This window comes from Canis lupus, chromosome 33, assembly GCF_003254725.2.
Source record: "Canis lupus dingo isolate Sandy chromosome 33, ASM325472v2, whole genome shotgun sequence".
NCBI lineage: Eukaryota > Metazoa > Chordata > Mammalia > Carnivora > Canidae > Canis > Canis lupus.
The window spans coordinates 10938984-11011072 of record NC_064275.1 but is presented as its reverse complement, the minus strand read 5'-3'; the positions used below and the strand labels follow the sequence as shown (position 1 = coordinate 11011072).

At 35.4% G+C, this 72089-nt stretch overlaps 1 long non-coding RNA gene across 2 annotated transcripts; it reads left to right on the top strand.

Annotated features, from left to right (window-relative positions):
* Positions 1-44185: 44185 nt before the first annotated feature.
* On the top strand, positions 44186-70068 carry LOC112641286 (uncharacterized). Of its 2 annotated transcripts, XR_003124579.3 has the most exons (5): positions 49714-50256; positions 52941-53106; positions 55152-55279; positions 68793-68986; positions 69080-70068. It is a non-coding gene; the product is annotated as an uncharacterized LOC112641286 (long non-coding RNA). The 2 variants fall into 2 exon arrangements; XR_007407994.1 differs by lacking the exons at positions 49714-50256; positions 52941-53106 and adding an exon at positions 44186-44305.
* Positions 70069-72089: the final 2021 nt, after the last annotated feature.

Here is a 72089-nt window from a genome sequence, read left to right as displayed (position 1 = left end):
TGTTCTTTGTAGTTATCTCTGGTGATGGTTCTCTTCTTGGATCAGGTTCCCTATCTAACTTCTTTTAGGCAGTTAAGGAAGAGGTAAAAGTTCTCCTTGAGTCTGTTGTGTCTTGGTTGCCTTCAGCTCACAATATTCCACCTGCCAAAGTGGCACATTTTAAGGATACTTGTTCTGAACTCCTTCACCATTTTTACTCCTTTCACCATTTTTACATAATATCAGAGCTATAATTCAAAATTCGAATAATAGTAAAGTTGGTTAGGAAATGGACAAATTGGAACTCTTGTACACTTCTGATGGGAAAGGGAAATGGCACAAGCACTATTTGATAACTATTTGATAGTTTCCTTATAAAACGAAATATGTACATATCATGCCATCCTACAATTCCACAATAAAGCATATAACCACACAAAGACTTGTACACCACTGTTTATAGCAGCTTTATTCAAAATATTCCTCCAAATGGGGAATACTCATATGTCTATCACCATGTAAATGGGTAATTAAAATGATAGTACATATAAGCAGTGGGATACTAATCATCGATAAAATGTATTAGGCTACTGATAGGGGCAATAACATGCATGGATCTCAAAAATATTATGTTCGGTAAAGAACTCAGAGAAAATGTACATTACATAATTTCATTTACATGAGATTCTAGAAAATGTGAACTGATTTACAATGACAGTAAGCAGATCATTGTTTTTCTGGAGTCCTGAGATGATGAAGGGAATTGATTGGAAATAAACATAAGGAGATTCTTTTAAGAAAAGGAAGTATTCTGTGTCTTGATTGTGGCAATGGTTTTATGAGTGTATATAACTTTCAAAATTCATTGAATTGCACTCTTTCAATGGGTTCAGATTATTGTATAAAAATTATACAGCAATAAGCTTAATTGAAAATAATGTCTGGGAAAAAATTTGAATGTCGAACAATAGAGGAACTTAAGTATGTTGTGGTATATTCAACACATGTTGGATTGTTATTTGGCTTTTGGAGTTATGTCTAGGAAAAATTTATTCCACCATAAAATTAAACAAAAATATGTAGATGAAGTCAACAGAATATAAAAAGGAAAAGTTACTAAACTCTTAAAGAAAAGATCCAGAAGGATATAATAATGATAAATGTAAAAATCTGAGGGACCATTAGAAAAAATGGTTGTATTGGAAAAATCATTTAATGGTATACTCTTTTTTTTTTTTTTAAGATTTTATTTATTAATGAGAGACACACAGAGAGAGGCAGAGACACAGGCAGGGGGAGAAGCAGGCTCCCTGCAGGGAGCCCAACATGGGACTCGATCCCAGGAACCTGGTATCATGACCTGAACCAAAGGCAGATGCTCAACCACTGAGCCACCCAGGTGCCCTGATGGCATATTCTTAACAAGTGAGTAAACAGGTAACACTTAAATATATATGATATTTCCACACATATTATTTTCCTTATTTATTGCAATTCTGAGAAACTGATGCACTTTTGCTTTTTGCAGGTGAAGCATGAAAAACTAGATTTAGTAACTTTTCTCTGAATTGCTGCTGCTTTTATATATTTCCAGTTGGAGAGTCAATTGTTAAAATTGTTTTGGAAAGTTGTTTTTAAAGAACTACATATTGAAACAAAATAATACACCTACTCATTTATTTAGTAATGTCACCTTCCATAAATTTCTATAAATATAAATGTTTTGAGGATAACTATCCATGGATATTTATTTCAGCATTGCTTATAATGGTAAAATAACTAGAGTCGACCCAAACGTTCAAAAGGAAATGTTGGCATAGTGCAAACATATCTTCAACTACACTTAAATAAATGTGGTGCACTCATACTATGAAACATGATATTGTTATTAAGATATGAGTTCTATAGATGTATGTGCATACAAACGATATAGAATCTGCAAATAATGAGGATTTACTAGGGATAGTCGATATAGAATCTGCAAATAATGAGGATTTACTAGGGATAGTCTATTTACAGACCATCCGTATTTGCAAATCCTATTTTCTAAAATTTGTTTCTAACAGATCAATACTCATGACAGTCTCACAGTCATTTGTGGACACGAGCATGTGCAGAATGGCAGAAAATTTGAATTGCCCCATGCACACTTTCCTAGCTGAGATTGAATACAAAGATAATTCTGCTTTCTTGTTTAAGCTTTCATACTGTAAACAAGTGTCGTTTTGTGTGGTCTATTTAATGCCACGTGTTTTGCATTTTGGTGCTGTATTTTGGTGATTTTGCTCTTTCCGATTGCCCTCAAATATAGTGTAGAAATGCTGTGTCACGTTCTCAGGTGCAAGAAGGTTGAGATGTATCTTATAGAAGAGGTATATGTGTTCAATAGGCTTCTTTCAGGCATGAGTTATAGTGCTGTTGTCTGTGAGTTCAATGTTAATTAATCACCAATATATATTAAATAAGGTGACTTTAAACAGAAACACATAAAACAAGGTTATATATTGATTGTTTGATGAAAATTTTGTGGCTAGAGGCTTTCAGGAACATAACCCTGTGTTTCACCTGGAACAATGATTCAGTATTTGCTAATGCAGTGCTCAGGGTGACTTTATAGAATGTAACTGCCATGAATAATGAGAATGCATTGAAATATACATGCATATATTTCAAATATACGTATATCTGAAAGGTTGCCTAAAATGTATTTGTGAGAAAAGCAAATACAATCAATCCTTCTTTTATTTCCAGTAGAAATACACAATTTCTACCATTGTTGTTTATATATTTGTATGTATTTGTAAAACCACAAAGAAGAGCATGGACAGATATGCACAAAGATATTAATGTCTCTGAGCAATGAGAATGGAGTAAGTGAGGGGAGATTAACTCTTAAGAAATATATACCTTTTTGTAAATTTTTTCATCACATATTTTGCTGCAAAATAGAAGCAGAAAATGAAAAAGAAACAAGTTGCCCAAGGTCTGAGCATTAATACCTAAAAACAATATGGCTTTTTTTTTTGTAATTAATTTTTGATTCCTCATCCAGGGTTCTGTTGACTATATCGTGTTGTCATTAATGTTAATATGTGTGTGGATTGTACTGATATCTAAATAATTAACAAAAGATAGTATTATGTTCTGATGTTCATAAGACCATCTGTAGATATGCCTATAAAAGGGAATATTGTGAGTTTTAAGCAGAGTTACATAGTCATTCATTTATTTTTCCTCTTTAGAGTTAAATGTGAAATAATAGTAACAATTTACCAGGGAAAATCTGAGAAGGGTAATGTGTCATCATTATATAGATTTTGAAAAATTTCTTGTGCCTATGTATAATACCCTGGACTAATCAGTATAATAATTTATAATGACTACTTATTGAGTACTTGTTGAGTACTTATTAAGTGAGCTACTTGACATATATAATTCCCTAATACTTCAGATGCTAATTTAAGCTTCATTTCTCTTGAATTTTTTTCTTTATCTTTTAATGAAGGAGGTCTGCTCCTATCTAGTGCCTCAGAGGAGATATGAAGAGGGCCAGAAGGTGGAAACTGTCTGTATACCTTTCTGATTTTTATGTTCCATTAAGTCAAAGCCTTAAGGAAGATTTAGATACTTTTCGGACTAAGTCAGGAGGCTTGTGGTGGGCCATATCAGATACTGTTTAATTCTCAATATTTCTTATTTTCTCCCACAATAATAGTTCCACTTCTAGTTCTAGATTTTCTGCCCAGAAAGATTAATTCATTTTCTAGCCTTCTTTGCCAATCAGGTGTGGACATGGGAATATATTTTGTCTAAGGTAATGTAAGCAGAGTGTCATATACCAGACTTGGATACTTTACTTCAAAGTAGGTCTTTGTGTACCATTGACCTCTGTTTACTTTGTCTCTTCCATCTTCCTGATGCTTGGAATGTAGCCATGATGACTGAAACCAGTGCAGCCATTGGAGACTATGAGTTAATCTTGGTGATGGTGGCCATGGGTGGCAGGACAACATGGAAGAAGATGTGGTGTCACAAATCCACCCTTATCATCCCTGGACATCCCACTTCTGACTTTTGCATGAGAGAAATTATATTTATATTTTATTTAACTACTGTCATTTTGGGTTTCCATTACCCACATCTTAGCCTATTCCTAATTAATATGTGGGGGTATCCAGGAGGGGAAACATTTGAGAACCATTAGAGAGATCAGGCCCTTCTCACACAGACAGCAGAGATACTCTCTACAACTAAGAAGCGAAGAAGGAGCAGAAGGAACCTGTTCTTTTTCTAAGCCAGCAAGGAATGACTACTTGGAATTCTTGGAGGATGGAACCTGGGCAGCCTCAACATAGATGCTTTATGATTGACAAGGGATAAAGATACACTATCAATTTGTATGCCTTACATATGACATAGTTCTGGGAGCAGTTGGTCAAATATTTTTAAAAATTCAAATCATAGTGTGTGTTGAGTAATTTTTTTCTCTTTTAACAGAATGACATCCTCCTACTGTCACCAACCTGCTTAGGTTTTGCATAAATTATTTCATCTAATATTTATAAGGCCCCTGTGAGATAGGAACTGTTATTGATAAAAAATGATATTGATAAAGATACTTGATGGTTAAAGAGTTTAAGTAACTTGCCCAAGGTCACATAGCTAGAAAAATCATAAGCAAGCTAACTTTCAAACACATGCTTGCCTCTTTCCAAGCATCCGCTGTTACTGAAAACATGTGGAAGCAGGAATAAAAAACAATATTACTTTCTACCTGTTAGAAATCATTAAAGGAAAATCCTAGCAAAATTATAAATAATTGAATCTTAAATACGTGATTGTAAAATAATATAACATGTCACTCTATATTATATCTATATTATCTATTTACATATAAATATGTCAATCACATATGTTGAGAAATTCTAAGGAAGAAAAAGTATTTTAGTATTTTACATACATTTTAGCAATTTGAAGCAAAATTCTTGTTTACCAGATCTAGTGGTCTTTAGTACCCAGGGGAAATAACACTACATATAGTATTTAGACAGACACCTGGGTAGGAATACATTCCACAGAGTAACAATATTTACAAAGAATAAATGCCTGACATTTTAATTTTTCTAAATTAAAAAAAATCTGAATTGATCCCTCTTTTTCAGTGTTAGCAGAAAATGAAGTCTCAGTCATGGTTACTGGCAGTTACTGTTCATTTTCCAGGATTATTCAAGTTTTGAGAGATTTATATCATCCATAAAGTTTGGGAAAATATTTTTAGTTTTCTGTATATCCTAATTGACACCGTAATCCTCATTGTTTACACTGATGTGGTCCATTCTAGGAAAGTAATTCTACTCCAAATAGGCACAGTTATTTCCTATTCCCTGCCCGCCTAGTGTAGATACCCCAGTGTATGATTTGAGTGCAAAACATATTCGTCCTAGATCTTGTTATATAGCAGCAGTCTTAATCCTATCCCCTAATTATGACCAGGGTCAACTGGTCCTATTAGTATGAAAACTCCTTTCTTTGACTACTCATCTACTAGAATAGGATCCCAAACTGGCTGCAGCCATGGCTTTATTTTTATTTTTTAGCTGCACTCCTAATGTATTCTCTGGTAGAAGCATCATTGCTTTGGAAACCGAGACTTCTAGCTTTAAAAAGCCCAAATTTAAATAATATAACTAATATAACAGTGTATATCAACTATACTTAAATAATACCTTAAAAAAAAAAGCCCAAATTTGAGACAACAGGAAGCATCAATTCCAAATAGGTTGTTGGGATTGAAGATGAGTAGGGTCATTCCTAATTATGCATCTTGGTTCACGGACTCATGCATTCTATCTAGTGGGAATACCATATCACCCAGTGGCTACTGGGTTATGGGTCCCAAAGGGTCTGTGTCATTGCAAGCTGTTATGATCAAGCTGATGTCTCACCTACAACTCAAAAAGTCCATTTCATCACTCTTTCTGGTTGGCCACCTAATGGTATCTGGCATGTGGTCCCTCTTGATGTCATGTCACATGACCCAGTTATTTCCAATATTCCCATCTTGCTCCTTCAGATTACTGACCAACCAATCAAGTAAAGAGGCACTGCCCATGAATCTATGGAAGTCCTTACCATGGGACAATTTTTCTCTTTACAAAAAGTAACTGAGGAGGTACACAGTCTGAAGCTCTGTTCCTTGGGAGATTTTTTTCATTTGTCTCTCAGGTTTACCCCTTACTGGGGCTACAGCGGTACCAGGTTATAGCTTAGATTTAAATGTGAAGAAATTCATTCCATGAATTTAGCTTGAGTTAATCCTCCCCTGATAGATGATTTTAGGTAATCTTTTATGAGGCCAGAGATATGAGCTGAGAGAGAGACAAAAATGTAAAAGTGATAGGTGACATGGAGGTCTAGGTCACTTATTTGTGCAGCTAACTTGTGCCCTCTTGACTTGTTCAAGTACAGTCCTAGGTGTACTATTTCTGTTTGAGAATGGATTTCTACTGGGCTCATCCTAAGGTATTACCTAGTGAATTGGGAGCACTCAGGCTGTCATAGACTCCAGTCTGAAAATTTCATCAGCTACAGAGCATGCCCATTCTGTCTTCACATTCAGAAATGGTAAAGCAATTTCTGTGTAAAACAGACATGGGTCAGGATCTGTTTGTTACATAATCCTTGTATATCCTTACTCTCACAGTTGGTCACAATGGAGCTTTGGATCTGAATATCCATCAACCTTCTATAGGCAGGCTCTATAAGAAATTGGGTATTTTTTATTCAGTTGTATTTACTGAATAAAGAAAAGGAGGACCCTTTAGGAAAAGGTTGGGTCCTCTTTGAGATTACAGGATGGCTGCTATGGCTTCAGGCCTTAGATACAGATGTGACAATGTCAGTGTATATGTGTTCATTTTTATCAGTGAAGAAACTTTCCTCAGATGTCCTCAGCAGACTTGCCCTTGTGTTACATTGGCCAAAATTGTGTCAAATGCCCTTACTAAAATGAGGCATTGAAAGAGGAATGGTGGTTTCATAATTGGCTAAGTCCAATAAAGACTTAACCTTGGAATTGGGGGATAGGACCACTTTCTCCAGAGTTTTGAAGGATGAAAAGGAAGGAAGGAAGGAAGAAAGGAAGAAAAGAAAAGAAAAAGAAAAGAAAGAAGAAACAAAGCATTTTATCAAGTCATCTAACTATATTCAATATTTCAAATAATATTCTCAATATTATCCTTAAAACAGTATGACATATGACCAGCCGGTTTTTCTATCAACATATGACCTGGGATAAAGCTATGAGAATTTTCTACCCTTTTATATCAACATATGACATATGCTAGAATGCAGAATAATGGGAATTTCTATGAAAAGAAAGAAAACAAAAATAACCCAAAAGATATTTAATGTTTGCTAATATGAAAACAAAATAACATGATCATCTTTTTAAACATTTGATGGGAAGTTCAGTGCAGTCAGCTTTTCTTACCCTCTTGCCACCAAGTGAGGCAATCCAGTTATGAAAGTTAATTTATCTGAGTGGGGCTGCTAGCCTTATTTGACGGCAAACCAACAAAAATGGATTGAAAATTGCTCGGCACACACTATCATTAACATCCTCTCCACATACGCACGTGCACGCCCTCTGTTGTGGGAAAGTAACTTTTCTAAATGAGACTTGGCTGACCTGAGCGTGGGTTACTTTCACATGCACTTAGGAGATAAGCTAGAAGGACATGGTAATAAAATGGTTCAGCATCCTTCATGTTGACTGGACGGTGGACCAAGTTGCTTTCAGCCTCCTTAAGGTGGAGAGGTTTCTAGGGCTGTTATTATCATATTATTTTGCTTAAATCAGGGACTAAGTGCATGAATTTGTCAGACAAAAGACTGCCACAAGAGATTAAGGAATATTATATTTTTGAAATAGTAAGTTGTGCCTTTCTGAATAGCACAGAGTCTGATGACTAGGGCTTTGTAAACATTTTATAAAGACGTAAGTAAACCATTTCTTACTTCAAATTGCAACCATTTTGAAAAACCTGAAAGCTGTTTCAGAAAGGAAATGCCAAATTTACTGCAAGTCGGTACAAAAGGAAACACTTGTCTGTTGAATATGTTTTACAGAACTGTCTAGTTAGTAGTCTTTTCAGGTATAAAATAATAGCTTGATGTTTTTGTACATTTTATTTTGATGGCTGGCTTATCTGTGGAGCTAATAGAAAATCAAATAAGGCTTTGTGAAACCTAAGGGTTTTCAAACATTATTCTACTCGATGACTAGGGGAAAAAAAACCCAGCAAAGTGACTAGAGAGTTGGGGATAAGAGTTAGCTATTTTCCTCTAGCTAGAGAATTTAAAAAATAACCTATGAGTCCACGTTTTCATAAATTTCATTTGCATTGTACAAAAGTAATATATTACTATTAGGCAGGCAAGGAAAGTATTACATATATCACATGTGGATCAAAGATTCTGCTTTTTCTCTTATATAAATACATAGCTTGAATAAAATCTGGTAACACGTTAAACATTGGCCCCCAAGTATATGCATTACTGCTGTCCTACATAAAAAAAAATGAGATCTTCCTAGGTTTGTTCCATGAATCTTTGTTCAGATTATTATTTGTAGATTATTTGCTGAAATGAAACTGGATGACTGTTCAGAATTCATTCTACTTTTTTTTTTTTTCATGACGTGTGGAACATATGGCCGCTGGGGCTTGAGAGGGCAGGATCCTTTGCTCTGATTCCATATTGTAATACCTTTTTTATGGGAATCCTGCTAGATTAAAGAGGTTTAAAACTGATTCGTTCTTTTTTTTTTTTTTTAAGATTTTATTTATTTATTTATTCATGAAAGACTGAGAGACAGAGAGAGCCAGAAACAAAGGCAGAGGGAGAAGCAGGCTCCATGCACCGGGAGCCCGATGTGGGATTTGATCCCGGGTCTCCAGGATCGCGCCCTGGGCCAAAGGCAGGCGCTAAACCGCTGCGCCACCCAGGGATCCCTAAAACTGATTCGTTCTTACAGATAATGTTCAACTAAGTTTCTGTAATACCCTATTTTTTTTCCCTCTCTGTGAGAAGAAAAGGAAAGACGGTGAGAAGATGATAAGCAAATTGGTTATCTTGAAAAATAAATTATCTTCATGCACCTGTGATTTGGGTGGAGGCCAATTCAGTACCAATGAACATCCATTGCCATGAGTGTTCTGAGATAGAAAAATAGGAAAATTTAGTATATGGTTACCTTATGCATCATTACTGTGGTGCATCAACATTAAAATCAAAGTGAGATGGAGGGTCTTGACGGGGTTCACCTCTAAGACAAGAGGGTGAAACAGTAAAGACCCAAAAGATTAATTAAGGGAACGCTGGCCTTTTTTTCAGTCTCTGGTAAACTTTCCTCATTCTCTCACCTTTGTCCTCTCCTGTTTCTACTCTGCACTCTGCTGAAGTAAAGCCATTCATCATTTCTTGTATGTCTACTTCCCAAATCTAGTCATAGGTGACCAAGATATTCTCTTTTTGTGAACAGAAGCTCTATTAGTCTAGAAGGCAGATGGGCAGCTCAGTTTGAACAAAATGTCAAGCTAACTGTGGAGCTTGACCCTATCACCTCTGAGCATGACTAGTGTTAGACACAGCTGCTACAGTTATTCTTCTGCAATTGAACCAGGATCTCTTCTGGATCTCATTTTTTGCAGTCAAATCTAAAGCTAAAAAAGGACAATGGTAGAAAAGTTACTTTGACTTAAAGTCAACTTGGCATAAAGCTATATTGATTCTCTCTATGCTTTACATTTACCTGTGAATACCTTCCTAGTGCATCTCCTTAAATTCCATGTCCCGACAACTATCTTTTTTTTTTTTTTTTTGCCACTAATTAACCTCTTCTCCAATTTCTACATTTGTGCCAACTACACTATTTTCCTTCCCATTTCCTAAATGAGCTATTTTGGTGTTATTCCTTATTCTCTTACATATTTTCCAAAAACGTGGACAAACATCCTATACATGAATTCTTGGATTTATACCTTCCTCCTCATCCTCACTGTTAGCACTGAGATATGGGCTTCCAACTCATAGGTACCAAACCCTTCCGTGTGGCCTTTATCTCTGGCTCCTTTTTGATTGATGACATTTACTCATAGAAGAGGTGCAATGTCTAATATTTGACGAAGTCAAAAGCTCGGGAAGTGAGGGATACCCTGTGGGGTTCTTGTCTGGTTTTATGAGAGACTACATGATGACAATGGGCAAGTTAGGTTACATGACATGCCTCAGTTTTTTGTCTGTTACCTGAAATTAATGACCTACCTCTGAGTGCTGCTATAAGGATTTTAAGGAGTCTTATTCAAAGTACTTCTCATATGAGAAACGCTCCATGTATTTGCTATTTTTGCTGTTGTGTGTTATCAAAAAGAATCCACTTTCATGCCTACTGATTGAAAGTTTAGCAATTTTCTGCCAAGTATTGGAGACATACAAATAGCTTTGTCTGGTTGTACAGAGCTTCTTTATATCATCCTTCCTTACCTAATTATCCTTAATCTTTCCCCTTAGCTACAGATAAACATTCAGCTGCAGTCTCTATCCTTCCCTGGAAACCCAATATCCAATTCCAATTTTGTGAATGTTATTCATTGTTTAGAAATCCAACCCCCTCCTTTTATAACTGGGTTTTGCCTCAACTATGTCACACAATATTCTTGGATGAACTGCCCCACAGTGGTTTTATATCATTCCACAACTTAAAAAAAAAATAGGTATACAACTTGTACTCTAATCCCTTCTGCTGATTTAGATATTTGTGATGGCATTACTCCCTACTCCCTACTGCTAGCATTTATGCAGATTTTCTCAAATAGGCTATAAGTTCCCTGAGTGTAGGAGCCATGACTTCTGCCTTCTTATAATTCCACCATGCCTGGAATAGTGAAGTAGATAGTAAGAGATTAATAAAAACTGTCTAATTTAATTGACTAATAGTTTGGAAGCTTTCTATCTAGACTCTTTTGTATACAAATTCTTGGAAGAAGTCAAAGACAAAGGGAAAATGAGATTTCAATTCACTTCATCTTGGGTTTTCACAGCTTAAAATAGTTAATTAAAAATAAAATTCTGGGCAGCCCAGGGCGCTCAGCGGTTTAGCGCCGCCTTCGGCCCAGGGTGGGATCCTGGAGACCCGGGATTGAGTCCTGCGTTGAGATCCCTGCATGGAGCCTGCTTCTACCTCTGCCTGTGTCTCTGCCTCTCTGTCTCCCTGTGTCTCTCATGAATAAATAAATTTTTAAAAATCTTAAAAAAATAAAATAAAATTCCTGGGGTGCCTGGATGGCTCAGTTGGTTAAGCGTCTGACTCTTGGATTCAGCTCAGGTCATGGTCTCAGGGTCATGAAATGGAGCCTTGTGCCAGGCACCATGCTCAGCATGGAATCTGCTTAAGATTCTCTCTCCCTCTCCCACTGCTCCTTCCCACCCCCTTGCTCACTCATGCTATCCCCCTCTCTCTCTCTCTCAAAATAAATAAGTACATAAAATAAAATAGATAATTTTCTTTTTCTCCCCCACAGTCCTCAACCTGTTGCCCGATCACTCTTTTCTCCCCAGTTCCCTCCTGTAACCAAACCCTACAAAATTCTACACAGTGGGATCCCTTCCCAACTTCCAAGCATATGCCACCTTTCTCTTTCTTAACTGCAGCCAAGCTACAATGCCCCCTTTCTGTTCTTTCAACACACTGGGCTCTTTGTAGCTACTTCAGGACAACTGTATTTGCGGTTCTGTTTGCCTGGAATGCTCTTCCTCTGACTTCTACCTACTGCTTCCTTCCTTCCATCCTTCCAGCTAAACTCAAGGGTACTTCCTCAAGGGTCACTTCTGTGACCACCCTGTCCAAGGGAAAGTCTTATCCTTTTCCCTTCACCCTCTGTCATGTGACCTTGTTCATTTCCCTTAGTGCATGGGCCACAGCCTGAAATGATCATGTCTACTTTTTGTCTCTTGTTTTTTGCTAGGTTCCTTTACTGGAATGTATGTTCCACAATGGCTGAGACTTTAGTGCCCATTTTGTTATTTATTTCTAATACTTATAAAAGCACCTGACATACCCTCACATAATAATTTAGTGATTAATAAGCTTCTAATAATTGTAAGTTTAAGTGGCAAAATATACATATAATCTGTTGAAGTATAAAAGAAATATTCTTTAAAGGGGTGTAGTGAGTAGAAATATGACACACTGATCGCTTACGTATTCTCCGCAGAAAGAAAGGGGGTCTGGAATGAAGTTAGTCTCATATAATAACCCAATTACTTTGATAAAGCAAGGTTTCATTTCTCCCCAGCTGTGAAAGGACTAATGGATCCTGGGTATGTGTGTTTTTCTTCCATGCGTTTCCTGTCTATTGTGTAACAGATGAAATGAAGAGAATTATTTTAATAGCTGCTAATGTTTTCAAGCAAAAGTAAAACATGTCTTGCCCTCAGTGCTTGCCAGGGTTTCTGACTCACTCTGCCAGTTAGTGTGGAGAGGAAATAAAATTTACCTCTGCAATTTCCTCAGACTCTTATGGATGTGGAAACAAAACAATGTCTCAGTTTATAGTGTAAAAATTTACATGATGTCATTTAATATATAAATTATGTACTTTTACTAATCTCAGGAAACTTGCATACTTCCTTCTTTGCTCACTGCATATCACTAATCTTCTATTTACTGTTAATTATCATCACCCATGTTTATCTCCTGCTGTCAGTTCTGTGGTTCTCTTATATACAGTTCTTAATTGCCAACAGTAGTCTCATATTTAGTCTTTTCTCCTTGTCTTGGCTGAAGTTGCTTCCCTGGCCAAGATCACCAATTTTATTTCAAGATCTGGTCCAAGTCCTAAGTCTTCTATGGACTGTTTTCTCCTAATCTAGTTTTTTGTATTCTTCATTCATGTCCTTGATCATTTAACATCTAAAAGTTTCCTACTTAAAAATAAAAATCCCACAAAACAAAACAAAAACCTCTATGTGTTCTTTCTCTAATAAGAGTTTAAGGTTCTCTAGAGATGAAGCCATTCTATATATTTCTTTTCAATCCCTTATCTCCTAACACTGTCTGTGCCCATCGTGTGTGGGTGCTCCATAAATATTTGCTGAATCGGATTGTAAGAAGCTATGGAGAGAATGGAAAATAGAAATCTATATTGTAAAGTAAAGCTCCATTAGGTCTATATATTTCTAATCTTCTTCCCACTAAATCTTTGAAGGAGTTTCAATGAAGTTATAAACCTAACTTTTATCTCCTTTTTCCTTCTTGTAGAATTGGAGGTGCCAATAAGAATGACCAAAGGGCAAGAGCCTGAGATAGAAAAAGAAAATTTTAGCTATTAGATCAATGAAATCATCCTCATTAATTTGGATCTCTGCGCTAATTTTGCCTTCTCTGGAGAAATATATACACATAGTCCAGGAAATACCACAGAAGCTAAAGAGATAGCAATAATTCATTTAAAGAAATAAGGTCGTAGAGATTAAAGCAAAGATCCAGGCATCTCTGTCTTAGTCAGCAGTGTGCATTTGAGACACCCATCCTTTTGTATTTCCCTCTGTTCCTGTTATGAATTTTTTAAAAAGAAAAAAAAACACTTGTGTTGATCCAGAGAATAAATTAGTCAACTAATTTATTAATTATTAACTAATTCCTTTCGAATCTCATATAAAGAGAAGCTTGTCTCTCCTAATAATCAGATGAACTGTCTAAGTTTTAATGATGACAATTACACAACAACTGGTTGCTTCCTTTTCTTTTTGGTAGACAGGATGTTTTCCTACCATTATAGGATTTTTCTTGAGATTAGGTTTTCCGGCATAATATTCTTATTTTTCCATTTCTTATTTAGTGAATTCAGTTTATCTAGTGAATTTTTTAAATGCTATATTCGATTTTACTATTTCTCTAATTTTCAAATTTATAGGCCTTTATTTGGAAGTAAGTAGAGCAAAACGTATTATTTCTTAAAGATCTTGACCTACGATTACAAAAGAATACCCCTCTCTAGATAATCATAAGTACAATGGAAAGTTGTTGTTGTTTTTTTTTTTCCACCAACATACTTCCCCCAATTCCCTGCTCTAGACCACAAACGAAATAGTGCTAGCTCCTGAGAATGTGCAACTGCAGTGAAGTCTCATAGTTACTCCAGCCTTTTTAGAGAGAGAGGTAGACAATACCCCTCCTTTTCCCTGCAGCATCATGAGGGCAAACCTCACCAAAACAGTGATTCAAACTGAAGGAAAGAAACAAAACTGTTAATGCAATGCCCAATAAGGGAGATAGAGTTTTATCTCAGAGGTGAGATGAAGGATGTGTGTTTGTACAAATTCCCTGAGTTGAGAGGCTTACCTGGGCAGGAGAGCAGAATACCTGCATCAGGTCTCTTAACACGCAGTCCCTGAAGAGAGGGATTCAGAATCAAGGTAGGCGAAAAACGATGGAATCCCCACAACTCATAAGCAATACCCATTCTGCGATATTGAATCAATCCAAGCAAAACATAAACTTCGCCTCTGTGGGCAGAAACATTACACTATTTTCATCTAACATTTTGTTTGTATCTTTTAGAATCCCTGCTGCCTGACCTAAATCCAGTCAAATAGGGATGAGTCTACTTCAGAGGAAGAAATACCATATTGGGTCTCTTTAGAGTTAGAAAAATCTATGTTGGAATGCACATTTCGATAAATATTATTACACCGACATGGCAGTAAATTATACAGCATAATGGCATATAAATGGTTTCAGGCCGGAGAATTTTGAGAACACAAATTATCCTTGTTCATTATAGCTTTATACTTTGATCATTTGGGATGGAAGTCATTCTTACCGTATTATATACTGTTTTACCTTTCTAAGCAGAGCATAATGATCATTAAATACTCATTTTATTAATGACCTAAAGTGACAAGATGAAGAATAATTCCTATTTGGTGATACAACATAGAGGCATTATTTACAGTCTGGAGTGGACACAACCTTCTCAGGTGACTCATTAGTGTCGTACAATGAGGAAGTCCATATTCTTAGGGTGTGATATTAGAGAACGCCATTCAATAAATAAGAATTTGAAAGGTTAAGCAATTAAGGCCTGGAGTTAATATTGAGGTGCAAATAACTTATAGATATACTTGCCTCATGAGGCCCAAACTCAATATTACTCTGTTGTCTCAACGGGCCTCTGAGGTAGCTTCACATTTCCCGTTAAAATGAAAGTGGATGGTTTGAAGTGGGCATAACTGATACAAAAATAACATCTCCAAAAAAGAGATGGCTCAAGCTTTTCTGTTGTTCTCCGGTTTTGATGACGCCCCACTGCTGCATTCACTGAAAATATTCTGGCCTTCTCAGAGTTGCAAGCCTTTTTCAGTTATTCCTGGAAGGCCCTTGGATCACTCATCGGGATCACTGAGGTCGTTTTCACTGAATGCCAGTTGGAGGGGTACTTTGTATTCTTATTTAGCTCTGATAGAGTTTGGGTGACAAGCAGTATCATTGTGGGTAACGAATGGCTCCTCTGAAGCAAAGGACATTGCCTTGCTGTCCATATCCTTTGATCCAATAGTGGACTAATTCCTCTTCTCCCAGTAGAACTAAAATTTTTAGATCGTGGTATACAGTGAGTCTTCTTACCGTGTAGTGTCAGCAGATTTGCTGTAAGATTCAAATTATTTCTAATTTTGTTTTTTCAGAAAGTTTTTCTGACTTATTGTACTTATCCGGTTGTTATTAATGTCGCATTCATGATCTCACCACACTCATTCATAAATAAAGGAGCACTGTATTCTTTCCAGACTGCATCCCTCTTTTCGTCTTTGTGCCTCTGACCTGATTTACAATGTCAAGACATTTCTGGAAAACAAAACTATTCTTTTTGTACTTAATGTGAGATAATCTTCGTATTTAATGGGAAACAAGTGCAAGTAACAATTTGATCCAAGACAACTGTAACCCGACAAATAGTAGCTCTTAGCTCTTCATCACACTCCAGCTTGGGCTTTGCTAAATATATGGAATCATGCACCATTCTCATTTCCCAAAGAGGCTTACTTTTCTAATAGCATGGAATAGTGGCCTTGCCGAGGAATGTTCTGTGGTAGTAACTAGTAATAGCTTTTTCTCTGAACCCGAAGCTCTCTTAACTGAGAGATAGATAAAACCCTATCATCTATTTCATTTTCTCTAATTCTTTTTTCCCTTTGCCTCTAGGAAAAAAAAAAAGAAAAAGAAAATAGTTGGAAGCACATTAAGGACACAAGGCAGAGAAAAATGTAGGTTCCTGAAATGTTTAAGGGAGATGGAAATCATCTACTTTTGGGAACTGCCTAACAGAATTTAGCTGGTGCATTAGTTATCCAAATTACCTCTTGCTTTTATCGCACAGACAATATAGAGCTGAATTGTTAAATGATGTGCACTTTTTTTTTTCCAAGAGCAAGATTGGACACTTAATCAGGTCAATAATTATTCACGCATTAGCACAGTCTTCTTCTTAAAGTGTAACGGTGACTCACTGGGTATATAGTCATTATTACTGATTAGCAGGAAATTATTTTTGCGCATCAGTGGTTCATGTGAAAACAGCTAAATTTATTATGCTGAGTTATTTAACAGTTGAACCATGTGAGAACTCTAGCGTTACTGTTGTGATTAAATCTTTATACATACGTCAGTAGATAACTATGGAAAAACTATACCGTGAGTTCCTGTTACAGTTGAATTTTGTTACCTAATAGGTCCAGCCTTCTGAAGATTGATGCTCACCTTGACATTCATAATGCACTTCCACAGTAAACTTCCCAAGTAGGTAAATTTATTTGATAAAGAAAGAAATGGGGAGCAAAAAAGTGAATTATATGATACAAAAGTAGAGGATACAATATAAACACAGAGAGTACGTGTAAAAAATAGAAAAAGTGAATAAGAAAGGAAGGATGGAATAAGAGAGGTACAATTTCATTTAGTTTGAATCGTTAATTGGATGAGATATGATGACATATCTAAAATTCTCTTTGGTTTACACGATCGATTTTTAGTATTGTGAATGAGAGACAAATCCTACCATTCATTTCAATCATTTCTTTGTAGGAAATATTCCAAGAAGAAAATTTACAAAACATTACTGACATCTGTCCTCTTTGGGAATGAGTAAATGCATCTTACAGATGATATGTTAACCGGATCTGGTTCCTCATTGTGATCTTGCTTCATTTCTACCTACTTTTATTCCACTAACTCAAAATAAGGTTGTTTTGGGAAAAAAAAAAGATATTATATATTTTTATCTGTAAATATGTCAGCATACATTGCTAAAAAGGTAAAGATTATTTTTAAAAAAAATAGTTTTATTTAAATTCAAAATTTACATATATTACTGGTTTCAGCGGTAGATGTCAGTGATTCATCGGTCTATATAACACCCAGTGCTCACTCCATCAAGTGCCCTCCTTAAGGTCCATCACCCAGTTACTCCTTCCCCCTACCCATCTCCCCTCCGGCAACCCTTAGTTTGTGTCCTATATTAACATTCCCTTTTAAACATAGCCACAATATTATCATATCTAAAAAAAGATTAGAAATATTCTATTAATACTATCAAGTCTAGGTTCAAATTTTCCCAATTATATTCTAGTTCGATTACAAATTTTATTTAAATCAATATTCAAATAAGGTCAAGACATTGCATGTATTTTGATATGTCATCTTAGTGTCTTTTAATCTGTAGGTTACCTCTCCTACTGATTTTTGTTCTTGCAATTTATTTGTTGAAAACAATATAATATATAAGTCTTGGTCTGATTTAGGCTTGTTATTTTTGTCAAAAACATTTCATTGTGGTATTTTATCTTTGATCTGGAGGCACAAAATGTTGTCTGGTTGTCCCTCTCTTTTAAGATTAGTGGTCAAGTATTTGCTTAAATTGAATGTTTTATGTGAGAGAAGGATGTTAAAGGATGTTAAATGCCTTATTGTTTCCCTTTATTTACCACTTTTCTAAATATTAAACTAGTTATCCACCATCATCTAGAGTGATTATTTTAAACATCATTTTGAATTTGTGAATTTTAACATATTTGATTGTTACCAACCCACTGCAGTTTTAATTTTTACTGATACACACGCTATCCATCTTTGGCACGACCAGGCTTTTGAGTTTGTTCCTCCATCCACTGGATAATACCCCATTTTTGGGAGTCGTGTCCAAAGTAGTCTTATCAAAGTGGTCTTTGATGGATTCCTTGCTATCAGGTATGACCAGACGACATCAGGATCACTTCAGCATATCCTTTTCCAAACCGGGAATTAGCCATTGCAATGGGGAAATGGTATTTTGTGATTTAAAACAAAAAAAAAAAGACAGAAAGAAAACTAGAGTTTTCTTTGTTTGCTTATTGGTTTTAAATAGTGGTTACTTATTGTTGCTAGGCCTTTCTTTCTTTTTAGTGGACAAGCTTATGAATATAATTTTTTAAGAGAAAGTAAACCGTGAGTTTATGATGAGATTTCTTTATGGAATTCTAATTAACTCCATTGATTTCTTAATAATGTATTTACTTCTTCATATATTTAATGTTTATGAATAGTTGCTTTACCCAATTATAGGTATAGGGTTTTTCTTTTCTTTCCCTCTAGTTCTTTTTGTATTTACGGTAAGTTCCACTCAGGAAGGGCAGACAAATCACTATTTTTCATCATTTGAAATTATTTTTCTTTGCTAGGTAAGCCAGCAACTGAATATGTATATAGTAAGTTTGGTTTTAGTTCTGAATTTGGGGGATTACAGTTTTCTTCATTTTAATATCATTTTACCATATAATTACATAATATTTAATTGGTCCAAAATGCATCTACAAAGCAAGCATATTCAAAGAAGGCTAACTTCTATCATGGGTTTCTCAACCATGTTCCTCTCTCCTTTGTAGATGAACATTTATTTTAAAATTGTATGATTTATTCCCTCATTCTCTTTTGAAACCAAACAAATATATATTCATACGACTTGTTAGATATACATTAGCATGACTCTTTTTTTCACTGAATATTAAATCCTGGAGATTACTTTATAACTGACTATGGAGCTTTTTCTTCCTTTTCTTAACAGTTGTATTGTGTTCCATTATGTGGATTTACTATCGTTTATTCAGCTAATTCCCTACTGATGAACATAAGTTTGTTTCCAATCTTTGGTTATTATAAATTGTGCTTTCATGGATAGCATTGTGCATGGTTTTACCCATATTTTTGCTAGTGGATTTTTGAGATAGATTCGTGGAAGTGGGATTTCTGGATCAAAGAATAGGTACATATGTAATTTGGCTATGAATTGGCAGATCATTTTCCACTATTTTGCATTCTCACCTATAATGCTCTTTTCCCCACAGTTTCATCCACAGACTATATTCTCAACTTTTTGGACTTTTATTATACTGATCTCAAAACAGTTTGATTTGTACTTAACCTTATTATGAGATTGATTTTTGCTGTTTACTGGGTCTTACGTTTATTTTTCAGTGAGCTATATGATCATATTGCCAGGCTATTTTTATGTACAGTTGGTACCTTTTTTTTTTCTCTCCTTAAAAACAAAACAAAACAAAACTTTTTAATGTATTAGGAACTAAAGCTGGTTGCAAAGAATGTGTCCATTTCCTTTGCGATGTTTTTTTTCATCTCCTTCTCTAAAGATTTAGAGTTCATTTTTCTGCTCGTTTTGTACCAAGGTTAGGCTTGGGACTTCTTTTAGCCAACAGAATGTAGCAAAAGTGAGCTTTGTTAGTTCCAAGCCTACATCTCAAAGATTTTGCTTGTTTCTCTCAGGTTTTCCCTCATCCTGCCTAGCTACCACGTGACTCAGTCCTGGTTACCGTGCTGGAGGGTGAGAAGCCATAGGCTGTCTTGGACCTGACAACATGAGTGGGCCCAACAGAAGCCAAAAGAACCAAATATCCCAGAATTCCAAACTCAGAATCATGAGCTAAATAAGTTATTTTTGTCTTAAACTTCTAAATGTTGGGGTGTTTTGTCATGTAGCAAAAGCTCACATAAGGATAATGGCTCTTTTTCCAAGAAGTATTGCACACACTTTGCATAGTTTGTACATTGTCTTTATAAATGGCTAAACAATCTGGGGTTTTATTCTTTGCATTTCTATTTAGTTTTGCTTTTTAGTCTTGCTTTACTTATCCTTTCTGTTTTTCCCCCACATGCGACATAGTATTAAATAGTAATCATTTCTTTGAACATAGGATTTCATATTATTCGTTTTTAATTTGACTATTTATCACACGTAGTTTCCTATGTTTCTATTCGGTGCTTATAATTACAAATTTTAATTAAAATCCTCCATGTCCTTAAGTTTACTATAATTTATAGATCCCTTCTTCCTGAACATTTATTTTATGTTTGTTGCTATTACAGATAATACTAAAATGAACAGTATTTTGCTTTATTGATTTATTTACTTATGATGAATTATCATGAATGAAATTACTGAATCAAAACATATAAAAATCTTTAGAGTATTTGCTCTATTTTGATGTATAGTTTTTCAAATAATGTAATTTACAATGTCACCAGCAGTAAGAACAGCACTCTTCCTAGTTACGGATTTTTATTTTTACAGGTTAAGTGTGCTGTTCTCTCAAAGTAATTCTTAGAAATGGCTTAAAAATCAAAAGGCAATAAAGAGATCGAAAAGACAATGATAGAAGGTATAAAACTGCCATGTCCTCTCCATCCCTCCATCCTGCAGTTCTCTACTTCCCTGGCAGATGCCACCAGAAAGTGTTTTAGCCATTTTCTCTGGCGTTCAGCTATGTTCCAAAATAATTTATTTTTAGTATCTTTCTAAATTTCAGGTTTCGTGTAATGACTTCCATCTATAGAAACTGAAGAGTTAGCTCTGTTTAATCCCTCTCAGACTCTAAAGTCCCTCGCAGAGATGTGTCTACTCTTCCCATCAAACAAACCCCGTATTCAGAGTTTTAAATTATCATGGTAATGCATATACTGTTTAATTCAGAACCGAGTTGAGCACTATTGTTAAATTTCCTTTCTTGTGCAACTTTTTCATTGGTATTTTGTGGACTTAATTGCCCTTTATTATTGTTGTTATTTAGTTTTCTTACAACCTCTGCCTAAATACAATCTTCACTTCTCAGTCCTGCTTTCTGCTGGGTCCTATTTCTGCAAATCTATTTCTTATAATAGGAATTTCATGAAATTCCTCCTGGAACTTTACTTCCTACCTCTTCTGCTTCAGTCTGTCTGATTTTTCTCTAAGGCTCAGTGTGTATTTTCACACTTTCTGTTGTTTTCCAGCAAATTCTCTTCACCTCTCTCCTGTGCTGGATCCACTATTCAATGGACATCACACGTAAAGGACATTTGTTATGAGTTTTGCGTGCCTAGCATCCAAAGCACTTTCTGTGATGGGGGAAATCTTTACTCTTATGGACAATACAGGAAAGTAAAGACTGACTTGCTGTACAATAGTTGAAAAAACTAGATTGTCACTGACCTTTTTTTTTTTTAAGATTTTATTTATTTATTCATGAGAGACACATAGGGAGAGGCAGAGACCCAGGCAGAGGGAGAACCAGCCTCCTTGTGGGAACCAAAGGCAGAGGCTCAACTGCTGAGCCACTCAGGTGCCCCACTGGCATTTTTTTTTTTAATCCAGGAGACAAATAGGTGAGCTAGGTTGGCTCAGTCAAATGTGTGCATGGCACATTTAATTTGGCTCATGATGCATCAAAGTAGGGGCAGAGGATGCTTTCTCTGACAATAGCAGAGATAACACAGTGAGGTGGGTAGGGACAGCTCAGGGCCCCCAGCCAAGACCTGCAAGGACCCCTGGTACCTAACTGCCCTCTCCCATCCCTGTGCTAATCCTGCTGCTTCTTTAGTATGGCTACAGAAGCCAAACTGGAATCTTGCCAGCACCACCAGTCGGCAATCATGGGATTCACCAAAATCATGGTTTTCCCCTTGTTTCCCACCGAGTGTCTAGAGCCGTGGGCACCTACATTGCAGTTGTGGAGGTGTCCACAGGCAAGATCTCTGGTGGTTTTATTTGAAAAATAAAAAGGCTTCATTAATCCATTTTTAGATTTGTAGTTAATTTATTTTCTTGCATCTCAAATCTTTTAAATAACAAAACAGGATCTGGGGGTGGTTTTTGCAAACTTGGTGGGCGCATTGGACTCTGGGGAGCTCAAACTTCTGGCCCTTGGAGTGCAGGTAGGGTGTGGTGTGTCTGTGCAAGGGTCTCTCAGCCTTGTCAAAATGCCCAGACACTTGTCGACTGTTGAGGGGAGGTGAGAGCAGCACAGTGCCCCAGCACTTGGGGGATACAGGCCCAGCTGGTTGGAGGTGAGGATCTTGCCCTCACTTTGTGAAGTTTCTGGGCATGGCTGTTTTCAGTTTGGGTACCTCCTGGATGCTCAGGTCACCTGTTTCAGTCTCTGCAACAACATCTGTTTTGGCTTCCTGGCCAGAAAGTTTCATCTTCTACATCATCCAGGAAAGAGATGGAGGCGGCAGGTTGGTGTGACTCATGAACCACCTCTTCAGCACAACTTGGCTGAAGGTGGAGCTTGTTCATCCAGAAAATTGTACAGCTTGACCAACAGCCTTCAGTAGATGTCCTGGCTTTTGGTCCTTGGGGAGGAGGCCAACTCCCATTATGGCACTTCTTCCACCTTCAACATCAGCACAGCTCAAAAGGTGGAAAATGTTCCATTTCTTTGGTGACAGTGCATGGCCTGTTTTGTAGTCTTCCAGTGACACTATAAAAACTATCCACATCTTCCAGATAAACTCTTCATCTTGATCAGCATCCAGGGTCCTCTTCTTTGGAACCAGGAACTCTGGTTGATATAAAGGTTGAAGATATATTGCACTTTCCTTTCTTATTTACTACCTTGTTTTGCTGGAAATAACTCCCTAGCAGCTTTCAGCAATTATATGGAAGGAGAAAATTTCTTGAGGGCACTTATATTGCAAATGTTTTTTCTATTCTCATAGTTGATAGCTTGGGCTTACATTTTTAGGTAGCAAATCATGTGTCAGAATTCTAGAAGCATTTTAACATTTGTTTTATTGCTTTCAACCTTGCTGCTGAGACGGCTGATGCTACTTTTTTATACACAGACCGATGCCTGTGAATCTTGTCTGTCTTTCCCTGGGAATCTTCAGATTCTTCCTTCATCTCTCTAAGGTGATGAAGTTTTGCAATGATGGACTTTGATGTGAGTTGTTTTTGCTTTGTTTCTCCATTCGTTTCTGTTGGATCCTTTAAGCTCTTTTCAACGTGGAGATTCATGTCTACCAGTGAAAATAAAGGAAAACTTCCTTGTTTTATTTTATTTCTTTGATAATTTTTTCCTCCCATTTTCTCTGATTTCTTTATCTGGAACTCACATTATGTAAATATTGGACTTACTGAGTCAAACTTTTCTTCTTATTCTGTCCTATTTTTCTATTTTTGTTTTATTTTCCAGGAGCTATCCTCAACTTTATTTTCCGCTATTTTTTCATTTTTAGTTTTGGTATTATGTTTTAATTTTCTAAGACTTTTCTTCTTGTTCTCTGAAATAACTCTTTTTTTCTGGTAGCATTCTGATTTGTGGCCATAGGTATACTATTTCTCATATTTCTTTAAGGGCAGTAAAATATTTTAAACCTTTTTTATTTTGCTCCCTTGGTTTTGCTGTTGCTGTTGTTTATTTTTCTGTTATGTTTTCATTTTCATGTTTTATATTAGAGACTTTCTGTAACTGGCTGGTGGTCCTTGGCCTCTCATTTATAGTAAGAACAAGGCATGAAGGGTTTTTTGCAGCCCTGTGTTCTCAGGTGGGGCTGGCTTACATGTGAGGTTTACCCCAGAAAGAACTCAGGCTTTTTGTTGTGTTTGAGGGGATCTCCCATTGTTGGTATGGATAGAGTTTTGTTTCCTTTTGAGCTGGTTTTTCCTTCTATTTCCTACAAGGGGGATTTTGACTTGGATGCTAGTAGGCCAGACATCAAGTTGGGGAAAGGGCTGATGGACTCAGTGTTTAGTAAATGAGTTATCACTCAAATTCTACTTTTAGTACCTTGCTTACCACGTCCCCCCACCTATGCTTTATATCCTTAGATGAGATCCTCCATTGTTCGACTTTTTGGAAGACTAAACCTTTATCTTTGGCAGAGGTGGGAGAGAGAAAATTACTTGGCTGCTTGGTCTAGAAGAAAATATGGCGGTTCTTTGTAAAGACTTAGCCACTTATTTTGCTTTCTGCTCTGCCTTGTATCTTCTGAAGGAGCCCTTCAATTCTTCAGGCTCCTGTGCTGTGAAATAGCTAGATCTTGCTGTTAATCCCCATTTTTCTCATACACCCATACACATTTCCACCCAGGTGTCCCAAATTAATAATAACTGTCTAGTTGGCTTCCTGTTTTCAAAACGATTTAACATCTCTTTTCTACATTGTTCCAGTTTCTTCTTCTTTCTTTCTCTTTCTTTCTTTCTTTCTTTCTTTCTTTCTTTCTTTCTTTCTTTCTTTCTTTCTTTTTCTTTCTTTCTTTCTTTTTCTTTCTTTCTTTCTCTTTCTTCTTTCTTTCTCTCTTTCTTTCTTCTTTCTTTCTCTTTCTTTCTTTCTTTCTTTCTTTCTTTCTTTCTTTCTCTCTCTCTCTCTCTCTCTCTCTCTTTCTTTCTTTCTTTCTTTCTTTCTTTCTTTCTTTCTTTCTTTCTTTTCTTCTTTCTTTCTCTTTGTCAGTTTATCCTTTCTTAATTGATATAATTTTTCGGTGTTTTAGATGGATCAGAAATAAATGCATGTGTTAGATTCATATGGCTTAACCGGAAAATTCTAAGTACATTTCTTTCATAAGAAAAAAATCAAGGTACTGAAAAAAAATCCTTCGTGGGCAGATTGGATATCAAAGCCTACAGTGGGAAAGCAGATTCTGAATTCTATAAACTCTCCCTGGGCTTTTTCATATATCTACTTTTCATAGATTGGCATTTATTAAGATTGGTTTATTCTAGAATTGTATATCTTTCTGCTTTTCCTTTTGCTGTACTCAGAATTAGAAATGTGTGGTTATTATTTTATCTTCTATGCCTCACTTGTAACTCTTTTTCTATGGGTAAGATCATTCTTAACAAAGGACTCTCTTCACTCACATTCCAAATTCTAGTTCTGTATTTTCTAACTTAGCTGAATTCATTAATTGAATCTGTGCTCTTCCACAGTATTTATGTTCAGAAATACCTCTTTTTCTTCACCCTTTTATTTCCTTTCTAATATGGTTTTATTTTAAGATAATAAAGATATGCTAGGCAATATTTGTGTAACTCTTATACATTACTAGTTATACAAATAAGGCATTCTATCCCCCTATTTTCCTTTCTAACTAATAACAAGTTTTAAGTGTTTAGCAGATATTAAGCATTTTAGGTTGAGGGAAAATGAGAGTGTAGAAAGATTAGGGATTGAAGATTTATCAGGCATAGAGATGCAAAGAAAGAAGAACAGAAGAAAAATAACGGGGTAGTGATTTGGGTCACATTATCTTCTGAGGCAAAATAATTGGTTATTTTTTTTCATTTAGCTACATTATATAGCATATAAAATCTGATTCTTTTTTTTCATCTTTCAAAATGAAATCTTGGAAACTTATTGCTAAATCACATATGCTGTTATGAAGTATCAGTGAAATCCAAAACTTCACACCTAACTTTACACCTTAAGAAGTTAATCTACATGACGGGGTGCCTGGTGGGCTCAGGGGAGCATGTGACTTGATCTCAGGGTTGAGTTCAAGCTCCACATTGGGGGTGTGGTAGAGATTAATTAAATAAATAAATATGAAAAAAGGAAAAAAGAAGTTAATCTACATGCTACATGAGTATATTACATATTTTGATTCTAATTTTTTATGGAGCACAAGTAAAGCATTTGCCTACATGTATAAATAGCAATGGACTATTTGAAATGGAGAATTCCTTTCTGCAGAAGTCTGCAATTTTATGCTAACATCCTTCTGCCTGTGAAACTCTCTGTTGGGAGAAGAGTTGGCAAAATTACCTTCAGATGTCTCATTAATATATTTATCACTTCTATTTTATCGATGACTTGTTTTTGTTGTGAAAAACACTAAGCAAAATGTCTGTTTATTCTACAGTAGCTTTAAACTAAAATAAAACAAGTTAAACAAGATAGAAGAAAAAATGAAAATATTATTTTCCCCTCTCAGGTATACAAGGTATTACTTTTAAGTAAATAAAAGAGTATGGAAAGTCTTCTAGCTTTGTTACTGGTCCACTGTTACAATGCCCACTATTATTTAGTTAAAGAATGTTGGCTCGTTCTTGAGGCAAATGACACTAAAACTTTAGAGCACGTCATTTTATTTCCAGATTAGAAACTTGTTCTATGGAAACACCTTCCACCCCTTTTTGTTTTGGGACCAGCAAATCTATTTTCCTTTGTACATTTTGTCTAATTCAAAAATCAAAACCCAAGATTCTTGAAGACAATAGACTCATAAATCAATGGATATTTTGGAAATGGATATTTTAACTTTCATTATAATGCTTCTTTCTTTGGCGAGAGATCGATGTTTTAACTTTCATTATAAATGCTTCTTTCTTTCTAATGCTCTAGGCTTCTTACTCTAATCCTAGAAGCACCTTATCCTACTCACGGAATCATTTGCTTCATATTGATCCAACTTAAGAGACTATTTTTTCATTCTATATATGTAAAATTTTCCAGACTAGGTACTTAAAAATGTTTACATTTTTAAAATTTAATATTCTAAGAAAAAAAGTGCAGTTTTGTCCTCCATTTTTATTTTTCAAATACTTCCTATCTTTACTCAATTATATCAATCCTTTTTTTTTTTCCTTTCCAGGCTGTGTGCTGCAACATGAATAGCGATTCTCTTTTAGCTCACTATTGTATTTCAATCATCCAATATCGTATCTTTCACAGAGTAGGCACTCAATAATTAATTCATCAGAAAGCACACGGATCTTACTCTTCCATAAAGGACATGTAGTACTGGCTCGTTTCATGTTTTATAGTATTGATTTACTGTTTTAATTGCTGGATTTGAAGATTGTAAAAGATTGTTGCCTTTTCAACCAGAATGATATATGTTCAGATATGTTCAGAAGATAATAATAACAGTACTACCTTATTTTACTAATTTTTTTTAAAGATTTTATTTATTTATTCATGAGAGACACACACACACACAGAGGCAGAGACACAGGCAGAGGGAGAAGCAGGCTCCATGCAGGGAGCGCAACGTGGGACTTGATCCCGGGACCCCAGGATCATGCCCTGGGCCAAAGGCAGGCACCAAACAGCTGTGCCACCCGGGCTGCCCTATTTTACGAATTTTAAAATTGCCCTCCCAAACACACACATTTTTAACATTTCTGATACTGGAAAACATCTATAATCTTGATGTAATTGGAAACTCTCCCTGTATCTCTCCCTCCCTTCCTTCCTCTCTCTCTTTTTCTATCCCTTTGTCCCTCATTTTCTCCTTCTCTTCCTTTATTTTTTTTCTTCATGGATGATAACATAATAATGATACTATGTCTTAGAATCAGTGAAGACTTTCATTTGAGGAGATGGCATAGCCTAGCTACAATTAGTTGAACTTCTATTGTGTGCTAATGGGACCTCATGCACTTGAGGTCTTTAATTTTTTTTCTGTTTTATAGATGAGCAAGCTTAGGTCCTAAAGATAAGCAAATCATTCAAAGTTATATATTTAGTAAAGAGTGACACTTGGGCTGATATTATTCTAGTCCAATGAATGCTCTTTCCCCAAACTAAAGTTTCATTTGTTCACTTTATGTGAAGTATACCTGGACAGAGCTCTGAGTTCTAGAAATCGAATCATATATGCCAAAGTTGGAAGAAAATTTAGAGGGCATCTATTTTAATTCCCTTATTTTGTAGATTGAAGAACTTCGAATAGGTTGAGTGATTTCTTCTAGGTAGTAAGTTTAGAAATTTGCAGACACAGGGCTAGGACAAAAATCATGCATACTTGTGTTAAGTAATTTAGATACCACAGAAATATATGAAGAAAAAGTAAAATCTTGCTACATCTTATTCTGGAAAGATTCCACCTTTCAGAGGATGTAATTTTTACCCTACAGTTTTCAAATAGGACTAAAAAACAGGGACCATGATGCAAGTACCTGTAAATGTAATTGTTAAAATTATTTTGTAAGTCAAAAGGAAAATATTGCTGTACATACAATTCTTCCAATATGTGCCCTGACACTTCTATTAAGAAAATTCATATATGTAACATATACAAAGACTTTTGTAATATGTCTACTATGTACTAAGAACTCGTTATATGTTAACTTGTTTAATCCTTACCAGAAACTTGGAAGTGAGAACTATCTACCTTTGTTGCCATTTTATGAATGAAGTAAGAAGAGCTTAAAGAGGTCAAACAACTTACTAGAGGTGTAAGAATGGGATAATTGATGACTGATGAACATTTGAGTCACTCAAACCCTGGCTCATTGAAGTTCCGGCTGATGGTGGAGGTAACAACCAATGGTTAAGGGAGGAAGGAAGCCAAGGACATTAATTAAATATATTAATTAATTAAAATGAGCAGAAATGAGAACAGAAATGAGGACTATAGAAGTTTTGTTTGATTTTTTGGACGTGTGTGTGCGTGTGTGTGTATGTATTTGTAGCCTAACCATTTTCTTCATCTCTTGCTTTTTCTTTATGTTATTTATATACATGCTATTGGTGGTTACATTTATAATTTTAACTTTAATAAAGGTGAGGCTGTTACTGAATTTGAGGAACAATTAATATAGCTAGTAATACATGCAATGACTTTTCAGACTATTTGTCATTTGGAAGAAAGAATAAAATCTCTCTAAAAAGGATAAGGGTATATTCTTACACAAAGTTGTTTTGATATGTAAAGTTGTTCTCTTGTTATTGGGAAGCTAAAATGTGTGTAGCCTGGAGCAAGGAAGTTGACAGTCAAAGGAGTAGGATGTGCTCCTTTATCTATTTATTTCCTATCAGTTCCAATTCATCTTTTTGCCTGCTCTGTGAAAATGGATCTGGGCCTTTTGCCAACTGACACAATGTTAGGTTTTGTCGGTAAAGAGCCTTGGAGAGATAATGCAGGTGGAAAGGGTTTTGTGTTCTGGTTTTGGAGTGTTTGATTATCAGATTCCCATAGCATGGATAACTTCTTTATTGCTTAGCTTCTGAAGCTCCTACAGTGGGCATTTGCATGTCCAGCACCCAACTCCTGCATCTGTAGGGGAGATTCTTAAGCATCCAGCTCCTGCAGGGCATGATAACCAGCAGCTCCTAGCTGCCAACAGCTTCCACTTGGGTGGTTTGGTAGTGAGAGGCATCTCCCTGTGGACAGGCCCTTTAGAGCATATTTCCAGCAATTTCTGACAGTTAGGCACCACTGCGAATTCTCTGCCATTTAGTGGGTCACGGTTATGCCCTCTCCTACAAGGTATCTCAGCCTTGTGGGGCAGGGAAAGGTGTTTTCTCTCAGCACTAGGGGTAGTGACTGCTCCTTATACCTGTTATTGCTATATATTTTTAGAGTTTTCTTTACTTTTTATTAGCCAATATCTCATTTTAATCCCTCATTATAGTTAATAATTCATTATATCGAATGTTCCCTTTTTAAATTACTGTGTGATTACTCTGTCTTGATTAAACTCAAGGCTGTCTGACCTCAATTTTCATGCTTTTAAACCAATACCCTGTACTACTTTTTACCACTAACAGAGATAATTTAAAGCTGATAATAATGTGGCTTTGTATTTTTTTAAGATAAATAATTGATAGTGTAGTAGAATCATTGTATTTTAGGGCAGGAGAGAACATTAAGAATCATACAGTCCAGTATCTTTTTTATTCAGATGTGGACATTGAGGCCAAAATAACTTCAATTATGCTGAGATCCATATTTTGTCTACTTTGTTTTGTATCGCTATAGCCTATCCTAGACTCAATATTTATTAAATGTGAACTGAATTGAAACAAGTGAATTTACTAGATAATATTTATTGAGCATCTTGCTGTAGCTACAGATGGAATGATGATTTAGATATAGTTCTTCCCCTCAAGAGGTTTTCAGTCAAGTAGCAAATTTGAGGTAAAGAATGGTAACTTTAGTTAAATCTAATTCCCCTTTGCTTTGGATATTATTGCCAAGCTTGATTGCGGGTTGAAATCACAATTTTCTTTGTGTAGTTTTGTACTAGTGTCAAAAGCTATATAAGAAAGATCATGTGAACATGTTTAAGCTTAATTTTGATACAGCTATTACAACCTACTATCTTCTGGAATAAGTTTTATATAGTTACCTTTAAAAGCTCAATTTCCAAAGCATGCATTTATAATTTTATTATTGTACTTATGGGAATATTATCTTTACACAAAAAACCCAAAGTCTTTTTGTATTTTAACTTAGCAGAAATCTTACTTCACTTTCTAGAATGATGAGTGACAAGAAATAAGGCCACAGTCTAATGGGGTCTGATTGTGACCTATCTTGAATATTTAGCTTATGGAATTTTAATGATAAGCCTTGGCTTGAATTTGTTTATGAATTCTGATTACTTTAGAAATTGAATAGATAAATGTCTGTCTTTAGCATATCTTCAATCATTGGGGGGCACTGTGTATCAGAGCATTTCACAAAAGTCAGAATAAATCCTACCTTAAAAAATGGAATTTCTAATAATATATTTTAGACAGATGAAAATTTTTTTGTCTAATTTTTTCCTATGTAACATTCAATAACACATAGGGAAACTGAAGGAGATCAGTAATTAAATGCCTCTTTTAATCCTATTCCATGATTTTAAAGTAAATTGAAAAACTAAGAAAAGTGAAAGTTGTTGGACTCTGAAAACAAACACTTTTATCAAATAGTGGTTTTTTTTTTCTCAAATAGTGGTTTTAATCTCTTGCTTCAAGTCATAGCTTATCATAAAATCATAATTTTAATCATTCACTTTGTGTCCAGTATCATCACCTTTTTATTTGTGTTAATACTTACATGGGTGACATAATTTTAATATGTAAAATTTTAAAAATATCATGCATATTTTTGAAAGTATCATCTTTTCTGTTTTCCTTTTCTTCTCTGCCTTATATTTCTGTGTCCATTTCTTGATGGGTCTCAGTTCTTAAACTTACTTCCCCTCTGGCACACTTACTCCCTTTACTCTGTGTCTGTTGAGAGCTCCTGCTGACCTCTACAAGGCCATGGCAGCCACAAATTATACACGGTGTGAGAGAGAGTAAGAATGTAGTCCCCTGCTTCTTCTGATCCTTCCAGAGGTCATTCCTCTTATGATGGTACTTTAAAATGTTTATTCCAAAAATAATAATAATTTTAAAACCACCATGACTAAAGTGTTAAGAAAATAAAATCTATCGTAATCAATAAATAAGGGAAACCACCTTGTAACATCTTCCTATACTTTCTTCTAATTTTTAAAAGATTTTATTTATTTATTTATTTATTCATGAGAGACACACAGAGAGAGGCAGAGACACAGGCAGAGGGAGAAGCAGGGTCCATGCAAGAAGCCCGATGTGGAACTTGATCCCAGAACTCTGGGATCACTCCCTGAGCCAAAGGCAGACACTCAACCACTGAGCCACCCAGACATCCCTCTTCTAATTTTTTAGTGCATTTGGAGAAATAATTAGGGTTATACCTTATGAAAATAGTAGCATGCAGTTTTTATTTTATATTTTGTGAATTTTCCTATCAGTCAGTAATCTTCAAAAAACTGATATTGTTTCATGATATTTCACCTTATAGAAAATCATCTTTTAGTTGCTAATGTAAATGGATTTCCAAGTAATGACATAGTTTATGAAGGAGGTGGGCTGTCCCATAACAAACTGTGAGAACATTCGAGCATGTTGCACATACCTGGGGGCAGGCAGCAGACAGAGAGCCCCTGACTGCTGTATTCTTTACCAGTGAGAACATGCATCTCTCCTATGTTTGGCCTGGAGAGATTACAAAGGGATAGAGACAAACCTGCCTCATGAGATTGTTTCATTCAGCGAAGAATGGGAAAAAAAAAACAGCTAAAATTTATCTTCCTCACCAGCATGATAATTGCTAAATGTGGAATCCATAAAGGAATAATGAAAATCTGAGGCGATTATATAAATAATTTATGGAATATCTATCATTCACCTATAAAGGTAAATCAATACTATATTTTGATCTTAATGCATTAAGAATGATGCAATCTTCAATTAAATTCTTTTCTTCAGTTAACCACACCCCCTTCAATTTTTACAGTGGGCTGATAGTCACCAAAATGACTTTCAAGTTGCCAGCGTGTCTGGCTTACTGTAAATGCTGTTCAAAATAACAGCTAAGTATAAGTCCCCCCAAAAGTGCTTAAGTTTTCTAAAATCTAAGCACTTTTTTAGAGTAAAAATGTCCATGATAGAAAATCTAATGCTAAGTAGAAAGAGAATTTTCTAGGATGGAGAGTTTTACTTTTTTCCCTAGCCACAATGGTAGGCTGAATTCTATGACCAAGTTTATTGCTTTCCTCATAAATGATGCTGACCAACATGAATTGACATAGTACAAGTAAGTAGAGGTCAGTGTGTATTTTGAAGTCATCTCTCTTACATATTTTAATATCTCATAATGAAAAGGTCTATGACTAATATTTATATTTGGAAAATCTAGTGAGGAGAAACACTAGTGATTATTTCTGGCCTTAGAGTTCACAAATAGATAAGCTATTTTGAAAGTAAGAATTAAACATAATGTTCATGTATCTATTTATTTATTAATGATTTTATTTATTTGAGAGAGAGAGAGAGAGAGAGAGAGAGAGCATGAGCAGGGAGAGGGAAAGAGGGAGAGAGAAAATCAGACTCTCCACTGAGCAGGGGGTTTGATGTAGGGTTCGATCCCAGGACCCTGGGATCACCACCTGAGCTGAAGGCAGATGCTTAACCGACTGAGCCACCCAGGTGCCCCATGTATCTGTTTCGATGAGAAAACAGCTTAGTGGTTTTCATGACACATAGTTGTAATCAATTGCTTTGAGACAATGCTCTGTATTTATATAAAGGTGATGTGACATCCGTAATAAATATTTGAGCTACCTGACTCCTAGTGAACACCCTTTACTGAAGTTACCCGGATGTCTGAATTTAGCAATTGGAGTATTTTCTGGGCTTGCGATTGGCTGCAATTTCAGTTTAAATCTTCTTGCATAATTATTTTGAAGTTGACATAATAGAAGAGAAAAAAGGACATGTGTATGGAAGAGAGAGGAAAAAAGCAATACAATACTTCGGAAGTGTTTGATGGTTTTCCAGGAAAAAAAAAATATTTGTCCGTAAATGTTAACAAACAATAATAATAAACTTATGCAGGGTTTTAAAAATTATTATACATTTATTGTTTATCATTCTTATAGTGCATAATAACTTTAAAGGGAAGTATGTATTTGTTTCTTTTTTATTATAAGATTCACTTTAGGGCCAATCACTTCACTGCAGAAGGAGTCTGTTTTTAAGGTATGTGGTCAGAGCAATCATTTTTAAAAATTTGCTCTTTATTTGAGACTAATTGCAATCTTCAATTAAAAGAGAAAAAAACAAAAAAATAATTTTTTTCTAGCTAGACTATCATGTGAACAATAAACGTTTGGATGGGTTTATTGGGTTTGGATGAATTTAGAGCTTGCCTAGTTCAGTATTATCTCTGCCACAGGGGAGGATACTTTTGTCCTAAGAGGTGGCTTAACTTTCATAAAAGCTCCTTGGAGTGAAGGGCTCGAGGCCTTTGCAGCCTTGGGCAGTTGGTTGGCTAACACTTGATGAAGATGAATTTGTTCTTGTTGTATTTATTTTAAGCCCTTCTGTATTTGTAGACCTCATGTGAGCAAGTATTTTATCGCAACAATTTCATTTATTATCTATTTCTAATAATATGCATGGCCAACATTTTAAAACATTTTCATGTTTGGCGTTAGGTAAAATTCTCTTTAAAATCACAACATGAAAACAGAGTATTTCCAAAACGGTATCTTTTAAAGTATCAAAATAAAGAAATAGGGAGATACTGATGTCATCCCAAAGAAGGCAGCATTATCCTGTGATTACGACAAATAAGGAATGCTGATTGGGACCTCTTCTAAATACCACTTGAAATTTTTAAAATGACTTTGGTAAGTCCCTTCAGCTCTTAGCACTTATATTTCTTTATTGCAAAAAAAGGTGATAATCACTGTCCTCTGACTGTTGACCTTTAACCAATAGGTTGTACACTCATTGATTCCTCTTCTGTTGAAATATAAAATCCTTGGTGTGTCTTTGTTTATGATTGAGCTGAATATTTTTTAATATCCTTCCAGCAGGGCTATAGAAAGAAGATTGAAAAATAAATGAAAATTAATTAATTCTCAGATTGGAGTGTCAGTTATTGCTGTGAACTTTCTCTAAGAATGATTTGATCAAATGCAGCTAGTGGGTGGCAGAGGTTATCCTAGAATGAAATTCTGTGATCATCTAAGTCAGTGGCTTCCAAAGCGTGGTGCCCTAACCTGAAGCACTGTCACCCAGAAACTTGTTAGAAAGGAAACCCTTGGGTCTTATTCCAGGCACAATCAAAAGGTCAAGGCCCACCCATCTGTGTTCTAACAAGCTCTATAACTAATTTTGATATATGCTAACATTTAAGAACCATTTGTCTAAACTAAAACGAATGAAAAAATAAGACTTACAGAAGTCAAACCATCTCAGATTTGGCAACAAAACGTAATATGGTATAGTATATATATGTTTGTGGCATAGTAAACATATATATATGTTTGATGTTTGCTCAGGGGGACAAGCGACTATGTTAAGTCCACAATGGTTGTTTATGCTGACTTTGGTGTATCATTGAAAATATAAAAAGAAGTCAGGGAAATCTTAACGTTTTGATAGCCAAGCATTAAAATATTGAAAATAGCAGAAGGAGGTCATTAAGGAAACTATGGTTGCTGCTGAGATGTTGATATTAGAATCTAATAATTTGTTCTGTGCACAAGTGAAAGCTAAGAAAGGGTCCAGGGCACTCTGAGAGATTTAGCACATGTTAAAAGATAACGATCATCTGGAAGTGTTATTTATGTTCAGCATTTGTTTTTATAAATGAAAGTTTGATTTGGTATTAAATTAATGGTAATCTTGAGGTTTAATTTAGTTCTTTGAGATTGAGAAAATCAAAAAACCCAGAACAATTTGCTTCATTACAAAGATATTAATGTTTTATGTATTTTATACTTGTAGCAAATTATTTTTTATAGTGGAAGTAATTATTTTTCAGGGCAAGAGAATTATAAAATAAAGCTACTCTAGTGCTGGACAGAATTGTTTTTATAGTTGTAGTAGTTTGAACCATGTTACTGATACTAGCATAGAAGAAGAACAATATTGGCAAATGTACCCAAGACTTGGTTTGGACACTACTGGCGGCATACCAAGTGGTTCTCAAAGTAGTTGTTTTGGACAGATGAGGGCAAAGTTTTAAATTTGTTACAATTACCTGAAAGTCTTGTACTAAATTATTCATGTTCTTCAACATTTCACATTCTTCCAACATCCATTTCATAACGAATTCATAAGGAAAAAGTGCTGTAGACTATGTTAAATCTAAGAAGAATTGGTCTTTAAGAATATCTTAGTTGTATTGTCATCTCATCTGTAATATACATGTTATCCATCCAAGGCAGGAAGAAAATATTACATATTGGTTAAACTTTGTTATCAAGTGTTTCTGTGAAAATAGAGGAAGCCCAGTAATTTCACATTGTTTTTTTGTTGTTGTTGCTTTTCAATCTTCTTTGTAAAAGCTGTCAGGACTTTTCTTTTTTTTTTTTTTTTTTTTTTTTTTTTAAAGGTTTTTTTTTTTTTTATTTTTTTATTTTTTTTTATTGGTGTTCAATTTACTAACATACAGAATAACACCCAGTGCCCGTCACCCATTCACTCCCACCCCCCGCCCTCCTCCCCTTCTACCACCCCTAGTTCGTTTCCCAGAGTTAGCAGTCTTTACGTTCTGTCTCCCTTTCTGGTATTTCCTATGAAATTTTTTTTTTCCTAAATACTTCTACATTTCTGTGCTAGACTAACCATAAAGGATATTAAAAATGAGACTGTGAGTGTTGGAGAGGTTGGAAGGTCTGCTTTGTTCAGTCAATAGATCTTTGTCAAGAAGATGCCTCTAACTATGAAGTCACCTATTGATTGTTTAAAACCCTACTGTCGCCCCTGATCCTTCTGATTTATTATCATTAATGGAATGATGTAAGTTTGTTAATATCCAGTTTTTCTAGGATGCTGGTTTTGTGGACAGAAATCAAAATGACTACTTTAGAGTTGTGAATTTGGAAAGCTGGTTGTATGAGGGGTGGAAAGTCTTCTTCCTCTGATCTTCAGGGAGGTGTCATCGGTGCCCTTCAGCCTCATTTAACCTATTCTTGGCTATCAGCTCCGTGGGTAGTTCCACCCAGTCTTTTCTGCTCCAGCCTACGTGATTGGTCTGGCCAGGGTCCTTGGGCAGCCCCTGCTCTTCTTCTGACATTCTTTTAGATCCATAGTCCCTGTTGCCCTCCTCTTAGTGTCATCAGCTGCTGTCAGCTCAAGTCAGCTTGAGGCTTTTCTTTTAAAGTCCTAGGTCTGTTCCTGAAAACATACTAAGGACAGAGATAATACTGAGACAAGGCACAGCCCCTGTAGATGTAATAGATGTATACCCTGCAATTGAGGAACGCAATACACTTTCAGAAATAAGATATCTGTGACACAGAGGCAGAACACAGGATCCCCCAGAAGAGATCAAGTCGTGTGTTAAGGGGTATTCTCTTAGCATCCTTCACAACATTTGTCAGTTTTTCATCACACTGTACAATGTACATTACATACATTGCTGTGATTGCTCAATCCATGTCTTAAGATTATATGTTATGAGGACATGGTCTCTGGCTGCTTGGTTTTATATATGCAGTGCCTAATGTATGAGTACTCTATTTTTTTTTAAGGATGCATGAGTACTTAAGAAATATGAGCTAGAGGAGTTTTGAAGAAGAAAACACCACTGAAAAATGGGGCAATAGAGAAAACTTCATCACGTGACATAAGGTGAAGTTGAATAGAGCTTAGAACTATTGGTAATCTGTGGAACTATGAGCAGTACATAGATAGAGAGCAGGTTGCCTGATAATCCCAGTGAGGGAAACAGCATGGGCCCAGGGAATATGGTCAGCATGCAAAGGATGTTCTGGAAGGGATTAGCACAGGAGCAGAGGGCTTGGAATAGTAAAAAGGTTAAACATGTGAAGTGGACAGATGATGGAAAGCTTGGCTCAGTGGTGTGCTGGAACTGGTTTGAATTGGTTCATGAGAACCTATTATATATCTCTTTCTGCCTCCAGAAAATCAGCTATGATGAGAGTGTTTGCACTGTAGAAATCTGCAAATGGTACAAATTCAAGCTCTACCTCTCTCCTAAACACACACACAGAACCAAATGTTGTTAAACATTTATAAACAAATCACTGCATTTGCATGTTAGGTTTCAGAGGTGGTACTTACTTAGATTCAAGTAAGAGATAGCCAGATGAAACTGAAATATTTGTAAGATTAAAAGCTGCCACTTAGCAGCATCATAGTTTGCAACTGTTGCAACGAAAAGAAGCTAAAAATATTGAAGCTAGTAATTTTAGTTAGACAATAAAATGGCAAAATTGATGGTTAAGGAAGACCTCCTTGTTCTGTCATTCTTTCACAATAATATGTTAGTTTGATATTTTCCTCTTGAGTTATTTTGGAACCATAAGTGCTATATAGATAGGGAGGATGTTCTCCAATAATTTCTGAGAGGGAAACAGCTTACCAGGTCTTCCCTTAGCATCTTTCTCAATATTTGTCAGTTTCTCAATATACATCGCTGTGATGATTTGATTCATGTCTTAAAGATGAGACTCCTCCCATTGTTAGAAAATCACCTTGTTTTAGGGTAACCTCAGTCCTGTAGAAAACTGTGATAATAAAATTTTAAAATTTGTCTGCTTTTGTACTTTTTAATCTATGTCCTCATAAACAAGGAAATTAAGTGACTTTTAAAACCATAACATATAAATTGATAGCCATTCCTAAGCATTTTTTTGATTATTCTTCTAGGGATAATCCAGTAATTTCAATATCCTTTCCTTCTTTCATTTTTTTGGTAGTATTTGTCACCTTCTAATAAAATAGCTTTGTTTACTTTTTCTTCTCTTATAGAAAGTATCAAAGCAAAAAAAAAAAAAAAAACTAACCTACTTTTTTCTCTGAACTTCAAGATTTTATTTTTTTACCTTGTTTTTCTTTTTTTTATTTCCTTCATGGATGGAATGAATTTTGATATAAGACTGGCTTCATGACCTTGTTTTTTTTTTTTTTTTAAAAAAAGACTGGCTTCAATATGTCTTTTTAAAGTTTTTTCTCAGTTATTTCCACTGCCAATGACTATTGCCTTGATATGCCACTATCATATGCTGAATTTCCCTATGTACTTGGTGCTGTTTTTTATTTCATGGTTATTTCACTTAATCACTTGGTCAGTCATTCATCTAACAAATACTGGATATTACTATGTACTTCATGTACCAGGCACTGTACTAGTTGAAAGGTATTGGAATAACTAGCTCTGTCCCCAATAAACTTAGGATTCTTTTAAAAACTATACAGTCTTCAGCCTTTTCGGTTTCCCCTAGCCCAGTTCAGCTTAATGTAGTCAATCAGATTATTTCTAAGTCTTTTCTGTGAGCTTAAGATCTAAGCAGTGCAGTAGTGGAGGTGAATATAACATGATAGTCGAGGGGGAAGAGTGAAGTGGTCATAGAGAGGACCCAACAAGGGAAAAAGCGAAGATTTTGATGTTGGGCAAAGGCAAACAAAAAAATGATTCGCCTCTTACTTTAAAGCCTTGAATAACCCTGAAAAGAGAAATTTAAATTCAAACTATGTATTAAACATAGGATTAGCCTAACGAACATATTTTTTTTTAAAAATATTCTTTCAAAATTCACATGTATTCACTTATTTAGGGAAAATGAGGCATATTTAGAAAAAAGTAGTGTAATAAAAATTAAGAAATTAATAAAAAGAAGAAATTCTTGTATTTATGTAGCTTACCAACTTATAGTTAAGAAGTCAGAAATAATAGTTATAGTACTATGGGTGCAGTAACAGAAGCATGTATATTAAAGGTTCATAAAGTCTCATAGAGGGAATGGGCAGGCTGTCCCAAGAGTGATACTTGAACTGGATCTTCATATGTGAATATGGGTTCTTTAGAAAGGGAAGTAGAGAATGTTATGCAAGGTAGAAGATTTCTCTTAGAGAGTGAATTTCAACAACAAAAAAGAATTGGAACAAAAGTTCAGAAATAGATATTAAAAATATCCACTACATTTTGTTCTTGAAGGGCAAGTTGCTAATGCATCTAAATCTCCTCTAGAAGAAGAGGCTTGGGCCATTTCTTAGAACACTGTGTGTGGAAGACTCTGTTGGCTGTATACACAGTACCCATCTCAACCTATTTCCCTTACAAATGTAATCCAGATTTTTTCACAGCAATGACATGCTCAAAAAAAGTACATTTTCAAGACTTCTGGGGGTGGCCAACTTTTCATGTGTTTTATTTATTTGATCAAGTATTTGTTAGTATCTGTTCTAAGCCAGGTACTGTTCTAGGCACTGGAGATACAGTAATAGAAGAAAAAAAAAAACCATATAATCTGCGATCTGGATGAGCTTGTTGAGAAAAAAGGGCATTCAACACAACAACATGTAAAATATATACTATGTTACACAATGATAAGTACTATGTGGAAAAAACCAAGTAGGAAAAGCATTTTATTTTTAAATAGGATGGTCATGGAGAGTCTTATTATTGGAGCAAAAATTTAAAGGTGATAAAGCATTCCTTGTTGATTTTGGAGAAGAGGAGTTCAAGCAGAAGGAATAGTAAGTACTGATACTCTGAGTCAGGATGTGTCCAGTATGTTCAAGAAAAAAGAAGGAAGGAAGGACAAAGGAGAATTCAGAGGGTATATGCTCTAAAATTCTGTAGGCATTTCCACTCTCTGTCAGTTGAGAAGCCACTGGAAACTTTGATCAGAGAAATGACAAGCCCTGACATCCTCTTTACAGGATGTCTCTGGCTGTTGTATTGATAGTAGATTGTAAGGGATCAAAGTTGTTGGCAGAGGCAAGTTATAAAGTTATTAGAGTCTCCAGGTGAGACATGTTAGGGAATCAGACCAGGGTGGTAGAAGAGGAGGTGGAAGGAAGTGGTCAGAGTCTGGATATGTTGTGTTTTGAAGACAGAATTTGCTGAAAGACAGTATATAGGTGGTAAGAGAAACATAGGATTTGAAGAAAACTATGAGATTGTGTTCTAAACTAATGATAGGATGCTACAATTAATCACTGAGAAACGCAGTTGCAAAAGATTTGGGATATATTGGGTTTTGGTTGTTCTGTTTTTGTTAGTTATTTATTTTTCTAAGGTGCGGAAATTAGGGACTTGGTTTCGGACCTTTAACATTTTAGTTGCCTATTAACATTCACACAGAGCTGTAAAAGTGACATTTGGATTTAGGCAAGGGAGAAATCTTGACTGAAAATATTCACTTGGACATTGTCCGCGTAAAGACAGTTTTAAAGCATTGAGACTGCAGAAGGTTGTCAAAAGACTGCATGTAAGTAGAGAGAAGAGAAGAGATGCAAGGAGAAGTCCTGGGGCTTTCCCATGTCAAAAGTTCAGGCTGGGGAGGAGAATTAGCAAAGGAGATTTAGAAGAAATAGTGAGGTAGGAAGAAAAGCAGGAGAATGGAATATTCTGATGTCAAGTGGAGAAAATTTTGAAGAAGATGAGAGGTTAACTATTTCAAATGCATGCTATGGTACTAGCTAGAAAACGGCCCATTGGATTTGCTGATGTGATCATTGGTTGCAAGACATGTTTTGGTGGAGTGGTAGAAATTAGAATCGGTTTAATTGTTGTTCAGAGGAAGTAGGAAGAGAAATATTGAAAACAGTTATTATACACAAGTCCTTCTTTCAGGCAATTTTGCTATTAAAGTAAAGAGGGATGAAGCTTGAGAGATGTGTTTTTGTTTTGTTTTGTTTGTTTTTTAACTAAGATGAAGCAATGACAATATGTTTCTTTGTTGACTGGAAAGTTAGTGAGCAATACTCTCTGGTTGTTGACATGGAGTAAGATCTTGTGAGAAAGTTCGGGACATTATCTAGTTTTGAAGGTAGGTGAGAAGATGTAGTAATGGAAGTTTATCAAGATTTTCTGTTGCTTGCTTCAGGTTCCTCAGGGAAATGTGAAGCAAGATCATGACTGGAAAGTGAAGTTGTGCTGTGGAGGCATGGAGGCTGCAGTAGAGGAGAATCTATGAGCTAGTTCTTGTTGGTTGGCAGTGGGACCAAGAGAGATATCTGGGCCACATGACAGTTTCCTCCCAGTCTTTCCTGCATGGACTATGGGTGCAATGATGAAGGCACAGTAGCAGTCTTGCAATCACGACACAAGAATTGTGAGGACAGAAAATTCCATGAGTAAATGGAAAGAACCTTCAATCCAGTCCAGCATTTTGGAGCCATTCTGCTTTTCCTTCACTTACTCCTGGACTTTATGGTACATTGAGAAAAACAAAATGTCTATTTGATTAGTTCATGGTAGTCAGGCCTTTGTTATCCATGCTCCCATACTGTGTCCTAATGTATTATTCCAGAGGCATGGACTTAATTGTTAGATGAAGGGGAATCATCCAAGTTTTTGAAGAAGGATATGATATGACTCATATTGAGATTTAGACCAGTCTAGTATGGTAGGTGGATTTTCCCAAGGTAGACAGTACTTCTATTCCAAGATAACATTGGCTTGACTTAGTGTCAAAAACAATTTGCTATCTCATAAAGAATCTGCCATTGCTTAGGGCAGGGAGGAGAATTTTTCAATCAAACCTCATTGAAATAATGATTTTAACAGGTCCTTTTTCTCGGCTGTGAAATTATTGTGTGAATGCAGCAATATCAAAGATTGCCTCAAAATAAACTGCTATAGGTTTTTAAATTTATAAAAGTGGACTTCAGGTTTTTACTAGGGATTTTCGGTACCTTGTCAATGTTCCCACGAAAACAACTCTCAGAGTGAAGACTGGCCTTCAAAATATGATAAAAGTTGTATTTTATTATTCAAGGTCTTATACTCATTTTGGGTCGATCAACATGTGTAGATCTTTTAAATAATCATTTCTCATTAAACAACAAAGGTAGATTAAAAAAATGGGATTATTGTGGCATTATGTAAAGGTTAACAAATAATCTTTTCATTAACTTGATTAAAATTCTGTGAGATATTCTCTAATTTGGGGCGTATCTGCACAGATATGCATGATGGTGTTCTGGGGGTACCTGAAAAGTTAGTGCAAACATGGCACATTTTCCTAGATAATTTATTTTCTGACCATAAATTAAAATTTTTTGCTTAAGATAACTATTAATTTATTAAGCAACAAAATATATATTCTCAAAATTTTGAAGCCACATGAAAAAGACTTTGAAAAATGGTGCTTTGTAAGGCTAAGTCCCTAGAGGGCTCTCTTATTTAATTGATTCACTTATATGCATTTACCTCTTTGTGCCAGGCATTGAGCTAAATGAAGATGATAAAGCAGTAGACATGAAAGGTCTTATCAACAGGAAACAAACCTATTTCATGAAATAAAGAAAAATAACTATTTTTAGTGAACCCACACTAAATGTCAGTTGCTATGGACCAGTTGCTTGGCAAATATTTTATACACTCTCATTGCTCTCCTGTTCCACTACTTAGTGTGGGGCCATTATTAAGGTAGAATGACATTAGTAATTGAACGTCTCTCGGATTAAAAATAGTAGAGGTGGTTCTAAAATACATATAAAATAGAAGCCTCTTGTACAAAAGTCAACAGTGAACTAAATTTTAAATATATTCACGTAAACTGAATAATGTAGCACTTGGAAGTTTCAGTATGATGAAACATCATTCTAGATTTTTACTATTAGCCATTATGCAGTGAATACTTTGAAAATTATTGGCATTAAGAGAAAACTGGGTTTAGCATATAAATGGCAACATAAATAAGTCATAATGGTTACTACAGGAAAAATAATGTCATTTTAAAAAAATCTTGAGGTTAATTACTTAGTTTGTAGACTGTCCTGGCTTCATTAATGTCATTTTCTTTAGCTTCTCTTTTCTTGACTTCTGAAAGTTTCTCCATTTCCTATCATCTTTTCTTCCAAAAATCTTTCAAGAGTTTGATGAAGACAGTTGAAATTAATGATTAAAATGTATTTTATTGATGTCATGATCCAAGTGCCCAAATCACATATGGAAGCTTGCTGTAGTTGCATAATTTTATTTTTTCTTTTTTTTGGTCTTTTCTTAATCCCCTTGTTTTTGCATTGTTGTTTCTATTTCAGAAGGTTTATTGTGTCATATGCTGACCACAAAGGAAATCCACTAAAAGAATAATACAAACCTTCTTAGAATGGGAATACAGTAATTTTATTCTACTCCTTTGTTTTTCAGTAATTTCAGTTTTTTAAACCAGTAAGAATAGAATTAATTTTAGTAACAAAAAATTCACAAATTAAAAAAATAAGGGTTGGAAAGAAATAATATGTGCCTCCTTACTCTTCTGCCAAACCCAGCTGGGTGATTAGCATAAATTTCAAGCAATACTAAAAAATTTAAAAGCAGTATCGAAACATGAGTTTAGTTTTTCTATCACCGAATTTACTTGAGTCACACCTATGCGACCCTAAGAATGGTTTTTCCTTTATGAAAGAGTTTTAAGTTCCTGACCTCAACTACAGAGGAAATGAAATTTCCTAAACTAGAAAGATGCTTGCCAAGAAAATGTTTCCTTACCAGTTGTCACCTGGACTGATGATGTGGGGGAAAACACCTAAAATACCAGAGAAGAGTAGTGGTACAGAATATCATTTGCACATGAAATAGACCAGAATTTCCATCAAGCTTAGGAACCTGAGTGCTTTCCGTGACACGAGTTCTTAAACACGGTTTTTCTTTTTATTAAGCAACCCGTTGTAGACATTTTTGACAGTAAAGACAACTGCTACTTTGCTTAAAGAGGTAAATGGTCTCTGAAAAATTTTGAATGGTTTCCATGTATTTTGGTAAAATAATTTGAAAAAAATGTATTATGTTCTGGGAGTTTTATGCATTATCATTTAAAAGAAAATATGTATCAATTAGCAGGATAGTTAAAATTGTAATGTGCCCTTAGTAAGATACATTTATTGTGGGTAAATGAATGTCTCAAATTAATAATTTACTTTGGGATTTGCAGTGAGGTCGTTGTTGATGTTTCTGTGAGTATATGGACTTTTCTAAAGATTTTGTAGTTTGAATATAATTTTATCTATCTATCTAGATATATATGTGTGTATATATAAGTATGTGTACTTATATATACTTCTTTGTAATAAAATATATAGAGATTCTATTTTTAAGACAAAGGGGGTTTTATAAAACATTTTAAGGCAAGATTTGCTTTGTGAAAAGCATAAAAGAAATTTAGTCTATAATGACAAGGATTTTGGGATAGATGACTACTTTTTAAAAAATTAACAAGTATTATATATTCTTCTGCACATTGATTTCTTGGTCTGTAAAATGGGGCTTGACAAAGAGGGCTGGAGAGGGAGCTGAATAATATTACCTGAGCTATTGTCTATTTTTACAGGATTGTAAATTTCTGAGGGACAGTTTAAACTGAGCATGAATTCATGCTTTTTCATAGTTCTCTAGGTTTACAAATTGGTTATCTGACAGCTTCTTGCTCTCATGAAATACATATTTTCCTTCCCAAATGGATAGGCAGAGAACTTTTTTTATACAATTGTTCTTGCTAGAAAATAAATTTTAAGCCATCGCCTATATAATATTCTAACAATTGGTAAATTTATAAAAAAGTGAAATTGAGATGAACAAGTTAATGATAAACAAGATCTTTTTTTAAACAACTTATTGTTGCCATTTTTACTATATTGCTAGAGAGGTAAAGCACTTTATAAAGTGTTGTATTTTCTTTTTGTCTCCATTTCTTTTTGTAAAATGATTTGATAAAATATTATATTCCTGGACGGGGGCGGGGGGAGTATATTGCTCAAAGAAAACCTATGTGTATAGATGCAGCAATTAAAAATCTTTAAGTATCATAAAAGGAAGAGAAGACAAAAGAAGCCAAAATTAATAGAATCAACTTAGGAAATGAAAACTTCAGTTTAAAGAAATCACATATTCCAAGGACTGGTTTCGCTGGTTTTCTAATTGGTTAATCAATCATACCCAACACAGAATCCAAAGATCCAGGGTGGAAATGATTCCTTATATGCTTCCCATGTTTCTGTGCTTCAATAAAAGGAACAGGAGAGAATTCAAAAAGATAGATCTGAAAATGGGGGGGGAAATACAATGAATGAGAAAAGAAAAGTTGAAGCTGAGATATTATGGGAGAAGCGATAATATGCTTTTACACAGATATTCAATATTTATAATTTAGTAAAATATTAATTTGAAAATATTTAACATTCAGAGAAGATTGCTCATTTATATACATTTATAATAATGGTAAAAACCCCTTTACTAAATATTTATCAACGTGTGGAAATGTATTTGACAAAAGGAATTATATAAAAACTGACTCAGCCATCTGACATGACATAATAGGGGACTAAAAACATGGTTAAAAAATACTGCAGACAATGAGTGATTATAAGTTAAGCACAGGAGTGACAGGGAAATCAGTTACTAGAATTAAATACTTAAGATACATTGTTGGTCAAAATCATACAGCGTTTTGAATAGGAACGTGAACTGTAGAGTCAGATGCTTGCATTTCAAATACAGGCCTCATCACTTATAAGCTGTTTAATATCGCACACCTCTCTGTAGCTTACTTCCTTGTTTGAAAAATGAACATAATAATAATAGAAATCAGATTAAAAGGATTTTAGGAGGATAAAAGTGTATTATGTGTGATTGTAGACATGTATGTGGTTGTATATGAATATGTAATTGCATGATTATGTTATTGTGTGTGTGCATAATTGCATAGGTCATTATGAGAAGCGTCTGCATATGTGTATGGGATTGTGGACTGTATGTAATTGTGTATGTGTGTGTATGTGTGTGTGAAAGTGTGCATGTGGTTATAGGTACACGCATATATAAATATACATATGTGGCTGCAAAGATGTATGTGATTGTGTATCTATATACATACAATCAATATGTGTGTGTTTTGAGTATTTGAAACTCCAGATAATGGACACATAGTGGGTCCTCCATGGAAGTAAATTACAGTCATAAATGGTAATTGCATTGAAAAGGACAGAAGAGAAAAAAAAAAAAAGGACAGAGAAAAGGAAGAACAAGGGACAGTTTGGGAACATTTTAACTCTAGAACAATTCGAATGAAATTAGCATCCTTTTGTTTACATTCAAAAGAACAAGGATGAGTTAGGAAGATTAATGGTCAGAGATTAATTTAATCACTACTAAAAATGGGGCAAAGGGGTTCAAGATAACACTATAGAAGGAGGTGAATGTTAGTCTCAGATATAAGTAGTTCAAGAATCTACGAATAAGAAACTTATAAGACTTTACTACAAATGTCCTTGATTTGTTTCTAAGTCCTTTGCATGGACTTTCCTGATATATTTTTTTTAAGATTTTATTTATTTATTCATGAGAAACACAGAGAAGGCAGAGACATAGACAGAGAGAGAAGACTCCCTGAGGGAAGCCTGATGTGGGATTTGGTCCCAGCACTTCAGTATCACAACCTGAGCCCAAGGCAGATGCCCACCACTCATGCCCCATTTTCTGATATAGTATTAAAGTTATAAGTTTTCTCCATTCTGTTAATATTTCAATGGGTCCATATACTCATGTTCTGAGAATATTTAGGTTGTAGAGACCTAGGGGGGAAGTTTCTGGAATTTTTCATTTAGTGCTTAAGAATTTTATTTTTTGTCCCCCCCCTATATTATGTTAACAAGTGGCTTATTTTAGGAGCAAAATTATGTGAATTCATTCTGCTGGCTTCTGAGCTTTAGAGTTAACCCTGGACAGTATTTATTAAATGTTTGCACAAGAAGAATTCGTGCCACTAGGAGAAGGGTAAATATACAAGTTAAATATACCAAAGGTGATGCATGGTTGGTAACTACCTTTACTTCCTCTGTTTGCTGCTAACTTTGCATATTAAATATTATCTAGATTCTAGATGCAGAAGCATGTTCTGTCAACTTGTAAAAATTCACCTTATTATTCTTTTATGACACAAATTTCTCTCATCCTGTTCTAATGCAAGTTACAGGATAAATCCTCTCTTCCATAGAAAACCTATAGAAGAGTTCAGATGAATTCAATTGGCTTGTTTACAACGACAACCACTAAGAAAGAAATTATGGCAATGATCAAACCTGTTTACTTCATTTTTAAATTTCTAAAACATGTTAAATACATTGATCAATTAGCTTATGTATTAGTCTGTCATCGGTAGTATTATTCTCTTAATCTTTCAGTTGAAAGCAAAGATTTCTAATTATTTAAACATTTTTTTCTTTTGAAGAACACAGTCTTTCTAAAAGATATCTGAGCTCCACATCATTTTCATAAAATATGGCAAATAGTAGGCATTCATATTTTCCTGTTACAGCTAGATAACAGGAATCAACTCAAGGTAGAAAGACTTGCTCCAGGTTATGTGGTAAATCAGTTGGAGAACTGATGGTTTGGATTGGCAAATTCAATGACCATCTGAGTTAAAATGATATTTTGTTTGAGAAGATCCGTGAGAGAAGAGTTCATTTGGATATATTTAGTATAGCTTGTATCAAGTTTTACTTTTACATTCCTTTACAAATTTACCCAAACATGGAACAGTATTGCCAGGAGATATCAGAACTATGTAGTCACTTTTATCAGATTTTTTTCCATTTTTAATGTCCATATTCTCAGGAAAGCATGTTCCTTAGGATTCATGAGAGATGCCGGAATAAAAGTCAAATTCTTTTTTAAAAAAAGATTTTATTTATTTATGAGAGCGAGAAAGTGAGACAGAAAGCATGAGTATGAGGAGTGGAGGGTGAGGGACCAGCAAACTTGCACTGAGCATGGAGCCCGACATGGGGCTCAACCTCAGGACCCTGAGGTCATGACCTGAGCCAAAACCAACAGTCAGACCCTTAGCCAACTGGACTACAAGGAACCTCAATCAAAGTCAAATTCTAATTTATTAATCTGAAAGGCACCAGGGTGTGCCTTCTGAAACATTTAGGAAGATAGATTTGCTTCTTCCATTTTAGACAAAGTCACCTTCTAACTACCCTAACAGTTGAGAAGTCTTGTCTTTAGTCTTTGTCTAAAAGTCTTCCTTATGTTGCTTGACTTAATCTATCTAGAAAGTTGGAAGTTGAGGCTGATGTGTATAAAACGAATCAAGGAAAATTCAGTCCATGAATCACTTATTGCCATTGTCTGTCATAGTAATTTCTTTAGAATCTCATCTTTAATGTCAAGGAGTATTAATTGACCATTGAATATCAGACTCCAGAGGTATAAAGAGCATGAGAAGCAGGACTTCCCTTGAGTGAGTTTATGATTCATTTAAAGAATGAGAAGATACACTTAAAAATATAGTTCACACAATGAGCTAGGTTGTGCTAAGTACTAAATAAGTGGTAGAGTCAATGAGGGTCATTGGAATTTAGTAGTGAGAGGTTAAAATAAATTGAAGTAATTGGGGGTGGGGTGCGGTTCATTAAAATGGTAAAAATAAGCTGGTCTTCAAAGAAAAAGTATCACCTAGACAAAAATTGGTAAATAGATTTTTAACTGGAGTAGGAGTTCCAGTGAATAGATAGTGGCTTTCTAGACCAATGTTAAACATTGTAAGACTAATTCAATCCATACACAAAACTATCACCTTTATTGATAGGAATATTGGAATGTAGAATGTATGTCTTATTTGAGGCTATCATATGACTTCCTATGACTTTTCTCTTAAAAATTAAGCCTTGAAACTAGCCTATGAAAAGGTATGAGTAGATGAAACAAATCCTTTTCTAGCAAATTTCTTGGAGAATCTTAGGATACTTCACAACCTGTTGAGGTAGGATAGAGAAACCCAGGAGAGCAAGAGTAGAAAAGGACATGTTAACAATAGAAAAGGAGTGTATTCCCCTTATAGGCTGGTGAATTCTGGAGGTAGAGTGAGAGTCAACATGTGCCATGCCTGAGCGATGTCTTTTGATTCAACCTCACCAAGTAATTCCTCTCTTACAAAAAGGAACAAATAAGGGGTTTGAAGAAAATGAACAGTTTCTCCCCTATTATCCTCAAGAGAAGATATATATATATATATATATATATATAGATATAGATATAGATATAGATATAGATATATATATATATATATATATGGAAATCCTCAAGGGTATATATATAAATGGAAATGTTCCAGAGCTTCTTATACTATTTTATCAGCCCAGGTAAGTATACAGAGAGAGAGCAATGTTTCGTTGTGTCCGCCATGGGGGTGGGTTAAAGGATCAGTGGCAAACTGCTTCATATTTTCTGTCCCTAAAGATGACCATGAGGATATTCTAATTGAGGAAAATGATAAGAAAGAGACAGATAGGCATGGAGGCAGGGGCAGGTCATTCAACCCAGATAGAATAGTAACTATTTTGCCTTGATGATGAGGTTAGTACTGGGGGATGCTGAAGGGTATTTAAATAGTAAGATTTTCAGTTTTGTTTTGCTTTTACAATTTTATGTCCTCTCACAAAGTATTCACAACCTTTCTTATTCTGTGTTCTTATCTCATTCTCCTGGATCTTTACATTATGTCAAGCACCAGCAATTGGATGGAGGAAGAAGAAACTGTTTTTATCACTCTCTTTTTATTCTGCTGAACAAGTTTGTTCTAGATGTTTCAGAGAATTTGCTCTGCATAGCAGTTTTCATTTGTGTGGTGGTCAAGTATCCAGAGGATTTTTAAATGTAGAAAGGTAAGTGTGAGAAGAGGGGCAAATGAGGTCTGAAAGCTCACACCAACATTATTTTAATAATTCTCTTCATTTTTTTAGGTTCTCTGAATACTCTTTTGTATTTTGATGATTTATTAGAACATAATCATTTTAAGGACATCGGTAGAACTTCTGGTTCATGATAGGCTCTTAGTTATGCATCGAGATATTTTCTTGGGTCAGTTTATTTTATTTTATTTATTTATTTATTTATTTATTTATTTATTTATATAAGTTTTTTTTTTTTAATTTATTCATTCAGAGAGAGAGAGAGAGACTGAAAGGCAGAGACACAGGCAGAGGGAGAAGCGGGCTCCATGCAGGGAGCCTGACGCGGGACTCGATCCTGGGTCTCCAGGATCAGACCCGGGCTGCAGGCGGCGCTAAACAGCTGCGCCACCGGGGGTGCCCTTGGGTCAGTTTATTATCTGGGTCAGTTTATCCATGATTGTACCTAAGAGGATGTAAATATATGCAATTCCAGACAGTTTTGGAATAGTGGACAATGGGAGGTTAATGACTGCTATCCTGTCATATTTGTACAAGTTGATGCTACTATATTATTATCATTTGGCTTCAAATTTTGACAATACTGAACAATTTGGGGACTGTAAACAAATCATTAAACCTTTGTAAGCAAAAAAATACAAATAAAAATAAAAAAAAATAAACCTTTGTAAGCCTTAATCTACTCACCTGTGCATTAGGGATAACACTTTCTGCCTTGCCTACCTTACAGACTTTTATGAGGATAAGATGTAGCAAGGGAAAATTAGTAAGTGCTTTACAAATTTACATAATTTTTATAACATCTCTGAGACAATTAAAGAGTGGAACTATAAAATCATTCATAACCTAATCGCTAATTTAAAAATGCCTTTTCCTGTAGGAACTTTATTAAACTCCATTCTGTATTCATCTCAAAACCATCCAAACATCCCACACTGGTTAGATGATAATGTGGATACACCATTGTCTGTGATCTTGGCTAATGGAGAATGTTAAAAAGAAAAAAATAGCAAGCTTATGGGGCCAATTGTCCTTAACTTAGTATTAACATATGCAGAAGTATTACAAAATTGGAATTTGTTTTTGGTAGTTTACATATATTTTTTTTAACTACAGAAATTCTTTTTTTAACTACAAAAATGCATTTTATGAGCATTAATCTTTGTATGAAGTCTATACCTGTTATATATCATTTGATAGCCTGAGAGAACACGATATATTAAGAAGTTCGATATTAGTGTAGAAGTGAAAAATATAGCTAATTTGTGTGTTTCATAGCATACTTGCCACTATTCATATTGGTAATAAGTGTCAGAGTATCAACTCTGGGCTGTTTTCAACCATGAGCTGTGTATTCTTTTAATGGCTGGCTTTTGCTCACACCTTTACTTTCAGTAGATATTGTTTAATATTGATATGCCAAAAACCATAACAGAATCATCATTCTTAGTAAAGCTTGAAAATATATTCCTAGGAAAATACTGGCTCTTACCTAAAGTATACTTTGGATACTGAAACACTGACTTGGGAACAGATTGATAATTGGCATTGTGTTGCCCTCACAAGGAATTATTTTGGAACGAAATGAGATAATGTTGATTGTGCTGTATAAACACAGCAGTCTTCTAAAATCTCAGTTTTATTTTGTATTAAAATATTTGCCAGTATCTTGACTAAAATAAATATATTTTAAAAAGTGTTAGTAGTTGATCAGTATACTAATGTCAAGCATGACTGTTTCAAACACATATGCTTGGCCTATGTCATTGTAAAATGCTATGATATAAAAGTTAAAAAAAAAGGCCACAACTGTGAAGCCGCATATATATACACTCTGGTTTTTTGCCTCATTTAAAAATTACGACTTTTGGTACTTCAGAAATGGATGTGGTTCTCAGACCCCCTTGTTTATCTCTAACAAGAGATAGATGGAACAAGGTTTTATGTTCTTCTAAACCCCATTTCCTATTAATTCTGATGCCTTTACTTTCCAGGTCCGTTTGTGACCCAACCGATATTGTAAATGGAAGTGACTAATTTTTTACTTTTCTTGCTCTTTTCTAAAGACCAGTGCCCAGATGACCTTCACACCTTTCCTTGCTAGCTAGAGATTAGAGGAGCAAATGGAACACACCAATGAATATGTGACACGGGGTTCAATTTAGTACAGTCTTATTGTTTGCAAAAGCCATATTTCTGGTAAGAGCTGCTAGGGTCACTACTACAGAGAACCAGCTCTTTGCTGTATCCTGAAGGCAGAATGTCAAGACTTAAAAGATGTAGCCATGGCAAAAAGAATGAAACACTAGGAAAGATCCTGCATCCTTCAGAGGTCACTGTAATCCTGGATTCGACTCTGCCTTCCATATCACTGTATTGTTAGTATTCATAAAAGTAGTAAACGTTCTCAAGTTGATGCACTTGATTAGTTGGATTTCTGCTATAATTTTGGTCAAACTCATAGAGAGCAAAAGTGAACCCATATTTTTTGATAAAAAAAGAGTTAAAAGTGAGAATATAATTTTTGTAGCAGATAAGAAAACCAAGATCAGAATCATCCAGTCTATAAAGTCATTATAAATTTTTCTTTAATCCAGATATATGCAAATATTACTATAAAAGTAAATACAATAATTTTCTCATGATTTTTCTTCTAGGCAGAATTTTCACTCATTCTGAGAATCTATTTACAGAGAAACTGGTGCAAAAAAAATAATGATAATATCCAAATAACCAAAAGATTACCATTGCGAAGATTAATTAATGATATTCTCTTTTCATTTAAATACTGTTGCATATTGGCAGCATGCTTTACAAGGCCAGGTTAGTTCTCAAGAAACTATAATGCATTTTACATTTCATTTGTCAAATGTTTGATTTTTCCCTTGGAAATATTTTCCTATAACTCAATTTTTGTCATTCAACAATAATATTTAATCTACTATATATAAAATCACAGAATATTTGCTGCAGTCTGATCATTGTCTTTGTTAATATTATTACTAGAGCTTGTAAAATCTACCTGCAGTCTACATGAAACCCTACATATTAAATCTACTGAAAAATGGATTACTTGACTTTTAGTGTCAATTTGCTTAATAAGTAATTTCAAAGATATCACATTTTAATTCTGGGTAACAAGTTTCTAAGACTCAGGTTAGGTTTTATTTCAAAAGCCAAATAATTAAGTTGACCCACACAAATCCACATGAATCTACAGCCGACTGAAACATCTTTGGACTCTTAAGAATACAAAAGAGGATATTTGCAACATCACCAGCACAGAAATATCTGAGCCTGGTTAGTCTCAAACAAATTAAGAATGCCGTTCACTCACTGTGATATCAAGAGTCTATGATGTCATTTCAGAGCTATGTAGATAGAAGCAAGACAAGGGGGGGGGGGAAGAGAAAGAGCTGATTCATGCTTAAAAAAAAAAAAAAGAAAGAAAGAAAGAAAATCCTAAATAATAAGGCAATGGCTCCAAAGCAGTGACCAGGAAATTACTTTCTGAGTAAGATGCTCCAGGGCAAAAGTCTTTCTTTAACAAATATTGTTTAAGGCAGTGAAATCTGTTTGCCATCATTTCTTTCCTCCCAGGTGATTAAATGCAGAAGAAAAACAGTCATTTGATAGCCACAGAAGCTATTTACTGAAAGTATATTCAATCACCATAAACATTATTTTTACAGCAAGACTAGCAAAAGATACTATGGGGGATCTCATAAAACATTTTTAAAAAGAAAAAAAATGTTACTACCATATATTTTTAGGAGGGCTTCAGAGTGATCTGTATGCAGCTGTTTCCTCCAAGTACTGCCTGACATTGCAAGCTCTGGATTTGGAGCCAGATGGCATAAAATTCAGTTCCCAAATGGGAGAGATTTCATAGGCTAAAGAATAGGTTCAGGGCTTGTTTTGTTTTGTGACTAAGGATAATTCCTGATTATTCTCTCTATATTTCTCATCTATAAAATGAGATAACCTGTTGTAATATAAACACTAAATAATTATGAAGAATTTTATTGCCTACATATTTTATTTATTTATTTATAAGGTTCTATTTATTTATTTGAAAGAGAGGGATAGAGGGAGAGAGGAAGAGAAGGAGAGGATGAGCAGGAGAAGGGGCAGAGGGAGAAGGAGAAGCAGGCTGAGCAGGGAGCCCGATGTGGGGCTTAGTCCCAGGACCCCCAGTATCATAACCTGAGCTGAAGGCAGACACTTAACTGACTCAACCACCCAGATGCCCTTGCTTACACATGTTAAGGACAGAAAGCAAAACAGAAAAAACTTCATGATATGATCCCCAAATTGAAATTTTCTGTTTTTCCTTTCTCATCCTTTTGACATCACTAATTCTGTTTGACATAACTGATTGCATAGGAAAAGACTATCACGTTCAATTTTCTGCAATTTGTAAGTGGAAGCTGCAAGGTTTAGTTTGAAAGAGAAAGGACAGACCCAAACTTTCAAGATGCAGACTGGCTCATCCGGAAGTGTGAAGTGCTACAAAAGGTGGTGGCCAATGCATGTGATGGGAGGAAACAGCTAATGTGATCCCTGGTGATCCCTGGTGATTAAGGGCTTCCATCATGTGGAGCTGGGATCCCTCTCAAGGCTGACTGAAGAGACTGCAGAGTCCCCTAATGCTGGCTGTATGCTCCGCACATTGTCCTTTGGTTGTGATGTATCTCTTTTTGTTTTAGTCCTCTCTTCCTGGGAAGGTATGAACCTTCCTTTCACATCTCCCGTCTTTTCCCGGTCCCAGGGGAGGTGTCAACTCTTTAAACCTTTCTCTTAATGATGTAGCCTTCTGAAGCACAAAGGTAGAAAGGGACTCAAGACTTTTTTCTTTTTTTTGTCAGTCCTATTATACCATCTCCTTGAAGCAATAAGAAGAAAATTGCCTAAATCATTTTTTCTTGACATTGGCTGCTCAAAGACCATCTGTGGAAACTTTTGAAAATACCAGTGTGTGAGCCCCACCCCAGAGGTACGTTGCAGGCAAGAGTATTTTTTAATTTTTTTTTAAAGCACTCTAGTGTAGCCTGGTTTGAGAACATCTAGTTTGGTATTTGAAGGGGAGAAAAGGCAAAGACGAGAAAGAAGTAAAGAAAGGATGGTGAGAACTATTAATAGTTTAAGAAGTATTCTGTTTATAGTAGCTTTAAACTATAAACTATGTTTATATGGTTGTTTGAAAAGACCAAGCATGCCTTCAGAAGGAAGTTTGTCCCTACTCAAGGTACTCAAAACTCTATGTTACAGGCTTGAGAGGTGTTTTAAGGGTATTTTGAGTACGGGTGGCATGGCTGGAATGTATTTGACATCTATAAATATAACTCTATAGTGCTGGATTCCACAATTCTGGAACGTTAAAACACACAATATTATCTTAGTAATTTCAGTTTTTGCATGGTTAGTAGACATTGTTCAAAAGAATCCAATGTAGCATTTGTTTGTAAAGACAGAATAAAATCAATGATACGTACTTTTTTAAAAAAGGGAAAAAGGACAGTTTTGCTTACCCTCCATCAGAGGCTCATTACACTGTGACTTGTTATGGAAGCCTGGCCCTTGGAAATTTTTCCAAAATACTCAAACCGTATGCATAGTCTGATATAGATTTTCCCGACCCACGTGATATTTTCCCAAGCCTTATACATTGGCCTGATGTTTTTCTTCTATGATGTGTTCTCTTGGAGTTTTTCTTCCTTTTTTACAGTTTCAATTTCCTCATTATTTGGATGACATTTAAATTTGTCCCAGTCCCTTTATCCTCTTAAATACTGGGTTTTTTCTTTTTTCTCATTCTCAACTGATTGCTGAATCATTCCAAAGGGAATGTATTCATGATGCCATATGAGGGTAGTCATCTCTGATTCTTTTTCATACAGACAGCTTAAGAAAGTATGTATTTAATTTTAATGGTTCTTATTTCTTACTTTTGATGATGTTGTCAATGAAAACAATGTGAGAGGCAGATCACAATCCCCCATCCAAAGAAACCCCCCAAAACCCAAAAAACTCAGGATGATACGATATTCTGACTTTATCAAACGAGCCCTAGGATATTCCTCAGTTGTATTTCAAAATATTTATGATAGAAGTGTGTTTTAAATATTCTTTCAGTATACTTAAGACTGATTATATTAATCTACAAATAAGCCTAATTAAGTAATAAAATTCATGTATTTAGAAAGAGCATTAAGTAACAATTTCTTTTACTAAGTATAACAAATACCCTATATAATTTTAGTAATATGTTTTTCTTTTGAGAATGTGCTGAGCTTCTGGAAAATAATTGGTAATGGCCATGATGCTTTACTGGCTGAATTTAATATAGAGAGAAATACATTTAAGAAAGAATATTGAATGTGATCTCTAGGGTACTGAGCTGATAGCATTTTTTTCCTGAAATATTTAAATTATTTTTATATAGAATATCATCCCCCTCTTTCTTTGCTCCCAAAGGCTAACTACTGCTATATGGGGAAAAATATTTAGATTAGTTTCCAGGATTTTATTTATACCCAAATAATGTAATTAAAACAATTTAGCATAGACTATATACAATTATATTGAAGTGTGTATGTGTATAATAGTAATGATGATAATAATAAAGATAAAACTAATATTGGGATCTTGATATTGTAGAATTCTTAAATGTAAGCTATATTTTTTGAAGAGCAAACCACTTTACAAAAGCATACTTGTATAAATGCAAAGTTAAGATGGGTTTATTTTTATAAATAAATAGGCTTTTCATGTTTTGTCTTTAAAACACCATAATATATTTCCAGAACTATTATGACCAGAGGCTATTTTGAAGTTATCCTGTGCACATAGCTAGTGTGCAAGGCTAGGCTGGTATGCCTGCTATTTTGATCTTTGTAGGAAGACTTTTTTCAGAGGGTTGAATTATTATTTTTTTTAATTTGATAAGTGTTCACCTGCACAATGAGAGTGTAGTCTTTACTACCCTCTCTGGAATGTTTTTCCAAAAAGCTTGGTCCCCTAGCTTTCACAATTGTGAAATATCCTATGAATGTTTGATTTTTGTTTTCATCACAGAAGTGATGAGGATTTGGCATTCCAAGGAACTGGCAATAATTTGAAATGACTTCAACAGCTTGGACCAGTTTTCTTCCTCTGTTTGCTTGAATGGATATATATTCCTCTGGATTGTCCTTGAGCATTCTCTTTCCCTGTGGTTTTGCTGGAATATTTCCCAGATCACATGGTCAGGGTCTTTAACTTATGTCTCAGTTCTGCTACAAGGAGAAACTCTTGTGTTCTCTGTAAACATTTGGAAAGTTAAGTGGAAATATCCCCAGGACAGTTTCAGGAGAGGAAGTATGAGATATTTTCACTTCCTCAAGGAAATAATAATAATAATATTAAGATATAGAAAATATTTTAGTGCCAGAGACCATAGAAACTGAGCCGTATTAAAGATTGACCATAGTTTGCTTATTGGAGAACTCTTGTGTAGTGGAAGTGCAGATGTGTGCTTCCTTTAACTAGTTATAGCTTGACCCCTGTGAGTAGAGCATTGTCTCTGAAAGAATTTTGAAGGCCCCTGAAGGAGTCCTGTGCAGACCTCAGAAAGTTGTACTGAGGGAAACTAGAGTAAGAAAAAAATATAAATTAAGAAAAAGAGTAAATTTTTTTTTAAAGATTTTATTTAGTTATTTGAGAGAGCATGAGAACAAGAGAGATCACAGAGGGAGAGGAAGAGGGGGAAGCAGACTCACCGCTGAGCAGGGAGTCTGATGTAGGACTCGATCCCAGGACCCTGAGATCATGACCTGAGTGGAAGGCAAACTGTTAATGGACGGAGCCACCCAGGGCCCTGAAAAAGAAAACTCTTGACATCTGTTTCCAAAGCATAAGAATTACATACAAGAATAGACATTATTGGTAGTAATCAAGAATTATTTCAGCATCAAGAAAGCCTGTTACATGTTCAATTTGTTCAAGAAAAGGCACTTATCCTAAAAACATATGTTTTTGAGATAATTCCTATACTCATTCTGGGAGGGAATCAATCTAGTTCTTTATGTGAAGATGAGGAAGCATAAAACCATCATGATTAGGTCATTTTGTTCAAGTCTGGAGGAGTCATTGCTTAAGCTTCCTGTTCCTACAAGCTGGCTGAGACTATTTCAGAAGCCAATTCCCAAAACCTCCCAAAGATTTTCCCAGTAAACTTAACAAATTGTACTCTCCATTAAAAAAAAAAAAAATACATATATTAGCAAATGCAGAGTCTTTGATAAGTGAATATCTAAGGATTAAGCTGACTCGCACTGGAATTCTTTTTTTACTAAGGGAACTTTTCCACAAGAGTTTTTGTTCCTTCTTCTTTTACTTCCTTTTTTGAGATTTCTCTAAGAATCTCAGTGGTGCCCTCAACATGACAGACTCAAAAATGACATATACTATGACCACTGTCCCACTGAAATGGAGTGAAATAGTTTTCCGCAAGTTTTAAGCTTTGCTTTTTGTTTCTTCCAATCAGAATTCAGTCTTTCTGAAAATGATGTCTATGTTAGTTTCCAAGGACTGCTATAGCAAAGTACCACAAAATGGACTGCTGAAGCAACAGAAATTTATTCTCTTATAGTCCTGGAAGCTAGAAGCTTGAAATTAAGATGCAGGCCAAGTTAATTCCTTCTGAGGACCATGAAGGAGAATTTGTTCCCTGCCTCTGTCCTAATCTTGTGACCTCAGAGGGGTTTCTCAGTTTGTAGCTGACATGTTCTCTATATCTTCTCATCATCCTTCCTCTATGTGTGTCTGTCTCGGGACCACAAGTTCCCCTTTTCATGCTTATAAAAGGTCATATGGGACTCAGGCCCACCCTATGACCTCATTCTAACTTGATCATCTATAAAAACTCTATTGCTAAATAAGGTCACACTCAGAAATACTGAGGGTGAAGCCTTCAGTACTGTTGGGGGTGGACACAATTCACCCCATAGCAATATCACTAAATAGGATTAATGAAAACATCATCTTACATTCTGATGTTTGAACATGTCATTTGATTGTTTCCATCAGAATTTACTCAAGACCCAACTAACAACAAAAACATCTCTGATTTTAATATAGAGGCTGTCTTTCCTATTTTTCTGTTCTTAAAATTGAACTTCTTAAAAAAACTGCTTTGTGTTTTTTTTAAGGTTTTTTATTTATTTATTCATGAAAGGCAGAGAGAGAGAGAGAGAGAGAGAAGCAGAGACACAGGCAGAGGGAGAAGTAGGCTCCATGCCGGGAGCCCAATGCGGGACTCGATCCCGGGACCCCAGGATCACGCCCTGGGCCAAAGGCAGGCGCTAAACCGCTGAGCCACCCAGGGGTCCCTGCTTTGTGTTTGTGGTCTTCATTTCCACACCCCACATTCACTACACTCTGGTATGCTTTCATGTTATACTGCACTGATAAAATCCTCCTTATCAAGTTAATGATGATCTCTATTTTGCTAAATCCTTTTGAGATTTTTTTCTGGCCTTCATTTATTTGTCTTTTCAGATCATCATTGAAAGATACCATCTCCAATGGGTCTTGAATATCCCTGTATATTCTTCCTTTCTATGCCAAGAAAGCAAGTCCCTGACTACTCTTGGGACATTTTTCAGGGTTGTGTTTCCAGCAAACAACCCTAAGGAATAAGGTAACATTTTCTTCCAGAAAAAGAGCATGTTTGCTTCTATCTAGCTATGAAAGTGGTTAATCTTCCAAGCTTAGTGTTGCTTTTCGGTAATACAAGCCACTGCCTGTACTGGCATCCATCATGGGCACTTCAAATCATTCCATGACACTCAGAGCACATGGGAAACCAGTATGACCATCATGCTGCTCCCATGACTACTCTTTTTGCTATGAATAGTAAAGTCCTTTTGTCTCTAACCCAGGAGTCGAGTGTGTTCTGCTGGTATTCATGTGCCAATAACAGTTAAGCGCTTATTAGCTTGCTTATAGGGAAAACTCTCAGACCTTTCACAGTGTTTGATAGTCGTTTGATATTATTTGACATTCTCTAGCCATTCCTATCAGGTTTCCTTTGGAAGAAGTTCCTTTCTACTGGGTCATCAAATGTCAGAGTTTCTTAAAAGTCATAAATAGGCCTTTTTCTTGTAGTATCTTGTTAGGAAATTTTTAACACATTGCCAACTGTGGTTACCTTGGTGATGCCCAGATTTATTTCTCTAGCCCAGAGCTCTTCTCTGGTATATCAGTATATCCAACTACTGACTTGACATATCACTTGGATAGTTCAAAGATACCACAATTCATGATGTACATGGCCAGATTCATAGTCTTTCTTTTTAAACCTGGTCCCCTTTTACCATTCCTTCTCACAGTGGATGACATGGCCATTAATCCACTTGCTCAGGCCATTTTCTTCTTCCTATCCCTGACTTTTCTTATCTAATCTGTCACGAAGACCAATTACCTTTATTATCTCAATATCCATGGGATCTGTTTATCTCTTCATTGTTATGTCATTCTGTTCTTAGCTACCATTATCTCTAAAGTGGACCTCTTAATGTGCCCCCTCTACATTCATTCTGTTCTTCCTCCAATCTGTTCTCCAACTGAAGCCAGAGTGAATGATCACTTTAGAACTCACATTGAATCATGTCATCCCTCTTCTTAGAGCCTGCTTAAAACTTTCATTGCACTTAAAGTAAATATCATCCATTGACTCCATTCATTCTTTGATCACAGCCCACGTAAAGCTGTCAGTGACTTCTTATTTGGATTTGGATCTTTTATTACATGCTGAGATATAATGCTGCTCCCTTTCTTCAGAGCACTTTTGCGGATGGTCATTATATATCCCTAGTCGACTATTTAATTAATGTCTGTGTTTCTTCTCAGCAAGTAGGCTCCATGAGAGTAAGAACCTGTTTGAGTTAGCTTACATTGTATCTCTAGCAAGTAGTATAGTGTTTGTCCTCAGATTGGCACTCAGCTATTTGAGAATGAACAAAAAAGAATGAACACTTTGGATAAGCTACTATACATTTTTCTTTATTATAAAATGTTGGTTGTGATTTAGCTGGCAATTCATACCAACAGATGTTTTAAAATTATACATCAAGTCATTTTAGCCTTTACTTAGAATTCCTCATGACTTCCTATCACAATTAAAATGAATCCAAATTCCTTTGCTACAAAGCCCTACATGATTTAGCTCCCTGCTAATCCAGGACCTTTCTTGCAGCACTCTTTCTCTCAGCCAATACAATAAAGCCACACTGGATGCTCCTCCCTCATTTCCACCCAGGAGCTCATGGGCCAACTGTCCCCTTAATCTTTGCCTCTTGTACGCCTTTTGTCCCTTGAGCTCTCAGCTTAAATAGTGCCTAGGGTTCCCTGTCCCTCCATCTTAACCAGTGATTCAGTCATTCTCTCCTCAGTGCTTTTCACAATTTGGCATTTTTCCCATTTGTCTATTTACAGCCCATGTTCTTTCACTCTAACACACATACACGTATGTGCACAAGCACATATGCCTCATCCTGCTAGAAAATTCCTTTCACGTAGACTTTCTCATTCTCTGACATATCCCCAGGACTTATAAGAGTGTGCGAGATACATTGTAGTCACTCAACAAATATTTTTTAAATAAATAAACACACATTCTCAAAGTTAAGGGTTAGGAAATTTCCAGCAATGCTTTTGGTTTAGGATGTTAAAACCACTTCTTACATTACCAAATGTGAGAGTGATTCTGATTTCTAATGTGGCTCAAAATAATTTTTTTATAACTTGAAGTTTATCTTTAAGTCAATAAGGAATCAGAATGAATATGATTTCTCTGTTTTCTTCGTCACTGGATTACTTTGAGAACAAGATGCCTATTTCATCTAGCAAAGTAAAATTGGGCAAAGATTTTAAGTACAGTGAGAGAATCTTCTGATATTTAATTTGGGGTTAGTGTAAACACAGGGGAGCCAAATTGTCCCTTAACAATCCTCTGATCTTGAAGCATACCTACCTTCTGTACTTTCAATGTTTGTATTTGAAAACAACAGGCTGTTGTTTCAACCACAAGCATTATAACACAGTCAACCACAAGCATTAGAACACAGTCAACCACAAGCATTATAACACAGTCAAAAGTAGAACTTGGTTATTTCAACCTGGTTACCTTTATGTTGGGTATTAGTAATTTTTCCCCATTTTTTCTCATTCTTTAAAGGTACTAACTTAAAAAGAGCAAGCTAGCTCATCTACTTTTCCTTTGAATTGCATTGACTTCACAACTATGAATTAAAGCTTGAAATCTATAAGACTCCTAAGCAGAAAGTAAGGACATGTTTAGAAAGAAGTTAGAAAAAATTTTAGCATTTATTTGATATAGAGGAAGAAAATATCCTTCCGATGCAGCTTAGCACTCCTTTTATTTTTTACTAGCTTCCATAAGGTAAAATAAAGTATAAATTCTCCTACACTGTTGACAACCTTTCTGAGATGTTTTGGTCTTTCAGAGTTAGCCTTAGGCAAAATTTTGAAATATTTGGAATTATCTTTGTGAATCTTGTATTAGAGCTTCCCTTTATTTTGACATTGCCAATCCGTTGCATCTAAAGGTCTAACATTTTAGCTCCTCATTTTTATCTTTTCTTGGCAGTGTGCCGTATGCTGTGTCTTTCTCTTCCTTTTCTCTCGCCCCCCCACCCCCATCAGTGGCCTTGTTTAAACTGATTAACAAATTAAAACTAGTTAGGAAGAGCTAATTTTTAATGCATTGCCTTTCAGAAAATGTATTTTTCTTTAAACTAGGGGCTAGGGGCTATCTCTTCACTCAAAAATAAGACTTTAATGACCTTCCTGTTTAAGGCTTTACAGGTTTTGAGGGGTGGTTGTTGTTGTGTTATTTGTTGTTGTTGTGTTTGGTATTTTGGTAATCAAGTAAGAACAGAGCAATTCAGTTTGAACTAACAAAGACATTAAGAACTGTAATAATTTTGTGGAAAATTCCAACAATCACATAATTTTGTGGAAAGGAAGACTATGATTTGGCTAATATATTAAGTAAAGCTCTGATAAATTTTGAAACACACAGCCTCTAAAAGGGTATAAGACATATGATGACACATAATCAAGTTTGTCACTTAAGACATGTGAAGTGTAATCCAATACCTGGTACCTAGGCTGTCAGGGCGATAAAACCCTTTCTGGAATATCAATGAGCCAAAAAGACAACAAACATGGCCAGTACCAATTGCAGGATTCAATTGTGAAGGGTGGCTGTGAACAGTGCTCGTGGGTTGTTGTCAGAGCATAGTTTCATGTTTCTCAATTTAGATGCCTTTTTAGGAGCCAGAATCTACACTGTGTTTATTCTAAAATACTTGGTATCTGGTACTTTGTAAAAAGAGCGCCCTTTGGAGAATCTGATCCCCCAGAGGGTAGAAGTAGAGTCTCTTGCTTAAAATCCCAGATCCAAGATTCTTTACTGAAAATTAAAATGTTCATTATTTCCTATCCCTCCTCTTTAATTTTCAACTACAATTCAAGCATAAGTGGGCATGAAATGATTATATGGCAAAATTTCCATCAGTCAATAAACAGCCTAGACAAATTAAACAAGATAATATTTGTTTAGTGAGGCACATTCTGTTTGTCAATAGTAAGTGCTTTATAAGTAGCAGCAATTACCTGAAATGTAGTATTATTATTAATAATATGATCTTCTGCAGCTGTGGGTTGGGCAGCAAGGTACTATTCTGATTTTTAGAGATAGTTAGCAACTTATCTTTTCAAAATAAGGAATGGTTTTCTATTCAGCACTCCATCTAGAAGATATGTTTTTCACCTAAAGCCATGAACTCAGTAAGATGAAGACTTATAGGAGATAAATAGCAGAACCACTTTGCTTTGGAGAAAAGTATGAAGGTTGGAAGTGAGTGGTCTGGTTCGAAACAGTACAGATTGAGTTAGTAAGTGGTGTTTAGTGGAGACTGGCTAACATATATGTACTTAGCACTTAATACACGCTAACATATATGTACTTAGCACTTAATACACACATATGAATATAGAAACAATTCTAGAAAAAAAGAAACAATTGTAAATATGTAGGAAATAGAATACATAGATATATATGAATCCATTTAATATATTGCCATATCTCCATGTTTCTAGTCTTTATAATGACTCCCTATGATGACTATTTTCCTCAATTTATAGATAGAAAATTTGGCCTGAAGAACTTTCAGTGAGTTTTAAATCTCTAGATAGCTCTATGTTATTGTAAGGTTTTCTGGCTCCAAAGTTCGAGTCATGGACCATGTTAAGAAAGAAATCAGATGATAATGATGGACTAGGTGGTCAAGGATGGGTGCAAAGACGTGGTGTAGCAGTTTGGGTACTAGACATTCCTGGGTTTGACTATAGCTCCATTAGGTGGGATATCTTGGTCAGGATAATTATCGTAAGCTTGGGTTTCTTTATTTTTGATATGGGGCCAGTGATACTTCTTAACAGACAGTTTTGAGGATTTCTTAATAAAGAGTAGTAGGCTTGTTTGGCACATAAGAAGCTTAGAAGTAGCCACTCTGTCTTAATAACAATGAAAAGGTAAAGGAACTAAAAATCAAAAACTCTTCTTATATCCACAAGGGAGGTGAGGTCATAGGACAAGCCACTGCCTCCAAAATTGGAGAAACTAACAGGTGAAGATAGAAAATCAGAACTTACCAGAGCAGAAACCCACAAGTAGAAGCATCAGTGAGAATCAGTGTTGGTGTAGGAAAATCTGAACTATAACTGATGAATTGCTGGGGGGTAGTGTGGATAAGTCTGAGAGTTACAAAGTCCAGGGGACTGAGTCATGGGGCAGTGGGTAGAGGGGCACATTTTTGTGAGTTTTACCTCCAGGAGCTTCTGGCAGGAGAAATTTTGAAATATGCTAGAGCTTTCTATTCTTCTTCATAAGCTCTGCCCTCAAGAGAACCTATTTAACCAAAGTCTAGTTTGTTGAGGCTTTATCAGGGCCTAACTGACCCAGAAAAATACACCTGCACCTAACTGTAACCATTCTGTCCCACCTAAGGAAGGGAAAATAACCTAAGAAGCACTCATGAGGTTTACAGTTCAGTGGCACAGGTTCACTAGAAGACTGAGACCTAATTAGAGGACTGCAGAATGCTTCCTTCTTTCACATCTCAACACCAATTATTAAAGGCCCACTTAAAAAAAAAAAATAAAAAAAATAAACAAAAAAAAAAATAAAGGCCCACTTATAGCAGTCCCTTTTATCAGGAGATCATAGTTGGTTATAAAGAAAACATCACAAGGCATTCAAAAGGCAAACAAAACAAAAACACAGTTTGATGAGACAAGAACAAATATCAGAACTAAACTTGGATATGGCTGGGATGTTGGTATTATCAGACTGGGCATTTAAAACAACTTTGATTATTAATATGCTAAGGGCTCTAGTGGACAAAGTAGACAACATGCAAGAACAGATGGATGATATAATCACAGAGATGGAAATCCTAAGAAAGAACCAAAAAGAAATGCTAGAGATCAGAAACAGTGTAATAGAAATGAAGAATACCATACCTTTCATGGGTTTTTAGTAGATTGGACACTGAGAAAAGGATCTCTGAGCTTGAAGACACCTCATTGGAAACCTCTAAAACTGAAAAGTGAACAGAAAACAGACTGGGGGAAAAAACCCAGACTATCTAAGAACAATGGAATAACTACCAAAAAAGTAATGTGTATAATGGGAATACCAGAAGAAGAAAGGGAGAAAGAGAAGAAATCTCTGAAACAATTAAAAATTTTCCCCAAAGTAATGCCAAGTAACAAACCACAGATCCAAGAAGCTCAGAGAATACCCTGAAGGATAAATGAGAAAAAAACATTACAACCAGCTATATCATATTTAAAATACAGCAAATCAAAGATAAAGAGTAGTAGGCATTCAATGATTAGAAGAAAGACTCCAAAAATTGTATGTAGCTTCGGTTTACTGATATAACTGTTACTTGGTAAATTGCATGTAGCTAATGCCATAATAAGCCTAATAATAAGAAATTGATTATTTTGTTCTATCTAATAATATAAGAAAAAAGGACTTCCCATTATTAGGGAGAGGTGTGGAAATTGATGGACTATGGACATTTGTAGCCATCTTTATATTACCTGGCACTTTTTTTTTATAGATTGTGGCCTGAATGGGTCGTATGCTTGGTTAGGTCGTATGCTTGGTTACTTTGCCAGATAATATGGAGCCAATGGCAATATTAGTGTCAGCACATAGATTACTCTTCACAGGGTATAAGGGAGAAATCATTCAAAATTGAATTTAAAAATATAACCTTTGTGTCCTTTGGTTTAAAATCAAATTGTGTGCAGATTGTGGAGATTATTTTCTACATAATGAGATGTTAGCAAATAACACATACTTTTTCACATAACTGTCACCTTAACCCCTACCACCTAGAGACTATATTTCTTTCTTTGTATTAGAAAATACTTAGGGATTATTTGAGGTCATGAAAGGGCAAGAGGGTCTCAGTCTTTGTATTCTCTGTCACTGTCTCTCTTCTCTCATCAGAACATTTCCCAGGATGAATTCTGAAAAGGTTCTTGTTTTCTGAGCCTCCTGCTGGCTCCATCTCCTTCTTGAGCTGTGTAGCAGGGATGCCCAGAACATGGTAGAACTTTACTTGCAGGACATAAAAATGTGGAAACGTCCTTGGGTTCTTCATCTTAGAGGAAATAGGTTTGAAATCTTGACAAAGGAAGAAAGCCGGAGATTTGACAGAAGAAAATAAACCCTTCCAGTTAGAATCTATGATGATTCCACAGCTAATCTTTTTATTCTTCCCTATTGACTCTAGAAATATCAGGAAAACTTTTGGATTTTCAGACCCTCATATTTTATTAATGGATATAAAATCTCAAGCTTTATCTTTCCAAGTCAATGTTTCCAGCTGTGGGAAAGCCGTATAAATTTTTAAATAATGCAAACTCTTTATTTCTTATTCGCGTTTTTTCAACCTGTAGATCCTGAAAATATATTTTATTTTATCAAAGGTATTAACAAAGGAAAATATTACAAAGAGCACTATAGGAGAGGTGCTGGATAATCCTGGTGCTGCATTCAGTTGCGTAATTTGGAGATCTATGCCATGGGTCAGGTATTGATTTCTCTCACATCCTGCATGGCATCAGAGAACATGCTAATATTTAATAAATCACATTAACATTGCATTGGAGTCATTTTGTGTGGGTGGAGGTGTGTACAGGTCTACTTCCTTGTATTTATATAAAGTCATTGCTAGAAATTTAGCTTTTCAGATTCAATCTTGCTCTGATGTCTGGGATCAGGTGAAGTCTAAGTTTTATATTTCCTCTCTTGAAAAGGAATATTTAGGAAATAAACACAGAATTTGGAGTTTGGATTCTTTCCATTTCAATAGGCAACATTTTATAAACAGATGATTATTCCTAGATTTAGGGGAAAAGAGATGCCAGATGGTGAGGGTAAAAAGCAATGTTCAAGCTGAAAATATTACAATAAAGGAGAGAGAAATATAGAAAGAGCTATATAATAAAATGTTTTTCAATTATCTGTTTGATCTATTTCAAGCTTTTTCCAGAGTGCAACTTCTTAAAAAAATGAGTTATAACTTCAGACTCCTAAGAGGCCATCACAAACAAAATATGAGTAAAAAATACAGTAATATACACCTTGACAGATGCTTTCTGAATCAAGTTTTAGGGTTTCTAATTCCTATCTTTTTATGAAGAAGTCTATGCTGCAAATTCTCTAAAAATAGCTGATTGGCCTTGATTGAGGGCTTTATTTATGAACAAGTGTGATGAGTAAATAGTGTAAGTTCCTCTGAGTGGTGGAAGTAGGTTAGGACGGTGGCCAAGACTTCATTCTGCAAGTATTTATAAACATATTTTATGATCTGAGCCCTCATTTTAGTGATCTACTTTCAGAAGTGAGGACAGGGAACTCGGGGACAGGGTGCTATTGGTGGTGAGGGAAACAAATTTACTGAACTGCCTCTGACATAGAGTTTTGAAAAGTAAAAAGTCTCGGCCTCAGAGAGGACAGTTCAATCCAAAGTTAGTAAAACTTCCAGATTCTTCATTTGAAACTCGATTTTTGAAAATATTGAGTGATCTAGCCTATGCACATCCATGCCATGTCACCAAGTGTGTACTTCAGATGAACTCAGAATGTCTGGATGACATTAGTCTGCACTTTCTCTTTGAGTATGAAATCAAAAGAAATGATGACCCTAAGGAATAGCTGGCTTTCTAAATTTGGAAGAGCAGTTTGTGTGTGACTATTCTATTTCTGATTTTTAGGCATGTTATACTTATAAATCTTAGGATGAATGTTAATCAATTCTGTACTAGATTACCTTCAATGATTTCTACACTAACTGTCTTTACCTTTCTATGCATGTCCCTTTGCAATGTGACTTAACCACTTCTCCAATCAAAAGGTAGAGTCTATTTCCCCACCTCTGGAATCTGGACTCATCTATGACTACTTGCTTTGCTCAATTGGATGTGGTTAAAATAACATCTGATCCTGAGTCTCAACAGACCTCGTAGTTTCCACTTTGCCCTTTTGGAATGCTTCTACCATCATGTGAGGTCTTGCCTGCCATAAGATGAAGAGCTTCATGGAGCAGAGGTGAGTCATTGCAGCTAATGCATTTGAGAGGGACCAGCTGAGAGGCAGCAACAATTATCAAAAACGTGATTGAGGCTATCATATGTCTTCCAGCTCCAGTTCAACCATCAGATGACTTCATCCACTTGAGTAACCCTGGAAAGGCTTAGCAGAATTGCCCCGATGAACACCTAGCCCAAGTTGCAGAATTGTGACCAGAAAAAAATGTTTGTTGTTTTAAAGCACATTTTGCGGTGGTTTGTTATGCAGCGACATTACATGATTGAAATACATTCCTAGCATTTAAATTATTGGATTTCATTTATGTTGTCCCTTAAGCAACAGTCTTACCTTGATTTTTACTTAAAATTACTTCAGTGCTAATGCATTAAGTAGCAATGTGTATTGAGTACTTTCTGCATGCAGTGTGTGATTACACACCTCCTACTTTCTTGAGCTTTACAAAAGGAAATAACCAGGAATGAGAAGCACTCCTTGATCTTAATGAATTACAGGTTCCTGTTTTGCATTATTGCTTAACTTAATGTAGCAAAATAAAGCAGACAAAGCTTGAAAAGCAAACAAACAAAACAATAAAAGGAAATAACCAGAAGAGTTTTGTCCTTATACATTGATACAGTAAATCAACACTACAGATTAAGAACACTCTTTTAAGAGTCTATAGAATAATTTACATTTCACTCTGCCACATACACGGACATATTTACCAAGGACTTAACATTAGCAGGTTGTAAAGAAAAGCAAAAGAATATCAGAGGGGGAATTCTGAAGGATGAGTTTTGACATGAGTTCCTTTTCTGGAGAAAAGAAAGCTTGGTGTATAAATGAAATTCTGAATAATAAACAGTGTCAAGGAAAATTAGAACTTGTTCCCAGGAAGGCTAGGAAGCCTCAAAATAATTTTAAGTGTCTGTTAATAAGCTTTCAGCACTGTTACACATTATATTTTGTTGTGTTCGTTGATATTTGAACCATTGTTTCTACAGTAGGTGTTGCCAAAGTTGCCAAAATCCTAAACAAATATTCTTTGGGAACAGGGTCTCCTTCTAACTTAGAAAAATTTTTTCTTCTTTTTTAGTATGTCTCCCTCAATGTTTACCATAATTATTGAAGAAGCAGTTATGTATTTTAAATGGTTTTAAATTTTTCCCTTTATTTTCTGATTTTTTTCTCTCCTCTCTGCTTTCTCACCTTCTCTTCCTTTCCATCTATCATCTCAGTTTATTTGCTCTTTGTTCTGAAAGGTATTTGGAGAGTGGTAGGATACTGAAATTAATTGTATTGTTAGTAAATAGACGTCTCTTTAGAGAGCAACTTAGCATGTTAAATAAGTTAGTACAGGACAGGAGGGCAAGAAACAATAATTATTACCTGATATCAAAATCTAAAACACCTCCAAAGTAGTTATTCAAGGGTCATAGGGCTAGAATAAAGAGGTTATTTACAAAAGAAGAAATATAAATGGAGCCACACTAATTCACCCTGGCTTCCTCTGAAGCCACCTCTTACCCCTCTTGTCTTTTCTCCTAATTCAGGCCGATGCTGTGAACACTTAAATCAGAGAATTGATTCCAAAGTGGGAAATAAATGTTGGTCTTAATTGTGTCAGACATTAATATCTTGCATTGCAAATAATTGCTGTTTTTCTAAATGACTCTTATTGGGACACTTCAATTTGATACTTTGGCTCCTCTCTAGAAGCAATGTGTTGCTAGACCTCATTGCTAAGCAACACCACATAGTGAGAAAAGCCGAATTCTAAGGTTTTAGCATTAGATTCAAAAAATATTCTTGAGCTATAATTTAATATTAAATAACATATACGGGGAAGCCCTGGTGGCTCAGCGGTTTAAGCACTGCCTTCAGTCCAGGGCGTGATCCTGGAGACAGGGGATCGAGTCCCACATCGGGCTCCCTGCATGGAGCCTGCTTCTCCCTCTACCTGTGTCTCTGCCTCTCTCTCTCTGTGTCTCTCATGAATAAATAAAATTAAATAAATAAATAAATAAATAAATAAATAAATAAATAAACATATACACCTATATGGTATCTTGATATGCATGAAGCCTGAACTTCGTTTGGATGACCTAGCAAGTTTTCTGATCAAAATGTGATTTCTTTCTAGTTACAAAAGACTTCAAAATACATAGCATATGTCATCTTTAAAAAGTTTAGTAAGAAATTTCATTATAAACAAATCTAGTATTTTATAGTTGTGCAAGGAATAGCTATATCCAGCTGACATTTTCATGAAGAGTGGCACTCTCAACAAACATTTATGAAATGAAAGTGTTGGGAGATAATTCTCCATAGGTCTCTTGTGTTTCTGCACGTCTTGCAAGCAGAGACACTGACAGCCTTTTATGCAGGCTGTCTTTTTAAGGATACTTTCATAGAAAACAATTTTGGAAGGTAGAAATCATGTCTCCATCTCCAGTAAAAGCAGATTTGCTCACACCCTTGAAAGATAAAAACAGTGGCTCCTCCTGGAGTGAAGGGCAAGCATGTTTACTGCCCATTATAGAAGGTTCAAGTTCTCTAAGCTCAGTGTTCTGCTCTGATAATGTAATTCACCGTGTGTGCAAGTATCACTTGGCTCTCTGCATCACCCTATGGGAACTGGGGCTTGGGGAACTTCTAGAAGAAATAGCAAATTCTCTGGCTATTGTTGCTGTAAGAAAGTCTTTTGTCTCGGACCTAGAAGTCTTGTGATTTCTGACAGCATCCACGAACCTGGCAGGCTAACTTACTAGCCTGAAAGTAGGGTAAATTCTCAGGCCCTTCCTGGTTCTTGACAGAAGGCATACTTTCATTGATGGTGGATGTTTTAAGTGTATCCAACCAAAAGAAGCTTTAGGAGACTCTGGCTTACAAAATAGAAATGAAGAAAAAGAACCTAAAAATATTATTTATAAGTAACGTCATGGAATGTGGGTTCTAGGTAATATGGTTAAGAATGCCCCATTTGTGCCTTGGCTTTAATTGTATAAAATCATCTGTTCCTTGTTAAAGAAGTTTAACCATGAGCTAAGATGTCAAGGAGAAATTCCTTTGGGTAGGCACACCTTCCCAGAATTTTTAATGTCATTCCGTTTAGGTATTT